Source organism: Juglans microcarpa x Juglans regia, chromosome 3D (genome assembly GCF_004785595.1).
Source record: "Juglans microcarpa x Juglans regia isolate MS1-56 chromosome 3D, Jm3101_v1.0, whole genome shotgun sequence".
Taxonomy (NCBI): domain Eukaryota; kingdom Viridiplantae; phylum Streptophyta; class Magnoliopsida; order Fagales; family Juglandaceae; genus Juglans; species Juglans microcarpa x Juglans regia.
In genome coordinates, this window is record NC_054598.1 from 25,442,461 (window position 1) to 25,514,549 (window position 72,089).

Here is a 72,089-nt window from a genome sequence, read left to right on the forward strand (position 1 = left end):
TTTTCATGGTGTGTACTTAAGACTTTTAGACTCTAGTGATTGGGAGAGAGTTAGAATATTGGTAAAGTTTTTGAAGATTTTTTTTATGATGCTACTATAAGACTTTATGGCCCTTTGTATGTCACATCTAATACATATTTTCAGAAGTTATCGAAAATGAGTCAAAGTAATGATCAAGCTGTGTTAAGATGTATGATGGCGAATATGAACATAAAATACGACAAATATTGGGAATCAATTGAAAAGACTAGCTTGATGATATTCCTTGTTGTTGTTCTTGATATAAGATGCAAATTTAGTTTTTTTTTTTTTGTTCAAAAGACTATATGGTGATAATTTAGTAGAATAAATGATTGTAAAGTGAAATAATTGATGATTGACATGTATGGAAAGTATAGTGCTATCTATGGTAGTTCAAGTGGAGTTCCCTATTTTGATTCTCGGCATCGTTTTTAGGTTGAGCATAAGCAAAAAATTGTTGAATCTAATTCAATGAACAAATTGGAGATCATTTAATACTTGGAATATGGTTTTGAGGCACGAGCTCCAAATTTTGATAATTTGGATTGGTGGAAGATCAATGAAGTAAAGTATCATATTTTAGTGAGAGTTGCCCAGGATGTGATGACCATTCCCATCTCCCTTACTTATTCTGAGTTGGCCTCTAGCACAGGGGGTCATGTGCTTAACCCATTTCATAGTTCACTATCTCCAAGAATAATTGAGGCACTCATTTGTATGCAAAATTGGTTGAAAGATATAATATCTATTGATTTTGTGCCTCATTGGATAATGTTGAAAGTTTTGAGATGGAATTGAGTAATAAACTTATTTTTTATTCACATATTTATTAAAAAATTTCATAATATTTATTTTTATGTAATTTAATAATCATCATGTGTTTTTGTTTAGAGTTTAATCCAAAATCAAGCTTTATTTGTGTTGATGAGGAGTGACTCAAGACTTATGGTCTCAATGATGGTATGATTTTCATTTTCACTCATTTGTTAGAAAAACTAAACCACTTTTGTGTTGACTTGTATCATTTGCTGGGATGTCGTGTGTCTGATGTGTTATCTTTCCATCTCTTTTCATTCTTTTTGTCGGAAGTTGCATCCTGTTTGTTTTTGTGAAAGGTGTTTAATTTGCAAGAGTAAAATGATGATGGAAAGGGTTTTTTGGGGTTGTGGCATTTTGATGAGTAATGAGTTAATGGAAAGAGGGCTCGAGATTATCATAATGTTGAATTATGGTCTTGTTTGTTGTATTGTCTACTTGGTTGGTATTAGGGGTAATGCATTTACTGTGGCAGGTGTTTCATTTTTATGGAGTTTCTATTTCAGGGTGTTTGATTGGATCTTATGAAGTCATTGCTGTAGTGGTGATCGCTACAGTGGTCATTTGATATGATTGTTAGTATGCTTCTCCATGTCATATGATTATTGATATACTACTCCATTTGACGACTTTTTTAACATACAGTGACATTAGGTACATAAGTGACCAAATACCAAAGTCTTAAAGATCAAATGAGCCATTCATGACCGACTTGGTTCTCTACTTTATTAAACATCCCCTCAAAATGAAATTTATTACTTTACAAGTTCTTTCTTTCTATTCATGATCATTTTACAGAAAAAAGATTTTGCATTGGACCATTTTAAAAGAAAAATGACTAGAATTTCCACCCAACTCTGATTGGTTGGATCAGGTTAGGTCTGTTTGGCACGTCTTGGTTGGTGGGTCGGGTCAGGCCCTAATCCAACTTGGGTGGGTCAGGTTGCATGCCTAATAGTATATGCTAAAAAACTAACCATATTAATTACATTAATAACCACGATGGAGTTCTGTTTTGCAAGGGGAAGTACCACAAGATCATCACCCTGATCTTGATGGTCAATGTTATTTTTATTTATCTGTAATGAGCAAAAGGATAATATTCAATATTACATCTGGAAATGTGAAGTTTGCCAAAGCAACATGGTTGAGAACTTGACACCGGTGGGACTTCTCCATCTGCTTTTATTCCTAGACCGTATTATTTGGATTGAAATTATTAATGATGATGTTCCTCGTTCACGATGTAGCCGAGATGTTATACATTATTATGGTAGTATTGGATCATCTTTAAAGAGAAGTGCTAGTACATCTACTAAAAGATTTTATAAAAGTAGATCTACAAACTGTCATGGTTTCACATTATACGTTAAATTTATTTTACAATAAAAATAATTTTACAATTTAATACACTACATTAAGTCATGTCATTTTATAGGTTTACGTTTATAGAGTTTATTTGTGGTTAAAATACTTCTCATTTTCTAATATATAGGACTAATTAATGGCACTTTGAGGTGGGTGATTGGGATTATAACCCCAAAGACAAATGAAACTTCTGGAGAAATTTGAGGTTATCACTGCATGCGTTACCATGGGCCAATGTGCAACGGATTGGTGCATTTCATTATAGGCGGCGGATACAGCTATTTTACCAATTTACCATCCTAGAACGTGGAACATATACATAATAGAAATAAATTATTAATGAGTCTTGGGAACATGATTGATTCTTTTTTCTTGGTATATAGTTATATATGTCGTCTAGCTAGGTGACGGGTAGATGTTTTGTCAATATTTCTTCTATATATGAGCTTGACACCTGCATGCACCAAGCATTTTTGTCTATATATTTGAAGTCTTGCTATCAAATGTTCCTTTGAAGATCGAGCTCGATTCCTTGACGCAGCTACCCTAACAGCTCTTGTAAAAATAAAATAATATAAATAAATATAGTTTAGCATGCACGTGACAAAACACCTCACAGCTGGATCGGAGTAGTAGTTGTTTTGGCTGCAGAGTGCAGACGGAGCATGTCCGATTTGCTTGCACTCTGGCTCTGCTTCAAGCGCAACGTTTCGTGTTGGCCGAGTGCAACAGAAATCCATACTCTTCTAATGTACTGATCCAACTACCACCCGCGCGCCTTCCCTTCTCCCCACAGTACTCCTCCAACTACTCTCTTAGCTCTCAGTCTTTAGACTGACCAATCAAATAGTTCTTATGGAACGGCAGGCCTTGTCTCTTCACCCCAACTACCCTCTCTCTGACTCTCCGCTCCGGTGGCCGCTTGGGTATCCTATCTACCCCCTTTCCACCTACCCCTTTTTTTACTCTGCGACAACAGATATAAAAGATGGTCCCCAGTCCTTTTCAGGAATACGCTAGCTTGAAAGCTTCCAGCTAAAAAACTCCAAGCTACACCAAGTATACAGTCATCTCGAAGAGCTTCTTCGATGGCACAAATGGCAGAGCAAGACATGAACACCGTGTCCAGAAGAGTGGCTTCGGTGGCCCAACACTTCATTCCGGTTCATTTGCCTTCCAATGAATCCGGTTCCCTCGGGTTATCTAACACCTCCAATATAAACGACAGCTACCATCGGGTACACGGTGAAGTTCCAACTCACCCGGCTGTGTGGAGATCGGTTGCTCGCGATGACTCCGGCAAGGAGTTTCAGTTCACCGATATTATCTATGAGAAAGCCGAGGGCGAGGGGATCGCAAAGGTCAGTCTTGCTTAAATACCATGTATGTCATGCAGCCAGGAGTAGTACGTACTGATCGAACTTATACCCTGGGCAGACACTTGTTAACCCCTGGGGTCAGCGTGGTGTTCCTATATATGCATTAGATGAATTTTAATCATTATTCTCTGCTTTTTGTCTGCTTTCCCCTGTAGATTACGATCAATAGGCCAGAGAGACGTAATGCGTTCAGGCCACAGACAATAAAGGAGCTGATTGTGGCGTTTAATGATGCTAGGGATGATAATACTATCGGAGCTATCATTTTTACCGGCAAGGTATATTTACATCTCCTAACTTTTTGCATCCAATTATGAATCTTCTCTTGCAAACAATATATAATGCCTCTGTACGTTTTGTTTTGCATCTAAACAATTTCTTGTTCTTCTTGTCTCGGTATATATATATATATATATATATATATATATACCAAATTATGAAACTAACTATCAAATGACCAATCCTCGTTAATAGTACTAGTGAATAATATGCTACTATAATCATACTAGCTCCTCATAAATATCGAAGAGTACTCACATACATACAGCTAAGAATATAATATAAATAATAAAATCTATCTATTTCTGTTTAATTTTTTAGAATAAGTGATAATTTTACATAATATCAAAATAGATATCTTAAATTCGAATATTAACTCTACACTTTATTTTATTTAATTAAATATTTTATGTATTAAACTCACTCATTGAAGGAAAATATGGCCCACACGTGATAGAGAGTGTGAAAAATACAATATAAATAATAAAATTTATCTCTTTCTATCATATGAGTTGAGATAAGATAAGATGAGATGAGATGAAAGTTGAAAGTTAAATAAAATATTGTTATAATATTATTTTTATTTTAAATTTTGAAAAAATTAAATTATTTATTATATTTTGTGTAAAAGTTTAGAAAAATTATAATAATTAGATAAGATCATGAGATGAGATGATATTTCTTGTTTCCAAAAGCTCCTAAAGTACTTTTAAAAATAATGGTGATTGACTGATTCCACGGTAGCATTTCTTGTCATTTTGTATTGTTAGAATAAGGTTTAAAGTAATTAAATATTTCTTAGTTCAAAGTGCCAGATCTGAGAGTATTATGGCTGGTTTGGATAATGAGATAAAATTAAATGAGATGATTTTAAATTAGTTAAATAAAATATTATTATAATATTATTTTTAATATTATTATTATTTTGAGATTTGAAAAAGTTAGATTGTTTATTATATTTTATATGAAAATTTATGAAATTTGTAATGATGAGATGAAATAAAACCATCTCTATATGAAGACAAGACCTTAATAATATCTCGTATACGAGCCTCAAGTATACGTGCCACAGAGTATTAGTACAAGTTTCAAGTATACGAGTCTTGAGAAAATCCTTTAAAAAAAAAAATGGTCTACACCATAAAAATATAAAAAAATTCATTTTTTTTCCTAGTGGTGCTACATTTTTTGTAAAAAGCTTAAGCAAAATTTGCAAATATATGCTTGAAAATATAATTGTTTTTAGATATTTTCAAATTATTTTATTACTATTTATTATTTATTATTATTATATTATTTTACTATTATTTTATTATTATTCACAAATATTAAATTACTTCACTACTATGTACAACTATTATAAGATATTCTTATCCAATCCCGTTGTACCCAAAATTACTTTATTTTGAAACAAAATATTAAATTATTGATAAAAAAATCATCACGTCAAATAGGATAAACTAATAATAAAAGTGTAGCACAAAATTTTTTTATAGAAAAATAATAAATACACATAATTTTTTACAATATTTTACACAATAATATTTTAAAAGAAATGTTATTTTTGTAAATTAACTTGTAAAAATAATATTATTTTATTAAAATATTCTTATTTTACAACATATATTATGAAATATGTTGTGTGAATAATTACTGATTCATACTAGCTAGTTTCTGATCATGATCACGATATATAATCCACCTGGCTGATGCCAACCCTCTAGCTGTCTCTCGTGAATGCTGAACAGTATTCAGTAATATTTCTTCTAATTTTGTACTGTTAGAGTGACGTTTCAAATAACTCTATTTCTTCTCAGAGTTGAGTGTGCCAATAATATTTAATATCTTTTATCATGAGAGTTTTACCGACAGGAAATATAAGTGTCTGTGCCACTAATATTAAACATATGTTTTCATGTTTCCCATGCTCATAGAACTTTAATGAATTCATTGATCATGAACTGTTGTTGGCAATTAATTGTTGTGCAGGGAACCCAGGCATTCTGTAGTGGGGGTGACCAGGCTGTGAGGAAGGCAGATGGTTATGCTGATTACGACAAATTTGGTCGTCTTAATGTTTTAGATTTGCAGGTACCTACCTACCTACCTGGGTTTATCTTCATATACAGCAGTACATTAGAATTATATTGTCTTCTTATTTGGTTGTGTTTCTCATTCTTTTATTTCGTTTCATCAATACCAGGTGCAGATCCGTCGCCTTCCTAAGCCAGTGATTGCAATGGTATGTAATCTTCTTAGAACCGCCCACTTTCCTAAGATAGCCATGCTGTAGTAAACAATTGAAAGCCTACTAGCTGCTGAGAAAAAAAAAGAAAAGAAAAAGAAAGCCTACTTGCTGCTGTATGGCAAATCGGCATAAAAAAACATGGCAAAAAGTCTTTCTTTTCGCCATTTTTGATGTCACTTTTCCTGCAGAGTATATTAAAAAAAGAAAAATCGCGGCAGATAGTTATTTAACTTGGCCATTATACCCGGCAAATTGTCTAACTTGCAGTACTTCCTGACTAGTTTATCGATCACAGTACTACTATTTAAAATTTAATATGCTGCTCACACTTCGATGAAATCATTTGTTTTTCCAAAAAACAGGTTGCAGGCTATGCTATTGGAGGAGGGCATATACTACACATGGTCTGCGATATAACCATTGCAGCGGATAATGCTATTTTTGGCCAAACTGGTCCTAAGGTATAAGATCTATATACATATATATATATATATATATATATTTTTTTTTTTCTGAAATATTATTTTATTCATTGGAGATATAACTAAGGTTTCAAACCTAACCATATATAATGTGATTTCTACTTTTGATAGCATGAACTCATGTCATCTTATGATGTTTGGTTAAAATGTAACTTTGTTCATGCTGTTTTCCTTTAATTACCAATGCAATTATAATTGGTCACATAATGGCAGGTTGGAAGCTTTGATGCTGGTTATGGAAGTTCCATCATGGCCACTTTGGTAAGACATAATACATTGAGGGTGAAGATGCCTTTTGTCTTGTATGAGACTGGTATCACATTGCTCTTTCATTATTTCATTGTCACGTCTAAGGTCTACTTGATATGTGGTGGGATCTGAATTTTGAAATCAAATGTTGTTGAACAGATTGGCCCTAAAAGAGCACGTGAAATGTGGTTTTTGGCAAGGTTCTACACAGCTCCTGAAGCAGAGAAAATGGGACTCGTTAACACTATTGTGCCGGTGAGTTCATTTCCAATATATCAATTAGACCCTCAACCAGGACAACAGTATACGTTGTTAATGTTCAGAATTTCTTGTATTTTTTCAGCTAGAGAGTTTAGAGCAAGAAACAGTTAAATGGTGCCGGGAGATCGTAAGAAACAGCCCAATGTCAATTCGGGTGCTGAAATCAGCTCTTAATGCAGTTGATGATGGCCATGCTGGGCTTCAGGTATACGTCTGAAATATGACTTGAATTTTTCTAAGATCCTTATAGCTACACTATATCCAAGCACATGTACGGGGTTGCACTAATCCAGAATGCAGGACTCTTGAATCCTGCGATGCCAGCAGCTTTCCTTTTCTTTTGCTTGTTTTCCTTTGAATATGCATAAACTTTTAACTAATTTATTTTGTTTTTCTTTTGCAGCAACTTGCTGGAGATGCTACACTCCTATTTTATGGCTCCGAAGAAGGTATTGCAGGGAAGACAGCATATCTGGAACACAAACGCCCCGATTTCTCAAAATTTCCATGGAGGCCTTGATTCTGTGCAACTCCTTTTCATGGCTTTACCAGCATCATTTATAGATCACTCGGTCGCTAGGTGCTGATATGACCTAATTCTTTCCTTGCAATGGAGGGAATTTCAGATTATTGCATGCCCACTAGTCTTATCATCTGCGTTTTATTTCTTAGTACGTCATTGCTGATTTTGTTTTTGTCATTTAGATAACTTGTTTAGGAGACGAACCTCCATTCCAATAAAAAGATCGAGACTATGGCAATTTATTTTTTACAATTATTTCGGAACCATGCATGGTGGCCACTTACTATTAAATTTGAATTTCATCATCTACTAATTAATTTATCCATTCAACTGATGAAAAATGAAATTAATTATAATTGTCAATAACTTGCTATTACATCTGTTTTATCAAATTCAAATAGTGAGAGAAATCTCAAAATGATTTTCAGTAAAACGTCATAATCATTTGTTGCCGTGGTGGTCATGCATATTACACCTATGCCATATTATAAAAGGAAAAGATAATATATTATACATTCATCCAACTCTTATTATATTGTAATGATGTAGTATATGTATCAGTCCTTGAATTCGTCATTTCGAAAAGTGAGAATTGGTTCAACGATGGATGAATTCTACTACCATGCAGTCAACATATATATATTGGTGTGAAAGTGAGTTGAGACTAATCTTATCTTAAAATAAAAATACAGATCAAGATGACTTAGAGTTATGATATATACTGTACTCTCATCTTACCGTATTGATATAGCGTTATCCATCTACCAGCCTTTGCCACTTAATCAGTATGACCATAAAAGGAGCCATGCACCTCCTGTATTGAATAATCACTTTTCGATATTATTCTATTCGAGAGATTATCATCTTTTTTTTCTTTTTTGTCAAAAATAGATATCAGTCTTCTCATTTCTACGATCTAGAGGACTATAGTGTGGAAAACTGAATGGAAAGCTTTGAAGCAATCAACTATATATGTGTTGTAGCTCTCTACCACAATATGACTCCAAACTCTTCGTGCTCTTGCATTAAAAATCAATGTTTTGGTTTCAATATTGTCAATTTTTGCTTTTAATTATATCCATTGTATTGATTAATTGTAACATAGTATTTTGGTGGGATATTTCTTCACCATCTTCCTTCATATCTCACTTCTTAATTTTAAGAGAAATCTTATTCATGAAAAAATAAAAAAGGGTAACGATTATCTAAAAATATGTTTCTGCTGTTTTTTAGGAATTAATTATTTTGAGTTAATGTAATGACTAATGAGTGAGTATATCCTCTCCCCTACGCATTTTGGGCTACGTACAGGGAACCCCACTTATCTCCCTTGGATCGATGATGCAAGACGCAAATTTCACAATTCATTCAATTGTAACATTTGTTGTAGTCACACCCTTTTTACAAAGAGAAGTGTTACAATTACAAAGAAATTTCATGAAAGTAAATTAATAAATAGAGGTAACTTTATATGATATATTAGATCTATATTTTACAATAAAAGTAGTCTTATAATATGACTGTACGATATCAAGCCACGTCAATTTATAAATTTACTTTTATGAGATCTCTTTGTGACTAAAACATTTCCCTTTTAAAAATATTGGAAATGAAATGGCTAGATCTTGACTAAGATTTGTTTAGAGAATTCACCTTTTTCACTTTAGCTAGCCACTTTACATAACATCAAATTACAAACTCTCTAAATCTTTCTTTATTCTATTAAAATATTTATTTCTAATTTTCATTTTTGCTTTTAGATTTTCATGGTAATTGAAATATTTATTCTCTATTAAAAAAGGCACACAAATTAAAACGTGATATTTTCTAAAAATTATATTTTTCTAATATTTATATTATTCCAACGGTCATATTCTTTTAATAGTCCTATTTTTTCAATGGAAATATTCTTTTAACAGTCATATTTTTCCAAACCGTTTTATTTTTCACTATAAAATACAAACATTTTCCCAACAGTTTCACTTCAATACAAGTTTCTTTGTGAAATTATTATTATTATTTTTATTTTCTCCCAAAGGATTGTTCTCTTTTTGGTAAAAAGACACTTCTCGATTCAGAATCTGATAAAGAATTTGAGATAGTAAGGCAACTTGTTATGTAAAAAGAATTCGATCAAGTTCGCCTAAGTATTCTAAACAATCACAGAGATTCATCAGGCATGATTGGACCAAACCTCCTTGTTTTGGATGTATTTCGTACGCACAACAGGGCCTCCTTAGGTAACCAAAGGGGTTGGCTCCCTTTTCTGTACAAACACAAATTCAAAGGAGGCTCAGGGGTGGTTTGGGAACCCTCAACTGCCTAAGTCAGTTTTCTTTAATGGTATTGTCAATGGAATGTTTGCTTGAGTTCGAATGTACCTTGTAGTAAGCTTTTATACGTGGTATGGGGAGAGCAACTTGCACATGTTGTCAGGGGCAGTCCCATCACCTTCACACTCCGGCCGCCGAAAGCATTTAATGTGACATGGATCTCTGATAGATACGTTGGTGACCCCTCGGCCTGTGTCTGCAGTGCCCGCCTTTTCCCCTTTTAGGGTGTGGGTGATGTTTGCTTCTCCAACACGTCCTCCAACGACCACAACTCATGACTGGCTTGGGTGTGCCCAAAGCATTTAAGGTGATGTAGCGTATTGGAGAAGGGTAATGAATGCGACGTGGGTCTCTGACTGATACGTCGGCTACTTCTCGGCCTTTGTCTATGGCACTTGCCTTTGTCAACTCTTGTCGGAACTTCATCATCTTTTCTCGATCCTCATTTTCACCAATTCGAGGGTCTCTTGGCTAGGCCGAATGGGTCCTTGGGTTGTGAGATGGACTTCTTACTTTCTGTGGGTCTCTTGGTTGGGCCGAATGGATCCCTGAGCCATGAGATGGGTTTCTTATCTCTTGTTGGGCTCAACCTATTGGGCTAGGGGTTTTTATCCCTTCCATTTATCCCGCCAATTTTTATTGACCATGTTCGATAGGAATTTAATTACTCATTCTTCTTTTTCCTTTCCCTCCTTTTCTTTTCTCATTGAATTGTTTTTATTTTGAAGTCACTTCTTCTAATCTGACGATTAAGCTCCTTAGACTTCACTGGGAATGTTGTTTGGCTCCCACCCACGTCGCTTCGTACTATATGCTTCACGGAGTTTGAGCCAATCCATATCCCTCTTTCTGCCACAGGGTGATGGACGTCAATCGTCACATCCTTCTTATTTAAAGGGGCACCGTGCTCACTTTGCTCCCTTTATTGTGACTTTTGCCATCCATGACTTTTGTTGTTCTTGCTCAAGACTCTCATTCTGCTTTCCATCTACTTCCTTCCTCCTGAGCCATTTCTTTCTATCCCAATGGCTTCTAAGAAGGTAATTCAATCTAAAATTCTTGGGTGATTAGACCCTCTTGAGGTATGTATGGCTGCCTAGTTCTTCATCGAGCATAACAGGCATTCAGACGTCACCTCGAAGTCCATGTCCTCGTTGTCCTCCACCTTCCATGTCCCAGAATTGGTGGCCTTTGAGGTTCCTGGTCCACGCTAGAGGGTGTAGATTGTGAGGGTTAGGCTTCAAAGGTCACCCTCTTCCCCAACATGTTTTCTTGCAGGCTTAGGTAGCTATCTCCTCGCCCTGTCCACCACTTACTAGACCGTTTTGGCCTAGCCCCCGCGCAACTCCACCAAAATGCTTGGAGGATTTTGATGTGCTGCTGCATCTTGTGGCGTCAAGCCTTGTTGGAATTTGATCCTGAGCACGCCAACCTCATCGGCTGCAAATTCCTCTTGACCCATAACCTCATAAGAACTTATGCTAAAATAAACTAAAACATCCCAATATTATTCATAACTATAAATAGTACTTCCTCACTTAAAAGGTTCACTTGAGTTCAACATAACGTGAGATAGAATCTCCATAAAACTGAATCTACATAACCAGACTAACTGTTGCATATGCTCCATAGTATATAGAGTTATTGTTACGGAAGTTGAAATCAAGTCCAACCTCCTTTCCAGATCGGGTTCCTTCTCAACCATCTGAAGCCAGTGGTCCGTCATGCTCGTCGTATGCCAATCCTGACACAATTTCTACCATTCCCTCTGGAATGGTAATGAGACTTCCACGATGAGATTCCTTGAAATTTCAGTAAGTTAAACAACCAATTTGTACAGTGATAAGATATACATAATTAATGATAAACATGATTTGCATGCATTGATATGCAGAAAAAAAAAATCCATATGTTTGTCTCCCTTCCAAATTCCTTATTATTTTCAGAAAAATTTTGGTGCACATTTTCTTTCAGAGAACATTTTTACTTCAATCGTTAAAAAAATAATTTCATAATAACATTTCATTATTTTTAGCAGCTCATAATTAATCATAACATTAACAACATAATGTATGGTATCGTCATAGTTCTCCATGTGCACTATGAATACCTGCTGGTGAACGTAGTATAACTCACGTTGAGACTATCTTGTCTGTAGACTTGTTCTCAATGTATTGATAATTTAACATAAGATCATTATAACATCATAATATATACACCCACCAGCATTATGTGTCATAACATTTTATTTCGCTTTAGCGTTCTTTAAAAAGAACCCATTTGAAATCCATTAACTGTTATTCGTCAACTCAGGATTACCTCTCTATTCTTACTTACTTCAGAGTGGATATAGGAGTTTTACTAGGATAATTCTTCATTCTAGCCTTTGGGGTCGTAACAAAATTCATTTCATGCTATGCTTGAAAAATGTATTTCATGACATGTGCATATGTAGCAAGCTTTTATGAAAAAATGACATTTATAGATGCAATATGCTAAAATGGTGAAAATTTCACATGTCATGTAAACAAGTAATCAGATGTTCAATAATGTATCATATGATATTTCATGCTCAAACTGACATTTATAATATAAATGTGGCGCTTATACAAGAATTATAAATAAATTATCTAAGAGAAAGGTAGAAGCTAACTTACAAACTTTCCAAGTTTAGAGAATGAAAGCGCTTGTAATCAAAGTTATCTAAGTTGGGATTTGAACCTCTAAGGAAGATGTTCATAATCAAAGGGTTCAAAAATTCAGTATTTACAAAATTGCTCCTAAACTTAGCAAAATTACCACTAATGCCTTAAATTTTTACTATTTAAAAATAAGCCTCAAATTTAACAAAACTTCATAAACCTCATATTTTCCATAATCTAAAACCATTCATGCCCTTAGAATTTTAAGAATCAAAGTGAAACTATGGAAATCACACTCAACCTGTGCCATGCATTTCATAAAAGCTTAGATGTAATTTCAACTATTCAACATCTATGCATGCATGTGTACTCAAATTTTTCAAGTGCCAATAGTAATTATAACCTTAGAGATAATTAAAACTTAGGAATTAGGTCATAAAAGTTCATCCCAACACTTAAATATGGCTTCAAGAATTTTCACTAAACCATCCATTAAGCATAGGCATGATGCTTTCTAGCCTTCTATAACGCCCTGTTCCTAGAGGTCATAAGAGTTAGCTCGTAATACTTAATATCAACTCCAATACTACGACTATAAAATCCAAAAAACTCTATAAAATATTAATTCATTTGCCCAACCCAAATATCCACGTTTCTTCATAAGGACAACAAAAAATTTCTCAATAAAATAAATTAAAAACTCTCTAAAAACTCAAAAAGATCCTTAACTCATTATATCAAAATAACAAAAAATAATCAATTTACTAACTATGACGCTCAAATAAGTACTTGTACCATCGGAAACTTATTCCTCTACGAACATCAAACCTTTCTAACATTGCCTACTATTGCTATCCAATAGAACCATCCAGATTATCCGAAAAATGTTTAGAAATAAAGGGTGAGTTATCAACAACTCAGTAAGTAGAGAACATATACTAGTATACAAATATGAGCATTTACAGAATTTAGAATGCTGAACAAAAATACTTTTTATTTTCAGAATGCAGAGTTAGAACATGTTATCAAAAATATCAGAGCAAAAGTTCAAAAAAATATTATTATTCAAAATTCCTTTAGCATAACATAACTGACCAGAATTCCATGTTTAATCTCCGTAGTAGGGTTGTGCAAACTCCGGTGGCCAACCGAGCAAAAACAAAATATGAATCTTCCCCTTATTTTTCTTGGAGCCTCGAGTATGCTCACAGGAAAGACCACGTAAAAGTTTCAAAAGTAGGTGTACCATAAATAGAAAAGTTGGTACCAACCTAAATAGAGGCCACAATTTTACACCCATGGTCAGGTCAGAATGGAACAGAAACAGAAATAGAATGTCATGCTAGAGGTTTTCAGAAATCACATCATATCATATCAAAATACAGAACATCTTCAGAACAAAGCAAAATCATATCACAAAAATATAATTTTATGCACAAAATCTCATGTTCGTTCTCTTTTGCACAATTTAGTAACAAAATGCAAAAATAGCTCATGTCTACATCAGTAATAACAAAAAATATTTTATATTCTTATACAAAATTTTATGAGTAATGTAGAACAAATAATTGAGATTATTTCAAATTTCTTTTCATAACAAAGCATGCATGTTTTTCATAAAATCAATCACAGATCTTTATTTCATTCAAAGTCTAGTATATGAACCACGCTTATCTAAATTTCTTAGCTTATCAGAATTTTTCCACGGTAGTACTGAACGAAAATCAATCGTCACCTATAAAATTATCATGTAACTCTCATAAATTTCAATCGAGCACGTATTTCGATTCTTAAACCTAAAATACTAAAATAAATCAATTTTCCTAAATGTCTAAAATTCTCTTAATCCTAAAAATACCATAACTTCCCAATTTCATCAACATTCACTTAATTTCTCCGACTACGACAATAAATTCTGAATTACTTACTACTAAAATCAAACTATAAAACATTTAATACCAACTAAAATAATTTAAAACCTTAAATATTTTCTATAGGAAAACTAAAGTTTTTGTAACAAATTATAACCTGGTCAGTCTCATTTAAAACACAAATGCAAGGTAGAACATAAAAAGAAGATGCCCATCGTAAAATCAATCCAATCGAATTATGAGATCAAAACACCTTATAATTTGACTTGCAACTTAGAGGGTAAAATAATAATATCATAAAAAAAATCTTCTCCTACGTTAAATGCCAAAACCATTTTAGCGAGAGGGAGACCTAGGTGCGACAGAGACTCACCGAGAGGAGTTGCAATGGAGCTGGGCGGATACGGAGGTTGTGTCGGCAAGATGAGTGGCTGAGCACCGATGAGAGAGAGAGAGAGAGAGAGATGAGAAAGTGTGAACACAGTGAGAGAAAGGGATGGAGAAGCAGTGGAAACTGTTAGCGATGGCTCACCGTGAGGGATAAGGCGGAACTGAGGCAGCTTGAGGCTGACGGGAGGATGACGTCTAGCAGATTCTGTGTCTAGCCCGATAATTTTTCCGTTGTACGGTGGTGATCGACAGAGTTTGTGGTGTTGCTCTATTTTCAGAGGGAGAAACAGAGGCTCTCTTTTTCGGTAATGGCCAGTAGTGGCTCCAAGTGAGTTCATGGCTGGGTTACGACGATGAGGTTTGGGTAGTTGGTCACGTGTGGTATACAAACACAGGTTGCGTCCGTGATGATGAGGTCACACAAGAGTTGGTTTCTAAGGAAGCAACGCACGGAACAACCACAAGATGCATCTCGGGTTGGGCTCAACTGCAGTGCCCAGTGGCTAGGGACGGTTTTGTGGAAGAGCTTGGGCTGTTTCCAATATGTCTGGCTGAGGTCATGAAAAGAGGGCAGTGATAGCTTGGGGTTTCTTTATGCATGAGGGATGTTTGTGACGCGCATATATATAGGGATTGAATATTAAAACCCTAAAGAGGGAAAGAAGGAAAGACGTGCATTGGCAAGAGGTGGAACACATACGTGATTGAAGTGTGCATGCAATAGGAACGAAAGTGAAACTGTGCATGTCGTGGAGTTTGGAATTGTTTTAATGGGCTAGGGCTCTTTAACCTAAAAATATTTGGCCCACGTCTTGTATCTTGCATGGGATTAATACATGGACTTTTTCCCTAAGTTTTGAGTCTCGACTCAACCTAAAAAAAAAAATACACCTGTCCCATAAATTTACAAGGTGAAAATCCACTTGGTCCATTAAAATATTTTAAACCTAATTATCAAACCTATTGAAAAATCATATTCCGCCAAAAAAATCTTAGGCCATTAGTCTCTTCCAAAATTTTTACTCACAATCCTAAATGGACTTTTCATACCTATAAACCCAAAAACTTTTGTAAAGCGGGCTTGGCTAGGTCAGGGCGTTACACTTTCCTTATCCAAAGATGTTTCAAAACTTAGTGAAATCATGCATTTTCATTCTTATCCCAATCACAAGGTTTTTCTAAATGCACATTATTCAAGTCTAGGTAAATTAATCAAAACTTCCATAAGTTAAGCATAAACTAATCAAAACTGATGCATGCTAGATTATCAATACAAGATAGAATTGAAACTTATTATGACATGCTTCCAACTTCGAAATTAAATCTTCAAAATTCATTCTAAGACATTAGTGAATCATATCAAGTCATGCCATGGCTAAAAATTTGACCAAAAGTAGTTTATTCCATCAAAATATCAAATCTGACCGGTTTGACATTAGCATGCTAAACCTTAAATAAAATCAATCAAAACCTCATTCCCATGCCATAAATTAAAACCTAACATGTCATGCTCACTAAGGGGGAGAAATTATGGCACCCCCAGGCCCCGATTGGGATTTGACAGAAATTGAAATGCTGGGACATGCAACACCAAAGTTACCTGCCCCTTGTACATGGCAGATAAGATGCAATGCACCTAATAATAACTAATAGTATGCAGTATGTCACAACATAAAGTCAACTTAAGTCAATTATAGGAACATTAGTTATGGTACCGGAAACACAAAATCCTAAAAGTACTTCATAATCCATAAGAGTCATCATAGTTGTTACGAGTTTCCAAAGAGATTCCCAAAATATGGGACCCAAAAACATCTAACTAAACAAGAGTCACTTCATAGGAGTGGTCCCATAATATTGATCCTGATTCTTAGTGAGGTTCAGGTCTCACTCGCTTCTCTAAAGTCCGCTCATTGTCCATATTGTGAAATCTTCTAAACTTTTCTATATCCTCAAGTATCTTAGCGATTGCTTTATCAATCAACTTGAGATGATCCAAAATCGATAGCTCTGATGGGCCTATGACCATTTTAGGCACAATCCTCTTAGGAGGAAGTGTTGTCCTCTTGTGCTTCGTCATTTGCGTTGACTAAACCTATAACATATTCTACCATTCCAAGTAGGGAAATGATAGTGGGTGAAAACAACAGTGAGATTTCTCGAAATCTCAATAAGTAAACAAATAACATGCAACAGATATAACAAGCATATGAAGCAAACTTAACAATGAATGAATGGACATGAACTTATACTTATACACTTGACCTTTCAAAAGACATCATGTAAAAACATGACATTTCATAACTTTTGCTTTCATAAACATTATTTCTTCATTTCATACTTATTCCTTAACATACTTATGAGCTTGTGACCTTTCTTAACTTATAACATATAATTGGATACCTCATGGCTCTCCTATGCACCGTGTGTTCCTCTCTAGTTACCGCATCAACCATTGGCCACTTTAACCAAGGTGACTACGTCTTGTCTTTCATATACGGCAGCTCGCATTTCGCCTTCACTATAGGTGCACTCACTAGCTTTAGGTGCAATCCCGCTCTAGTGTCCTTTTCATTTAGGAACCATTCGAGATCTGCCGATAGTACTTCATCGACCCAGAGGTATCCCTCCATTTTAAACACTCCTGAGATGACAGATGAGCTCCACTAGGGACATTCTCTTGTCCCAGCATTTGTGGTTGTGATAAAAATTTTACTTTTAAAATGACTCTTTTCCTTTCAAAAGGGTTTTCACAATCCCAATGCATGTGACATGACAATAAATCTTAGAACTTTCATGAGACACATGAAATGCCGAAATGCTTCATCATAACCACAAGACATTCATGCATGCAATACATATCGCGTTACTGCTTGAAAATATTATAACATGCGAACATGTTCCTTTATAACAATTTAAAGAGCATACGTTCCAATAGATTCTATGTAAGGGCCAAAAAATACAAACCCTAACATAACCAAGAATCATTCTTAACACATTAATCTTAAAATACCAATGATCTTGCATCATCCATAGGGTTAGCCGAAAACTCTTATGCAGGGAAACATGCATTCCAATCAATTTTCAAAAACTTAGAATTTTGTAATGTATTGAGCAAAATCTTTAATAAAGAATTCTCATGGATGGCTGAAATTTTTTCTTGTGGTTATGGACGATATTTCATGAACTTAGTCCCATACCAAAACGGTGAAATAACAAACATTCATGTTCAAACAAGCATAGTACAAACCGAAACCCTAACATGGCTTCTTACTCTATTTTTCATAACTAGACCATTTTAATCATACTTTAAAAATAATCACGTCAAGAGAACTTCATAGCACACGGAAAAACAACAATGTCACAAATAACTATACAAAACCGAATCAACCAGAAAGTTCACAAGTCATATGCATAAAATATCCAAATACAAGTTAGAGGTGTGTTTACAAAATTTGAAATGTGTATCTATAGCAAACAAGCTGAAAAACCACATGTAATACTAGTTAGGATCATTATTCGAGAAAAATGCTAACCCATATGTTTAAGTGTAGTGTTCTTTACATCTTCTTCTTTCTAAGAAAAAGACTCTAAATTTTTGGACCCTTCTTCCTTGAATCCGAACTCAACTTCAACAAGAATCCTAGCTCATGGAAACACTAGTGTCGTGGCTTCTACTCTTAAAAAACACCATACTTACGAGCCTTAAGACAAGTAGGGTTTAATCCACCTTTCTCCAAGAAAACCCAAACCTAGCCGTGTATGTGAGAATGTGGATTCATGTGAAGATCTTCCAAAGATATGAGCTATTCTCCTCTAGCTCAAGTGTGTATAAGTGAGCATGAGTTCTAGATGAACTATGCTTAAACTAATTCTTCACTCTCTTGAAGTTGTGTGTGTGTGTGTGTGTATAAAACAAAATAAAAGTTGGTTTTATACCTTCTAGATTTTCCTCTTGCAGGTATCTCTTCACCTTGCTTACTCAAAAGGATGTTTGGGTGAGAAGAAAATATTGTGGTGAGCGTTCGGTTGGTGAGAAAGTGATGGAAACTTGGAGAAAATGGTGATGACCGAAACTTACAATAGCAAAATACAAAATGGCCAAAGGTCCTAGGGTTTTCTGCTCATTCCCTTTTATAGACACTAAAAAAGCTTCTTGCATGAATCAAGCTCATGCATGGATGCCAATCAGCATGTAACCTTATGACCCTTTATTCTAGCTCATCATTTGATTGTGTTAAGAACCAAAAGCACCCTTTTTTACATGTGGCACCTCCTTCTTCCAAAATCGAAACTCACTTCCCATTTTGCCCTCCATTTCATGTCTTGGTTCAATGTATCTAGTGACTATAAGGTCTTTTATCAAACACAAATCCTCATCAATCTCTTACATGTGTGCATGAGTGCCAAGTGGCATGTGAGAAGTGTGTGTGTGCATGGACTGTCGAACCCTTCTCTTCCCTAAGAGATATTCTTTTCACCATAATTTTGGACAAGCATATGATTGGTCCCTTCTAGCACTTTGAACCATGCTCTAGTTGTCCACCTCAAGATGACTAACACAAAATATTCTTCTAGAAGCCCTAGGTGTGTAAGGCCTTTCTTCTAACCTTGATCTTGCTTTTTCCTGAGACAACTATTTACCTACCTCTATGCATGTATGGCACATGGCAAAAAACAACCTTTAGTTCTCCCTTGTTGCCGTCCATGGCCTCTTGGCCTTCCCTAGGTTCCACTTTTCCATAACCTAATCATTTTCTCCTAGAATCTCTCTCCCTTAGTGACATGTGTCAAAAAGCTTTCTCCCACGAGCAAATATCTTCATGCACGCATGACACATGGCAAAAAAGTGAAAGATCTTTCTATGGTAGGCGTGTAAGCCAAACCCTAACTCATTCTCACCTCCCTTCCCTTGTTTCCATCTAGATTCATCAAGTCCAATACAGAGCTTCATTAGATGACAAATACTATACATAAATCTTAAGTTGGGTGTGAGCCCTAATTCCATTGGGCTTCAAAACCCTAATTTCCTACAAGGGCTGAAACTCTCATGGGCTCATAATGAAATATTTTTTACACAAAAGCCTAGAAAGTCTTGGTCATCACATTCTCCCCTTCTTAGAAAAAGATTTCGTCCTCAAAATCTGCACCATGTTCTTACTAAAAGAAATTTACTAGGGAAGTTAAATCAATCCTCCTTATTACCTTTTGCACTAGCGTATGTGGATTCCTCAGATGAAGATGGTTGTGGCACTTCGCCTTCTTCAATTGTCACTGAATCTTCTAAGAAATAGAATATCACATCCATGTCATAATCATAGTACATATTTACTCGCATTTCATTCAACCTATGCTCAATCTCAAGCTCAGTGTCTTCAGTAGGTTATCCTTTTTCGCAAGTGCAAACAATCAATAGATGTATTTGAGGTTTCAAAAGGCTCATGTCTTGAAACGCGAGCTTCTGCAGCATGGCTGGAATTCGTTTCAGGATTAAGTCTGAGAAGACATAACCTATTAGCTTCTCTCCATACAAATGGGTCATGCAAGGGTTGAAGCTCTTCATGTGGTAGAGCTCTCCTTAAAAAGATATTGTTTCAAAAATTCGTATCTAACAAGTGAGTACGATGATGTTCAAATCTTTCCATTTGCTGCCAATGAGCTCTCATCATTTGATCTCTTCTTATTTGTCGATTTCGGTGACTACTTTCACGTCTTGCTCTAATCTATGCTACCAAATATACAAACATGTGAGGGGTATTCCTATTACCAGCAATGCCTTATGCATGGATATGATAGGTACACATATCATTATGAAGATTCATGGATAGCATAAGACAAACATACACTAGAAAATAAGATACACTCGTCAATCATTCATAAGCAAGATTTGTGAATACATAAGTTCTAGATTACAAACAAATGAGGATATTTAGTCCTCATCGAATCCTCTCTCTCTCCCACGTTGCCTCTTGAAAAGCTAGATTGTTCCAAAGAATCTTTACTAACGACACCTTTCGGTTTCTTAGCTCTTGTTCTTTGCTATACATGATCTGAATGGACCATTCTTCATAGGACAAATTCGGCTGTATCGTATACTACCAGCATCCATCACTACAGGTTGTCTTTCACCAAAACTCTTATTTAAGGATGATACATGAAAGACATTATGCATTCCTTGCATTTTAGCTACTAGATCCAAAAGATATGCGACTGCACCGACTCTTTCCATAACTTCGAATGGTCGTACATACCTGGGACTCAGCTTTCCTTTCTTTCCAAACCGTATGACTCATTTCATGGGTGATAACTTAACGTGCACCCAATCTCCCACATTAAGCTCTTTTGACGGCTTTGAGCTGCTTTCATCATTTCCTCAATCAGTTCTACTTGATCTCGTACATCCTGCAAATACTCTGGTCCTAGCAGCATCCCTTCACCTAATCTCGCACTTTTGGACAACCGGTAAACTATAAGCCAAATTGAATTCTTTCTTGATGATGTCCTTAGCAAGCCTACTACAAAATCTATAAAAATGTTTTCCCACTTCCATTATGGGATTGATAACGGTTGCAACTCACCTGCTGGCCTCTGGTGCTCAGCCTTTACTGATTGGCAAATTGAACATTTTGCAACATAATCAGCCACATCCCTCTTTATTCCATCTCACCAAAATTGTCTCTTCAAATCTTGATACATTTGGGTGCTAATAATGATGAAATTATATTTTTTGATGGTTGAAGTAAAAATATTCTCTGAACGAAAATATGTGTCTCAGTTTTTCTGAAAATGTTAAGGAATATGGATGGGAGACACACACTGATTTTTCTAAATTTCATATTTATCATTCTTCATGCATAATTTATCTTTGTGTAAGTTGGTTGTTTAACTTACTAAGATTTCATGTAAATTACCCCTTATGGGCCCACTATCATTCCACTCAGAATGATAGAAGTTGTGTCAGGACTTGAGAGAGACAGACTGGATGGAGCGGTGGATCCAATTCACGAGGAGGAACTAGACCTCAAGAAAAGTCTGGACCTTATCCTGAGATTTATAGTCCTAGTCCTTCATGCTCTAGAACGCATTAAGCGATTGATTTAGGCTCAGAGACTTTTATGTTTAGTTGTACTAAGTCTATGCTACGACTTGATTTGAACTTATGATGGTCATTAATGCATTGGGATGTTTTTATTATTCTGGCACAAGTTACATTTTCACTCTTAATCCACTGCAAATATTGCATTCTGCTAGTTGCACTTGTAGGATGCATTACATATTAACCATTATGAATTGGGGTATGTAACTTTGTGTTACATATTCCGACGCTCTAAGTCTCCATTCCATCACAAGCGGAGGTTAGGGTGTCACAAGAGGGGAGGGAGACGTTGGCCTTGGATGAAGATGAGGCTCTGGATTGGTGGAGGCGGGAGGTGGAGTGCTTGAGTGCAAAATGCCAAGGGTGACATCACTTGGTTCAGTTCAATAGTGGTCTAAAGTGTCATAATTCATTATGGAAGAGAACTAGAAGATGTCCATGAGTGCAGGAGTTGTTTGATTCACATTTTTTGAACAAAAATCCACAAGACAAGCAAGCCATAGCCAACGATTTTGGGTTTCCTTCAAAGCTGTCCAGATTTTGATCTCTCTTTTGTCCCATCCTCTTGGTCTGTATTGGGGGCATTATGACCATCATTTGAAATTTTTTTTAGGTGAGGAAGAGTGGCATGAGTGGCTTCCCAGTGATCATGCTTGGGCAGAAAAAGAAAGGGGCAAAATTGGTGATGGTTCAACCAAGTGATTTCAAGTGAGTGCCTCTCTTTGAGCCAATTGGTTGGGCTGCCTTGGGGAGGTAATTGGGTAAGTTTTCTCTTGAGTGCTTTGAATCATTTCCAAGGGACAAAAGGACAAGGGAGGTGGTGTGGGCTAGTGACCAAAATAGGTGCAGAAAATTCAATTGAAACTCAAGGCCACTTGGTTTGGTTTCAACTAGGCTTATAAGGGAATTGGTTGGGTTTCTTGGAGCCAATTAGTCCAATGCTAGAACTGACCTAGGAGGATTAAGGTGGGGTGTAAATGATGAATTGTTTTTTGAGAAAATTGTGTAAAAGGCGTGGGCTAGGGGCTGATTTGGTGTAATGCAATTGACACCTAGGTGCCGATTGGTGGTGATTTGGGCATTGACCTGCCTTTGCTTCTATTGCCATGTGTTGGATCAAGATTAAACTTCTAAACTAGTCTAAGAATAATGAAAATCAATGATAAAATCAATTAATTTCAGATCAAAGAATGTGGGAAATAATTTGAAGATACATTAAGCTTAAACCATGGTTTAAAGGTAACTAATCATGTTTAAGTTGATTAATGCCGTTAACTCAAGTTAGAAGCCTAATTATGGTCAAGTGGGAACCTTAGAGGCGTGTGACACTTCTTGGGCTTGAGGGAAACCAATGATATGGTGTATGTGGGCTTCCATTAGAAGGATAAAAATGAAAGACAAGGCTTTTAGGTCTTGTGGGTTGGGCCATTTGTGTAAGACTTGGATGTGGACTTGGTTGTAGGTTATTGAATGGACCTTATGCCCAGATTTGAGGGCTCATCTAAGGCCTTAAAGGCCTACCAAGTTTGGGTCCAAAAGACAAGTCTTTCTAAGGTTGGGCCAAAGGCCTTCACTCACACCAAGTTAGGCCCAAAGGCTTCAAGCCTTCTATACATTAGGCTTAACTTCTAAGGTTCTATAAGAAACGCCTATATTCTTATAACTCTTAAATTGGTTTAGGGCTTATGGTACCTATTCTTAACCAATCACATCCTTAGGGAATTAAAGGCCTAAAGTTTTACGTCTATCCAGTAGGGCCTAATGTCTATCAAGTTAGGCCTAATGCCTTAGTGTCTCTCCTAAACCTTTACACCCAAAAAACTTGGGCCCTTAATAAACCAATCACTTGGGCCTTCCTAAGTCCATCAAAAATTTTATCCAAATTACTTAGCCCAATAAGGTGGCAAAATCTCCAATATGCCATTTGTCATTCTAGCATTGGCTTCTTGGCACATTTCCTTAAAATTAATAAAGTACTAAAAATTCTTCAAAATAATATTACTATACCAATTATGTTCCAAAAATTTTCTTTTCCTCAAAATCAATATTGTACTAGAGTCTTCTAATAATTCTACTAAACCCAAAGTATATAGTTCTCTTGCCAACTCAAATATCCACAATTGTTCTTATTCTCAAATAGCATAACTCCTAATTAACTATGATTAAGGTTAATACTGTCAAGGCCTAAGGGGCTTTTTAAGCGGGGTGTTACAGGAAAATTGAGTTCTTGGTATATATGAAGTCATTGAAAGAATTGGTTCTGTGGCATATCGACTGGGTTTACCGACTGAAATGGAAGAAGTACATTATGTGTTTCATATATCGTCTCTAAAGAGGAGTTTTAGGAAAAGACGAGCAGTAGTGATGGAGCCCAACCGTATCTGGCTTCACCCTAGCCTATCATACGAGGAATGGCAAGTACAAATTATGGATAGTAAGGAACAAGAATTAAGGAATCGAAAGATATCCTTAGTAAAAGTGCTTTGAATAATCCAGATTTTCAAGAAGCAGCCTGGGAAAGAGAAGGTTTAATGAGGACTAAATACCCTTATTTGCTTGTATCTTAGATTTAGACGCTTGATAAGAATTTTTGTTTGACTAAGGGCTCGTTTGTTTTCAAATATGAGATGAGATGAGATGAGATTAAAGTTAAAAAGTTGAATAAAATATTGTTAGAATATATTTTTTAATATTATTTTTGTTTTGAGATTTGAAAAAGTTGAACTATTTATTTTATTTTGTGTGGGGATTTGGGAAAGTTATAATGATGAGGTGAGATGAGATGAGATGTTTTCTAAAAACAAACGAGGCCTAATTGTATTTTGTCATGTTTGGATATAAATTCTTGTTTGTTTATCTAATCTCTTCATTGTTAGAAACTTTGTTTGCACCTACCATACCCTTGAAACAGGACATGGCATGACCTAGAAAAACCACACATGTATGTATCGTTAGTAGCTCAAATTAGAGAAATATAAGAACGTAGCTGCAGAAACCAGCACGAGAGAAGAGATTGTATGATGGCTACTCACTGGCAACAGATAGAGAAGTTTGAGCATCATCGCACTCATGTGATGGATGCAGATTTTTGAGGAAATATTTTCCTACGATGAGCGTTACCACATGAAGAGCGGCAACCCCTGCATGACCCGTTAGTATGGAAGGATGTCGAGAGAATACGTTTACTCAAACTCAACCAAGAAGCAGAAACTAGTCACACTACAGAAGCATGTGCGAATAGATATATGCCTTTTGGGACCTCGGATTCCTCTACGGACCATATTCTTTTCCCATAGAAGACACTGAGCTTGAAATAGAGTATAAACTGAATGAAATGCAGGTAAATATGTATTACGATTATGATCTGGATGCGATATTCTACTTGTTGCAAAATTAGTTGACAGAAGAAGAGAATGAAGTACCATCCCCATCATTATCTGAGGATTCCACGGCAACTAGTAATGGCGGTAATAATCGAGTAAGTTCTTGAAGCAATCTCAATTGATGGTTATAGTGCCAATTTCAAGGGTGAAATATTTTCTTCTGTGGGGAGGATGTGACAACCCAGACTTAGCCAAGTCTTCGTCTGTATTTTTTTGCTAGTCTGTATTTAATTTTGGGCCATGCAAGAAGTGCAAAGCACTTAGAGACCTTGGACCCTATTTTGTTCTAATGCATTAGGCATCTGAGCCCATAAGATAGGCTTGACTAGGCCTTAGAAATTTAGCCAGCCCATTTGGCTAAAGTTAAAAAAAAAAAAAAAAAAAAAAAAAAAACAACCTAAAGGAATAAGGGGCACGCCCAACACATCACACCTTTAAGCCACCTATCACACATGTAAGGCCCAACGAATTTAGACATGATTGTGGGAAGAAAGGGTGAGAGACTTAGAGTTTTGATAACCCAAAAGCCCTAGCACGCCTACCATGGCAAATGCCACTTGTCACACATGTAGAAGGTTTCTAGAAGGAGGCAATCATGGGTGCCTAGGGAAGTGCCAATGCACCCACTCACCATCAACCCACATTTTCATGCCACTTGTCAAAACCATATGAGTTTCAAGGAGATTGCATGTGGAAGTGGCACATGGGGGAGTTCAAAGGGCTAAGGCACATCCCACTAAGAGGATTAGGGTTTCAGTTTCAAGAAGGGCTTCATTCCTACCCAAGGAATCCAACTGCTTTTTTGCCAAGTGTTACTCATGCATGGGATTTTCTAGAAGATAGAAATGATTAGAATTGGAAGGGGCACATAGGACAAAGCAAACTCTAGTCCCTAGGTTTCGACCCTCACACATGCCACTTGTCATTCACTTGGGAATCTTAGAAGAGATTCATGGGGAAGAGGAAAAGTTGCTTAGGAAACATGCACCTTACGCCACCCAAGTGTCTAGAGGAGAGGAAAAGTTGCCTAGGGAAACATCACACACGCCACCCAAGTCTACAGGAGGGAAAAGGTCTTGTGGAAAAAAGCAAAGGGTGGCAACACACACACACACACTCACCAAGGTTCGAGAAGAATCATTGTGGGAAAAAGTAAGGGATGCCGGCAAAAAGGCACTAGCATACATCTCTACACACCACTTGCCACTTGGCAAGCATGCACACGCCTAAGAAGCCCTAGGTCTAAGATTAGGGTTTTGTCAAATGACCAACATGTTCTAGAGGTCTAATAAACCTAGACTATTTTGTGTCACACGCCTAAGGGCACTTAGGAATTCGGTTTTCTTAAGCAAGAAGATGAACCACTTGTCACGCAAACAATTGAAGTCACTTGGATTTCCCAAGAGAGGAAGAGGAAAGGTTTCGGCCAAGCCATATGGCACATGGCATACAAACTTTGAGATTCCCTATGTCTTAGAAGTGTGAGAACTTGAGAGTCTATATAAGGGGAAGACCAAGGGCCAGTGCCCAAGAGAGGTATTCACCAAGGGGACACTCTGCCCATTTGATTTTCGAATTCTCTCTCTCCCTTTCTCTCCCACAACCACCTTGGGAAGAAGTTCATTTCTTCACTTTCTCAGCATTTCTCACCAACCAAACATAGTGTATGTATCCTCCACCTTCATCCAACCAATCTCATGAGTGAAGAAGGAATTCATGAATCCACCCAAAAGGAAGAAACAAGCACGGTAAGGACCACTCAACCATTTTTACCACACACGCACGCACAACTGCTTAGAGTGAGAAAGGGTTTGAATCCATGTATTCTTTTGCACATGCACATTTGGGAAAGGCTAGGATTCTCCTCAAGGGAAAGACCGAACCACCACTAGCATTATACACTTGAGCATGAGACTTTGGGAGGGAAGAAAGACCACGACCACCCTCTTGAGTTTGAACTAGGGTCCTTTTCCCTATAGAGGTTCGGCCTTATAAGTGAAGTTCGAATGCATGAAGAACCCTTCTAACCATGAAATAGATTTCATAAGTCATGAGGGAGTAAACCCTAGGCACGACACACTCACACATGCACCCACTCGAATTAGGGTTTTGTCTGTGTCTTCATCTAATATTTTTAATATGTTTTCATCTTGCTATTTGTTGGCTCTTTGGATTTTCTATAAGTAGACTCTCAACCTACTTTGGATAATGTTTGTATATGCTGCATGAAAGTTGCATTCTTATTTGCTAACATATGCACTCATTGACTAATGATAATCTCTTGCTATGTAACTGGATTTACATGATGATCTTGCTATGCATAAATGTTTATGATGGTTTTAGATATGCTTAGAAATAGTGGTTCAATTTGTTTCTTATAACATGTTTTTATAAGTCACAATGATTCGACCATGTCTATATGTATATACTCAGGTTTAAACATTGTTCTTCCATTTTGGTATGTGTTAAGTGTTTTGCTTATGTTGTAAACTGAGTATTCAAATGTTCTAATATTTTCAAGTCGTAACCTGAGATGTTCCATGTTCGGTTATATGATTATGACTCACGACATTCACATGTTCATATGGTCCATGAAAAGAAAAGTGTTACAAGTCTCATGTCACATGCATTTGAGTTATATATTTTTTTCAAAGAAAAGAGTTTGTACATGTTTTATAACGACCCCAAATGCTAGGACGGGAGGCTGTCTTGGTGGAACTCCTCTGTCCACTCTGCAATGTTTAAATTAGAGTGGTAGCCTCTGGATCAACAAAGTATCATCGATGGACCTCACATAGATCCTTGTGGAAGAATACCAGAGTGGGATAACATCTAAAGCTAGTGGATGCCTCACATGTGTTATATGCGGTGAAGGCAAAATTGTGAACTGCCACATAATTAAGGATTATGACATAGTCACTACGGTCAAGTGGGTCGTTGGATGATGCAATAACTAGTGTGGAACCAACACTGCATAGGAGAGTTGCGAGGTATCCAACTACATGTTACAAGAAGTGAACAAGGCAATGAGTTAAAGATATGTTACATGTATATTGTTCAATGTGCAAAGATGAAAAAAATTGTTTTATTTAAAAGTTAAATTGCATGAACCAAGTTTTTTGTCAAGTACATGTAAATGCATTCATTTCATGATTTGCCTTTATATGCCTATGTTATATGTTATATGTAGTTTGTTTACTTACTGAGATTTCTAAAAATCTCACCGTGGTAGTTTACACTACCATTCCCAACTCGGAATGGAAGAAGTCGTTACAGGACTTGAGAGCTCGTCCGAGCCATCCATAGTGGAAAGGCTAAAAGCCACTGATTAGTTCATTACAAAAATGCTACAGCTGTTTGGAAAGCTAATGAAGATACTTAACAAGGACAAGGCAAAATAGAGAATTAAAAAAAAAAAAAAAAGGATTTATGGTTTACCTTTGAAGATCCCTGTTGTTTTTGGGAGATTTCATAAAATTATCTTTTTTGAAGTAATTTGAACAAATGAAATCTTTTAGGATAATTAGTTTATGGTACCACGATATTTTACAGATTTTTCTAAATTTTGCTTATATTTACATAATTTTTCGATGCGATTTATTGCATACTGCTAGAATATAATAGGTGCATTGTGTCTTAATTGTCCTGTACGGAGGTACGCAGTCTTGAGTTACATACCTTGACACTTCAGTCACCATCCAATCCCATGTGAGGGCTGGGGGCATCACAGAGGCACTTTGGAGTCGAAACTTGATAAACGATTTGCACATTAGGTTAGTTTGATTATTTAGGATTTTATAGTGTACAGTTATTTTTCACTCTTTCAGAGTGAATAGTAACCTCGATAGTAGCACCAAATGCATTGTTTTCAAATTAGGTTAGAGAAGTTTTATTTGGATACTTAGCAATATCTTAGCCACACTTGATGAATATTATTGGACACTTGGCATCAAGAGGAACTATGAGATAGAAATGAGAAGGAAATCATGCATTGAGATCATGCCACCTAAACAAAACATTATTCTATCCAACCATCCAATTTGCGACCCTAGTGAAATTCTAAAAATTTGGAATCCGATTGAAATCCCAAAAGTTTGGTTGACCGAAACCCTAAATAGTTTTCCCAAACTGCAAATTTGCTTCCAAACCCTAAATGGATCCGATTTCTAGCATAGTATTTAATCACTTGATTAAAACACTTGATTAAATCACTTGATTAAATCACTTATACATCTATTAACCACTCAAATTTATGTTATGATATCTTTATTCAGTCCTTTAAACCTTGAAAATTTTATTGTGCCAAGAAAAATTAGATTTAGACTTGATAGCAACCCAAACCATAGCCAAATCCTCTTAAAATCCTAAACTGAAGCCCATTCAATTAACATCCACTCAATTGAGCCAACATTGCAAGGCTTGTGGAGGAAATTCCACACCCCCCCCCCCCCCCCCCCCCCCCGCCATACCTGACCAAACGTTGTCCAAACCTGCCCCAAGTTGTACTTAATGTGAAGGAAATAAGCCACCTCACTGCCACCTTTCAAAAGGAAGCTTCCTTGGCCGAAACCATGCACTTTTGCCCATTGGTTTTGGCTGACACAACCATTCGCTTAAGTGTCATTCACAGCCATCTTATCACCCCTCAATTGCGTAAGGCATCCAAGTCCATTCCCATCTAGTTCATCCCTTTCTAACACTTTTCTTGGAGAGAAATCTAAAAGTTCTCTCAGACAATTTTTCAGAGTCACTTTTCTTTGCCTTTTTAAAGCTTTTTTAGGTATTTTATCACGAAGTTTTCTTCATAAGAGTTGTTCCTATTTGAGTATAGTTTATGTGAATATCTCTTTTGTTGATTTTCATGGTCAAAATTTGGTTTAAGATCATAAAGATCATTTTGAGCAGTAAAGTAAACAAGGCTTGATATTTTGGTATTTTTGACCAAGCTACTAGAAAGATCTTGGTCTGAATTTTTTATGGAGTGTACTTAACATATTTATATGCATTTTGATGAGGATTCATTGCATTTTATAAGCTTTTAATGAAATTTTTTCTTAGATCTAAAAAATTGGAAACAAGGAGTAAAATAATTTATGTTTTGTGAAAACTTGGATATTTTGTGTTAAAATCATGCTCCAATGGCTTTGAGATTTTTATATGATGATCCTAATAATTTGGTATAAGGATGTTATTTTAAAGATATTTGGTATTGGTTTTGAAGTTATGATTTTTTATGCATGAAGAGTTTCGAATAGGTCACAGATTTTAGGTTTTTGAATAGATCTTTGTTTTGGTTTAATTTTGGCCATGTGATCTTGAGTTTTGGATCTACTATGGGACATGATTTTGAACCATATGATTTTGTTCATTTATGATTATTTTCATGAAATATTTTAGATTAAGAGGTTTGGTCAAAACAAAACCTTGAGGAAATAGGCTTGGGAGAAAGTGTTGAGCTGAAAGTTTAGAAGTGGTTTTTTTGTAACTTTTATGACTTTTACTTGATGATTCAAATCATGTTACTTCTTAATAGGGTGTGATGATCATATGGGTAGAAATTCTTTAAAATTTTGGAGTTCTTGGAGTTATTTTCAAATGGGTCAAAACTTTGAGAATCAAAAGCCATGTTTTTAGTTAAAGTTTGGCGCCTTATTATCAAAAGACTTGTGATTTTTATTAAGTGAGTTTTGTTGGTTGTTATTTTATGCTTTTTAAATATAGGATGTGATAATCCATGTTGTAATATTTCGCTTTTAAGCAAGAGAAATGAAATTGATAGAATTGCAATAAAAATCAAGTGTTTTTGCCTTTGAAGGTTTCTGCCTTAGTGTATTTGTGATACTTGTGTTATGTTTTAATTTTTTTTTTAATTAGATATTTGATTTAGAACAACATTTACATAAAGAATGTCAATTTTGGTAAGCTTTGGAGTCAGGATGTAAAATCCTTAAGTTAGGGGCAAAATGATCATTTTCCCACATGTCTAGAGTAAAATGTTAGATGGTATTTTCATATTTCTAAGTTATTAGTTATGAAGTTTCTAATGTTTAGAAATCCCTACTTACAGTTTGTCATGTTTCGCACATCTTTCTCCATAATGCGACAGTCACTGTAAGTTAGCTTTTAACTTACTGTTAGATTACATTTTATGCATGTTGGTAAGAAAACTAGTGGTTATGTACTTATGTCATCATATATTTCATGCTATGCCATGTCATTACATATATTCTGTTATGAAATAATTATATATCACACAATATATTCTGTCATGTAATATTTATTTGTTATACAATATATTCTATCATGCAAAATTTATCTGTTACATAATATATTCTGTCATGCAATGTTTAATTGTTACACACTATGCCATGTCATGTCATGTTTATTTATTTCAAGTTATGCCATGTTTGTCTGTTACATGTTATGTCATGTCATGAAATGTTTATCTTTTGCATGTTATGCCAAGTCACAAAACTTTTTGTCTGTTACATATTATTCCATGTCATGAAATTTCAGTCTATTTCATGTTGTGCCATCTCATTCATCTTACGTACATGTCATGTTATGTTACGTCATGTCTTTTGTCCTTTCGCTTCATATCACGTCATGTCTCGAGTAAAGAGTGTGTTTCAAAAACAATATTTTCAAGTGACTTAAGTCAATTTCAAATTTTAGTTTTGTGTTTAGTTTCATGCTATATTAATTCACGTTCAATTCAAGTTTTTGTTATAAGTTAATTTGTACTACAGTCAAGGAGTATATGATCTGCCTGGTACTATGGTCAAGGCATATGCGCTGCCTGGTACTACAGAGAAGGAGTATAATTTGTTGTAATACAAAAAAGATACTCATGGCAAAGGTGTAAGAGCTACTTGAGTACTCCTATTTTCTTAATCAGAATGCATAATTTCAGTTGCAAGAGCTAGCGTTTCCAGTTCAACATTTCACAGTACCCGGCCCAGTTGACCCAGGTTTGGTAACTCGGGTTCTGGCCCGAATATGATCCGGGCCGGAACCCGATTTTCTGGGTTCCGGGCCGAGCTGGGAAAAAATCCGGCCCGGATGAACAGTGCTACTTCTATGGTACCCAGCCAAACCAAGAAAACAACAAATCTCGTGTACGTTTGTTGGCTTATGCCAATTCTATATTGCTTCTATCTTATTGGGGTCAACTGCTACACCACTACTGGAAATCAACTACCCAAAAACTTCACATCCTCAAGCCAAAACTCACATTTACTGAGTTTTGCATATAATTGGTCCTCTCGTAACCTCTCTAGTACTTGACTCAAATGTTCCTTACATACTTTATCACTTCAAGAATAGACCAAGACATCATCTACAAACACCACTACAAAACTATCCGAGCAGGGCCTAAAGATTCGATTCATCAAATCCATAAATACTACCAGAGCATTGGTCAAACCAAACGGCATTATTAAGAACTCATAATGTCCATATTGAGTCCTGTAATCAATCTTAGGAATGTATTGCTTCCTAATCTTAAGATGATGGTATCTTGACCTTAAGTCTATTTTGAGAGCATAGATGCTCCTTGTAACTGATCGAACAGATCATCAATCCGAGGTAATGGATACTTACCATTAGTCTCATCTGCCTTTTCTGCAATGAATAACAAATAGGCGGTCACACCATCTATGATAAACACAATGTCTAAATAACCAATCCATGCCTAGGATCACCTCAAACTTCATCAAATGGAATATGATCATATCTGCCTTCAACACAAGCCCCTCCACTTCTAAAGGGCAATCTCTGACTACTCAAGTACAACTAACTATGTTTCTGTTAGGAATTGTCACCAACACCTTTCGAGGTAACAGTTTCATAGGTAAATCACATAATCACCTGAAAGTAGTAGACACAAAAGACTGAGATGCTCCAAAATCAAATAATACTCAAGCCATATATCGCACCAACTTAACCTTACCTAATCAAGGTAACGCTATTAACTGAAGAGTTTAAACAAAGCTAACTATCCTATTAACTAAGGCAAGGTTAGAATAATACCAGTGATCACTTCTACCTCAACTACTTTAGCAGCTTCTAGATCCACTTCTCTTGGCGTTATTGTATAGACTCGAACTTTTACTGGAGTCTTAAAGATGGGATCGTGTGTTGTTCCAATCCTAAGGGTATTGCAGGGATAGTCTTAAATCAAATGTCCTGTTTGCCCACACTAGAAACATGATCTCGTGGCTATTCTACATTCGCTAGTGTGTCTCTATCCACATCTACGACATATTGGTGGTGTCACGGGTGTTGGGTTCTCAATCATCACTCATTTTCTTTTATCCACTGTGGGTAAAGCTCTCTTCTTCTTCATGCTTCCTCCAGGCATATAAGGAAGAGTCCATTTATGCTCTGGATTAATCTAGGTGATTAAGCACCTATGTTCTGCTTTTGCTATTAAAGCTATATTAACGAAACTCAAAACTTCTTAATACTAATACAAGCAACATGACTATGAATCCTCCATTGCAAGCCTCCTTGGAAATTTTGAGCTTATCAAATGTAGCGAACCTTCCTAGTTTCATGAAGCGAGCCCCGTACAGCTCCATGGTTTGGTTCCCTTGAACAATATTGGTGAATTCCTGGGCCTTCTGCTACTTGGTGGGTTCGGAAAAGAATCGATTATCAAATTCTTCTATAAATCTCTCCCATGAGAAAGCAGCTATATTTCCTAACTCTCATATCAAAAGTTGTCTCTCCATATATTGGCCTCGCCTTGAAGTAGGCTCATAATATAGTACGACGGTTCACAATTTGCCTTCACCGTATGTACAATTTGTTTCACCTACTGGTATTAGGCGCTGCTACTTCGCTTCGAAATTCTTTAAAAAAAACTCATTCAAATCTGTTGACTGTATTTCGTCAATCCAAGGGCTACCACTCTAATTTAAGCATTGTAGAGTGGATAGGAGAATTCCACTAGGATATTCTCCCATCTTAGCATTAGGGTCATTACAAAAATCATTTGTTTTAATACACAACCTGAAAATATGTGACATGCAACTTGTGATGAAACAACACAACTTTTTATGTGACCATGTCATGTACTTGTACTCAATATGCAGAAAATGTACCCTATGAACAGGTTGAAATAATTAGAACGTTCGAATATACATATATATATATATACACACATGTGGATATAACACATGATGATTCAACATGGCATACATCAATACTTGAAAGCTCCAAACATGTCATCTGAACCAAAATTCCATAAAGCATCATTTGGACATATCATAAAGATTCAATCACACAATAGTTAAAATCGGTCATATCATGTGACATTTGAGAGTAGATAGATCAATAAACAAAACAAGCAATAGAGATGTGACGTTTACACCAAGACATAAGTATATTATTCAAGGATAAGTTAGAGGCTAACTTACAAAACTTTCAACATAAAGAAATACCAACAATCATGCAAGTTAAAAATGTGTCTTCTAAATGTTAGAATCTTGAAGAAAGAAAACTTGAATCTATGTACTAACTTGTGCTCCAAAGAGACTCAATCTCGTAAAACCCTAATCATCTCCAAGGATGTACACACGATCTAAAACCCTAGTGTGACCGAATGACATTAGATTTATCGTCAAGCTTCACTCACCACATGGATATAACTCTATTAGGCCGAAAGTTACTAGGTATACATCAAGTCATTTACCCTCATTGGAAACTCTAATGGACAAAATAATAACAAGTGTCTTGTCCTTAGAAAGGTGCTAACAAGTGGTATATACCTATCACTCGCTTGATTTTGAAACCAAAGAAGTATTCTTAGAGAACTTCTTACTTTAATCCGAAAACCTCAAGCTAAGAACTCACATCCCTTGAAAAAGAGAAGCATGTAGTTTTCTTACCTAACTATGGTCTTTATGATGCCTGGCTCGTAGAACTTCTTATCTTCAAGTGAAATGGACGATGATGATGACGATCAGATTGGATGAAGGAAGAACTAGGTTTTTTTTTTTCTTTCTTTTTCTCTTGGTGATAGGCGTGAGAATGGGAGAAGGAGGAAGGGTGAATGTAACGCCTTAATGAAAGGCCCAAACCACATGACCTAACTTTAAGAGGACTAATCAATGATACAATTAGAGCCCCATTTGAATCTTATAAAGAACAAGAACTTCTCCTTCCTAAACAATGCGGGATCTCATACACTACCTATTATTATCTTTATCATATTGGATATCACAATCTCCCACTGTTAAATTCCCGATGTCCTTGCAGGCCAGTCAATCACAGGTAGCACGACTCAAATCCCACATTTATAGTTGAGATAGGCTCTAATACTATGATACTATTTGTAATGCCTTAATGGATGGCCCAAACCACATGACTGATACTCTAAAAGGACTAGTCAATGATTCAATTTGATCTCTATTGGAACCTTATAAAAAGTAAGAACGTCTCATTCTCAAGCAATGTGAGATTTCATACACCACCTACTCATATACTTATCATATGAGGTATCACAGTGAAGAAAATATGAAGGAGCAAAATGTCTTTTCAGTTTCTGCTCTAGGGGGTATGCTCGAGTACCAAAAATGCACCCCTTTAAATACTCTCACATCCACTCATCTTAAGAACACTAAAAGTCACGAACTCCAAGTGCATGTTTGACATGTGTTTCGCCCCTCTCGTTCTTCCACTAGTATTGTGCATTTTTGGAACCCCTCAAGCCCTTTCATTGAAAACTTACTTTTCCCTTGCCTTTTCCTCTCTTTTGCCTATTTTTGAAACCTTAAGAGCCATGGCATGGGTGCTATGTGGCGTGTACCCCTTTAAATTCTGAAATCCTCTCTTCCACTTCCTCACGATTGACTTTCTAGAGATCCAAAGATCTTCATGCATACTTGCTAAGTGGCATGGCCTAGTATCACATTCATCTCTCTTCAATATTCCTCTCTTGGAAACCTAAGGATTGCTAGTGTACTTGGGCTCCAAGTGGCATAGCCCTTAACAAAAACCGAAACTTCTATCCTTCTTCCTCATCATTGATTTTCTTAGAAACTCAAGAACTCATTTGCGTGGAAAACATGTGGCACTCCTTGCTTGGCCAAAACTCTAACTCTCTCTTCTCATCATTAGATTCTTCTAGAAGCCTAAAACTATCTTGCATGAGGGACAAGTGACATGTGACTCTTGAAAAACAGAAACCCTCTTCATCTCCCTCATGATTGTCTTTCTAGAAACTCTAAGATCCTTGTTCATGTGTGACAAATGGCAAGAAGGAAGACAACCTCCATGAGATTGGCGTGTGCATAAGAAAATCGAAACATTTTCTCCCTTCATAATTGATTCGATCCCTTGAAACCTAAGTGTAAGGGGATTTTTCCCACTTCACAAGCCCAGTAGGCCTCAGCCCGATACCTGACCCTAGGGTCCAAGCTTACCCATGAAGCAGCGTCTACAAGGAAAAATAAACAGTTGGTTGATGGGACGGACAGGCCTGACATCGCTCAGCCACACTCCGATCATGGGGACTTCTACAGGGCAGAATGGGAAAGACGGAAAACTCTCGATCCTCTGACATGGGAACATCGACAGACCACCGAAGATAAAGTAAATCAGGAAATCTCGCTGCATTAATGGCACTACTACCTGAGCCACACACCACATTAGTGACACCGTCGTAAAGGCACACCGCATTAAAATATTTTGACAAAAGGAACAGTATAAAGAACATGGACTCCACGGGGGCAGACACGATCTGTCCCCCTCCCAGACTCCTGATATAAATAGTAACTCACAGGTATGAGAAGCTCTCTCACTACAAGAAATCAAGTCTTTCCAACTATTTTAAGATTGTCGCAAATAGTCCTTATTTGCGACAATTTCCGAGTCATCGCTAAATTCCAGCACAAAGTTGGGAAATGCTGAGGGAGAATTTACTGTTCACTTTTGCAACAACTTTTATACCTATTGCGGCAATGCTTGTCGTCACAAAAAAAATTGTTACTGTAGTGGCATTTTATTTCTGTCGAATTTGAAAATCACCGCAATAGATACTATTTGCGGTGAACATTATCGTCGTAAAAGTCACATGCGGCCAATTAATACTTATTAGCAACGAATCAAAAAAGCAGAACATACTAATAAAATTTAATCTGCGCGTATCCCCTCATTCTTTTAAGAGTCGTGCTACATACAGTCCTTATTTTGGGACTCTTTACAGTCCACACGTGTATGTCAACTAAATGACCAAAAAGCCATCAGTCTTCCACGAGCAAGGAGAAATCAGAAGTTCAGAAACCCAGTCCGTTCCCTCCTCTAGTCTTCAAAAGAGAGAGAGAGCAAATCGTGCCATCGACTGCCCAGACGCCCATCGACTGCCCATCGACGTCTATTAGCACCCTCTCCATCAGATAAGAGACTGAGAGACTATACACAGTATCAGATACCGAACTCCCCGTCATCCATTACAATATCAAAATCTTCACCAAGCAAAATGCCCAAGTCTCATGGAAAGTTAACAAATTAATGGTTTTGATTTGACCCAGATGAAATTTTGAGCCCAAGATTCAAACAGGCTAAGTCTATTCTCCCTTCCCCACACAAAACAGAACTCACGCACAATTCTTTGAAAACTTAATTTCATCCCAATTTTGCCACCATTCAAAAAAATACCCAGAAGAAAAGAAAAACAAAAAACACATATAGCAGAGCTAGGCTTCTCATCTGCCAAAAGCCAAGCGAAAACAACAACAAAATGCAAAAATTTCCCTTGTTTTCTTTCCAGAGCCTAATCCAGACCTTTCATAAATTCAAAAACAAAACCAATCCATATGTGAACAAGACCTTGAGTTTCCAGAGACTTCTTGGTTGAATAATGTGGAACTAGAAAGCCAGAATCTAACGCATTTGGCTGGAAATGGGCTTCCCTTGCAGGAATGTGACGGAATTACAAAGAGCCAAGCTGAGAGTTCGAGAAAAGGAAGATAGACAAGCATGGGAATCCATATTAGTACTAGTATCGTGTTTTGTCTGGTTATAGTTTAACTGAGGAGAGGAAAACAATGACACACCAAGAGACCATTTTCTACATACAAACAACAATCACTGTAGGTAATCAAGTCATATCAGCCATAGCCCAGATGAGATTTCATAGCGACGAAGACCAAAAATTACTTAATCAAGCCATGAATAACAGAATTCCAACCGGAAGGAAAAAGGCTTACCACCACAACCACGGAAGATTCAAATCACAGTTTGCATCGATTGACTGGAAATGCGATTAAGGTTCTAGGAATTAAAGAGAGAAGAAAAGAATCGAAGTGGGCAACGGCGATTGGGCAACGCGAAGTGGCAACGGCGTCGTGGGATTCAGAGACCCATGGTGCTTAGGGCTGAAGAGAGCTGCTGATCCCCCGCGAACATAATTTCCCCCTACGTAGCAAAGCTTAGACAGCTGATTCCTTCACTTAAATGAAACGATTCGTTTTGTTTAAGTGAGGCCTGCTTTGCATTCCTGGAACGGAGACTGTAAATAGAATAATTCTAAATAGAATAATTCTCTTTTAATTCCATTCAACTGTCTCTCCCTACTCTCTCCCTAATCGTTTTTTTTTTTTTAAAAAGAAGAATTCTTGATATAAATCTCATATTTTATATATTATTTAAAAATATATAATTTTATCCTTTTATCTTGAGAATAAAAAAATAAAATCAATATTTTTTAAATAGTTTGCAAAATACGAGGATTCTGCGGAGCATGATTTTCTTCCGCGCCTCCTTAACTATGGCCTCCTTAACTATGACTTTCTTCGGGGTTTTGAAGGAACGATCGCGAGCAGTGGACGGGGCGGTGGGTCCTGTTTTGTATTGGATGTTCAGGGACCAAAGGATCGGAGAGAATTGGGCGTTGATCCACGCCGTTGATCAGGGTAACAAGGCCAATGCCCCCGTAGCTGTGGCGTTCAATCTGTTTGATCAGTTTCTAGGGGCGAAAGCTCGTCAGATAGGGTTTGTGTTGAGGGGTTTGAAACAACTGCAGGGTGATCTCTAAGAGACCCTTCAAATCCCATTCGTCTTGTTTCAGGCAAGTTGAAGTGTACATTTGTAATGCCCATATGGTTTTTTATGTTCACCTTTTGTTTTGGTTCCGAGGAGTAGGAACTAGGAATGAAAGTAGAGATTCTAAAGAAAATGAGTACGGTACAATGCCTTAAAATAAATCGAAACGGAATTCTTTGAAAAATGTAGGGACAAGTTTGACATGCAAAATTTTCAAGCAATGAACTTGAGAGTTGGGTGAATTTTGAAGGAGCAAATATATGCTTCATTTTTTTGGGGGGTTTGTTTAAATTATGGAGAATTTACTGACCTACGCAAAATTAGTTGTTTAGGTTCACTTGAATGGATTGCTTGAGTTTTGTAACTATTTAAAGTTTGAGAATCTTTAGGGAGAATTTACTGACCTATGCAAATATAGTTGTTTATGTTGCACCTGAAGTTCATATTAATCGGCTAAAATGCAGCGTACTTGTTTTGATTCGATGTTTTCTTTTAGTATGAGTTGATGCTAGATGCTTTCATTCTTTTAAGCTACTGAATGTTCTTTTAATATGGAGTTGACTTAGGTGCAGTTAGTATTTTTTACATTTATAATTCACATTTGGTTCTATAGTCCATACTGATTAAGGCCTCTTGCATATAGTCACTATGAACCAAATGACTTTTCACTTGGTTCCTAGTGCTCCCATTAAAGAATAATGCCTCACTCACTAGTATAATCACATCTAATAAACAGAGATTTCTTAGATCAAGAACTTCCACACAATTTTTACAATTTGTTTTAAATCTTACAATGCATTTAAGGAAATAGAGATGCATATATCATTGGAAAAGAAATCAGGGATCCTGATAATCAATTAGCACCAAATACAACCTATACATTGATGGCCCTCAAATTTTAGATGCAATGATATCGACCATTGCTGCAAGGAATGTTGGGAAAGTGTATGACAAGCTTGCCTTGAACATGTTTAGAGTCAAACCTGTTTTGTACTGAAGAAGAATTTTTGTTTGTCTGCCTTGACACATTTTAGAAATAATAGTGAAGTCTCACTAAAAGATGTTTTTGAGGCGAATGCTTGACTCCATTTTAATAAATTATACGCAGTAGAATGACAAACATTCTGCTCTGGTTATTTGTTGCTTTATTACCATGTGTATTTAGAAGTGTGCGCAAAATATTCCTTACCCAAGGAGAGAAAGGAAAAAAATTTCAAATCGGAGGACTGCCAACTCAGCTTTGGCTCACTCTATAGGCTAGATGAACTAGTATGAGCAGTTTGAGTAACATGGCATTGTTCAAAACATTTGAAAAGAATCCTAATTCATGAGTTATATTTCTTCATGCATTAGAGCCAACCTTGTGTTTTTAGATATGTAAGTCCATCAACAATGATCTGGGTTATGTGAACCCAGATTTCTTTCTTTTAACCACAACAATTTCTAGATCAATAATTTTTTGAAGAAATATAGAAAATATCATTTAAAGACTCAGAAAATGATGTAGACGCCAAAATTTTATGAATTTAGTTGATATTGAAGATCATTTATATACCATGGTGCCACATGTGGCAAACAATGTGACGTATATGATTTGAACCCAGTATGTTTAAATGTTTAAAATTAATAAACCGGTATGTTTAAAATTAATGTATCTGGATTACCTTAAATGTTATGTTGCTAATTACTCTAGCCTATTGAGTCAATAGGCTAAGCATACTAACAACTGGAGATTTAAAACATTTTTTCTGCACATAAGGGCTTTTATAGAGTGTTTCACAAGCTGAAGAAGCACATAAGGCACATGCTATATATATGTATATATGTATATATATTCATAGAATGGCATTATGGATAGCGAAATAGGGATTGAATTGAAGAATTGTTTTTATTTATTCTTAGTTTGCTGTGCTGCTGTATCATGTTCTTCATATTTGAGGTGTTATATAGTATTTGAAAACCATATACCTTCTCCAATTTTTAAACAGAATTTATTCACATGTCCTGGATGTAGCTTGTTGGTCTGCTCATGTTTCTTTACACTTTTAGGTCAATTATACTAATCCTTGTATTTTGGTATTTTATAAAAAGAATACACTTCTTAATAAGATTATGGCCAGTGAAACTGTGAAACACATTTTTACCCCAATCTAGGGAGAGATTATTAAAGAATGAGTGAAAAAGGAAAGGGAGTAATGATTTCATAACAAGCTGTGTCTTTTTCTTTTAAGGTCTTGTAAAGAAGGGAGGGACCCCCAATAAAGCTTAAATTTCTGAAAAGAGAGGTAAATCTAATTGTTTAAATTCTAACACATACACTATTATTTTGTACTAGCCCTTTATTTGTTTTGTTGTCAACAATATATTATTGCAGATGATTCCTGTGGCTGCAAATGACGTTGCTTTCTCTATGCATGCTGTTCTTTTGACAGCAATTACCTTGTTCGAGATTGTAATATATGATGTAGGTGGTTCACTCTTTTTCCCTGAGTTCATGCTTTCTTTCATCTTATGGGTGGCAGATAGAGACAATCGCAATAGCTATCTTGGACACCTTTTGACTTCCACATATTACATAACCATCTGCTGCTGTTTGTTTTTGCATAGCTCTGCCAACTCATTCTTGGCTTTGGCTGATCATCATCTTTAATTAAGTTGTTCTCTTTATGTTTTTATGACTTGAATTATATAGAGATTACCATTAAGACAGTGATGACAACCCTGCTATTGTATTGTTTGATGATATCTAGACCCGATATTAAATTTCCTAACTTTCTATGAATTCAATTATCTTGCAGCCCAATTCAAGTTTTTATGACAGTAATCAAGTATATTCCCCCGGTCAGATACATGAATTACTTTATCTTTTGGTTATACTGATAGATACAGGTCAGTTATAGACATTGGAGTATTCTAGACATTGAAATACGAGATGGTCCAAGCTTCATTCCTTCCACCAATAAATCATCTCCTGTGAGAAGCAGAGGCAGTTGGAGAAGAGTGGTGGGTCTTTTCAGCTTCTTCAAATTAGTAAAAAACCAAAACCATGCAGCTTTTATGTCATAAGGAACATGGAGTTGAATTGGGTGACCGCTTAATTTTGGCGCTTGGCCGTAATGGCCACTCATAGGTAATTCTATCATCACAACTTTAGGCTGGACCATGTGATTTCCTAATTAGAATATCATGTTCCATGACTCTTCCCTTTATTCCTGTTGACTGCATTCTATTATTTTAGTGAGATCTGATTATTTTCGCATCTTAATTTCATACATTTAGATCATCTTCTATTGTTTCCTATTTTTTAAAATTTCCATTTATTTTAATAATATGTTTTATTCTGTTGCTCCTCTTCTCTTGCATGAAATTAAAATTTAAGTTGTGTGATTGGACTAGGAATCAGACGGAAATTAGGCTGTCAAAGAGGTCATCTTTGGCCCATGATCTGTTGAAGTGTTGGTATAACTTCTATTCCTCTCTCTTCATTTTACACATATTAAAATGGTGGTTAGATGACAGAGATAAGATGAAGTGTGTGTTTGTTTATAGAGATGAGATGAGATTAGTTTGACTTTTTTTTGAAGTATTTATACTGGTGGGGCCCACAAATAATTATATTAATTTTTTGTAGTAAAATATTGCCAAAATGGTTGAAGCCCGTGCATGAACAGTAACAACAATTGAAAAAACTATTATCCGGCATTTTCCTGGGCATTTCTGTATAGTCTAACCATACAAAACAGTACCAACCAAGGACCCAGGGTCAAACCAGCTTTTTTCCTAACGGTACAAAACAACAACCAAGGAGAGGGTCAGACCAGCTTTTTTTTCCTGTATAGTACGGTTCATAAACAGCAATAAATTAATGAGAGATGAAATGAGATGAGATAAAAAATGGGTGTTTGTTTTTAGAGAGTGTCTAACCGTACTGAACTTAAAAAAGTTTTCAGAGTTTTTAGTTTCATTTCTGAAAGCAAATAAGGCCCAAGTCCTAGCTCAAAAATTGGGGTGTCACAATTATTTAAAAGTACATAGTCGTACCACATAGTATTATTCAGTCACAGCATTATTCACGTAGACTCCAAAAATCACTTACAATTACCGTCATCGTAAATAGATTTCATAAAAAGGGCTACCAATGAAGGCTCACACATATACATACCATCATAAACATTTATTACCTATATACAGTCGCAAAGAGCGATTCCTACACTTTACCATAAAGAAATGTGTAGAAGAACATGATTATAGCCACTTACCTCAGTCCTTGTCTAAATTATGTTAACAATGCATGCCTCCAAACCTCGAACCTATAGCATTTAGGATGTGTCATAAGCATTCTCAATCATCATGTATTACACATAACATGCTTCATGCATGAAATGTCGGGGTACCTATGTTCCTCGGTCATTACTCTTTTCTCGCCTAGTTAAGTGCTTACCTAATATGTTGCTCGCCTTATACCTTTGCTTCTCCTTCACTCAAATCTTTCCTTGCCTTTTGTCGCCTAACTCTTTCCTCGCACTTCCTCGGCTAACTCCTTCCTTGCCCTTCTTCGCCTAACTCTTTCATCTCCCTTCTTTGCCCAACTCTTTCCTTTCTTTCCCTCACATAAATCCTTCCACGCCCAAAGTCTGAAACTTACGCTACTCCAAAACACACATAAGCCTAGGTTGCCTACCTTTATGACTCTGCCTTAAGCATGTCCCTTGCACCGTCTTTCCTTGTTTCACTCCCCTTTCCGACCTCTAGCCTCAGATCTAAAAGTGTGTTTAAGGGTCTATATGCATATGTGATGGTAAGATGCATGAATCTGAGAAAACTTCTTAATGAAAATGCGCATGGTTGCGGAGTAGAGATACAACAGTCTTTCTTCCTTCGTCCTCCTTGTATGAGTAGTCGAGGGGTAGTCAGCGGCCTTTAACTTATGGCTGTATCGACTCAGTATGGCAAAAGTATGTTACGAGCCAACCTTTATCCGCTTCTGTTTTTAGTTAACAAATAAGAGTGCGTGAAACGTGATTCATGTTTGTTAAACGTGGAAAAAGGAAATTGTACCAACAACCTTAACTCGTCCATCTTAAGTTTGAAAGATCCTGTCTTTCTTTTGCATTTCACATAGCAGTCATTGTTATTAGGCAAGTTGCTGCAAATGTTTCTCTCTACAAGTACTTCGACCTCTCTCTGCCCCCACCCCCCCCCCCCCCCCCCCCCCCCCCCCCCCCCCCCCCCCCCCCCCCCCCCCCCCTGTCGTCAACAAATGTTTAATAACGAGAACTTTACATTTAAACATATCTTTCCCTTCTCCAAGTCAAGCCTTGCTCCAGTAACTAACCAATGGCCAGGACTATCTAGTGGGCCTTTACATAGCTCAGACATATCTACAAATTTTAGAAGCTTTTGTGTTTGAACTGGCACTGGAGGCCCTGTAGGAAAGACTCCCGAATCCACCACCACCATTGGTTGTTTTTCTTTTGCTGGGATTCCCAAAAACGAAGAATTTATAGCAGAAAAAATTCCTGACTTCTGGGAAAATGAGGATGACCCTTGTACCCAAGTTGATTGTACAATATAAGAATCGGACACCTTAGAGAATAAGAGCCTGAGGTGAAGAACAGTCTTCGAGTCGTGTTTCTTTACATGAAGCTGAGCTCCAGTGACAATGAAGACTGCGTCCTTGCTAGAGGTCGTCCACCTAGGGTCATATTTAACCGGCGCTGTGGATACATGGGAAAACATTTTGCTTTGGATTGCTTCAAAGTATCGATCATCGCCATCATCTTCTGATCCTTGCCATTTTGAAGTTTCATCTATCTTGTTCTCAAATATCATTGGAGCATTTGATAGATGTTGCAGATGTATAGCGAGCCTAAGATATGGTCATTTTGAGTCAATGTTAAGCCGTATGAGATCCACAGAAAGTACTTTGAGATCCGCAGAAAGTACTACGCTGGTTGGATTCTGTTTTACAAGGACTTGAAGGATAGAAACAGGAAACAAAAAATGAATGCCATTCTTACATTTACACTTACTTGTTGCATTTCATGCCCTCAAGATACAAACGCATCCCTGTAACAGGCCTCCTTCCTACTGTAACCTGTTGAGTTATGACATGCAATTAGTTCGATTAATCTTGAACAAATCATAAAATAATTGAGGAAACATTTTGAAATGTGAATGAAGATCACCTGCATTTGATTTACATATAACTTAGGACCCATCAGATTGAAGCGGAGGGTCGATGAAGGAGTAGGCCTATTTGTGGTAGAACCAAGTGGGAGATCGTTGTGAATGGGAGCCCAAATCCTGTGTAATTGGAAGTCAAGAAAGTACTGTAAATCGGCTATAGGAGGTTTATCTGCAACCAAATAAAATACAACATAAATTAGCTGAAAACGAAACAAGAAACAAACCCAACAAAAGACAAGTGAAAAGGACACAAAGTACAAGATGTCAAAACTTATGTACGTGATACCAAAACTGTTCCTAGGAAGAAAGTAAATTCATTTTCATTCACATCATATATATATATAGCAAACTACGGTGCTATGGTATTATTACTTGGATAAATCTCAGGTAAAACATTCAGAGGTCAAGCCCACGTCAACAAGTTTGGAGGGTGAGATGAGAATTTTATGTTTTGTTTGAAAGTTTAAAATATTATGTTTTAATATTATTATTGTTTTGGGACTTGAAAAAATTGAATTAGGATTTGAAAAAGTTGAATTATTTATTATATTTTGTATGGATATTTGAAAAAGATGTAATGATGAGATGAGATGAGATGAGAATTTTGTATTTTGTCTTGTGCCCCAAACCAGCCTGAAAACAAACCCGAGCGAATCATTGAGTGGTTTACTTAATTTGGTCCATTTGGATGATACTCTTGGCAGAGCAATGTGTATTACTATCCAGTTTCTTTGTGAACTATATACCAATCAGCAATACGTTTTCTTGAGTGTGACATTAATTTTCAGGTTAATACCCTTTTTATCACGTAGAGTTTTGCTTCTTAAAATGGAGATTATTGAAAGTTCAAAACTTACATCGAAGATACAGGTTGATGGCATGCGATAAAAAACCTTTGCCAGGAGCGCCTTTAAGGAGAGAAGTGATGGGGATGAAGTTAAAGTGAATTGCATCCGGCATGAATGGAACTGTTAGAAGCCACTCGGAATGGCTACTGGCTGATGGATCACCTCCCCTTTTGAAACATATGACGGTGAGTCCCTGCAAAAACCCATCTACTTCATTATTAAAACATCAAGTTATTGTCATAGAAAGGCAGCAGTGTGCCAATGATATTGGTCTCGTCAGTTTTGGAAATGATATTCCTCGCACAATCAAATCAGCATCTTTTTTTTATTCTTATATCATCGTTCATGCATCTGTCATTTTAAGTAAACATTGATATAAAATCGATACTCGCTGTAACCGAACCTACATCTTTAGCATTAACAGATGAGAAGCTATTGAAGGCAATAGGTTGTGAACTGAAGACATTGAAAGCCTGCGGTGCCTACAGTTGAAGAAAGTCATGAATTTTTTAGTGCAAACAACATTTTGATTAGATTAAAGTCTGACGTGGAAAAAAAAAAGAGCAATAAATAAACGAGATAGCAATTAATAAAGTCCGGTCAGTGCAAAATATTAGAACCTTGTCTTTAGTTTTGGGATGTTGCGGGGAGAAATTGCATGCCCCTGTAAACAGCTGATCTCCAAGCTCATCCAAGTGTTGTTTGAGCTCTGATGGCCCCAAGCCGGAAGATTTATCTTGCTTAACGAGCACCATATCTTGGCCGCCAATGCTCAATCCCACAATCACATGGGTCCCATATTTCTCAATGAATCTGTCAAACACATTCACCAAATTGTGTCTCAGAATATTAACCGGATATATTATATATGATTGGATGGATCGCACAAGCTCATCCAAGGGCCACGCTAGAAGACAGTTTGAATGGCATCCACCATCCGAGGCATGGAGCTAGGGGTCAAAGAATACATCATGCCTTCAGACGATAATTCATGTTATCGATTAGTGTTTTGATTTTTCTAATACTATAGATAGTTAATTTATTTCATTTTCGTGTAATATCTCTACAAATAGGGATATATACTTTAAATTTAATTAAAATAATAATAATTGAGCACAACAAAGTTGTTGGCCCTTAGTATTTCTCTCTCATTCTTCTTCTCCGCTTTTCCTTGTCAATTTCTGTTATATTTTATATTTCTATCATGATCAACATACAAGTATTCATTGGATTGTCCACGCAATGCTAGAAGAAATTAAGTTCACAAAGATACAAATGTTAATGATGACCCATTAAATTACTTCTTTAATGGGGCGTTTGGATGTAGGTAATCTTTTAGAATTTTAGGAATTTTCATCAAAGGGACGCACGAACGGTGCGGATGACGAGTGATGGATTAACAACAACGTAGACAAACGAAACTAAGAAGAAGGCAGTCAAAGCTAGTAATACGTTATGGCGAGCAAATGCGCGGGATGAGAAGCACAAGCAAGCAAGTTGAATGTCACCTTGGAGAGCAAAGGCCTGCTAACAATACGTAAGGCGAGCCAAGTGTATAGCAGAAGTAGTTCGGTACTAGCAACAGACAACACAGTACGAAAGTGGAAACACCTAAAGATAGCACAGTAGTGCTTAAATGGTAGCAGGTGATGTACAGAGGCTTGTACACCAAAGATGATGTTTCAACAGAGCCCAAATGGGAAAAGAGGAATTTGGGTTTGTAGACCATGCATTTGAATTTTGATCACACAAGTAAAGCTCAACGCCACGCGGGCGATTTTCATAAGGAGCAAATTGTGCGTCTGTTTCTAAGGCAAGCTGCTGGGATGTGCGAGTCTTGTCCTATCAACCTACTTAGGATGCGTTTGGATGTTAAAATGAATTGAGTTGAGTTGAGATGATAAAATATTGTTAGAATATTATTATTATTTTGAGATTTGAAAAAGTTGAATTGTTTATTATATTTTGTGTTGAAATTTGAAAAAGTTGTAATGATGAGTTGAGATGAGTTGAGAGGAGTTGAAGATCCAAACAAAGCCTAGTCTCTACCATTCAACAATCCAACATACGCAAGAATGACAAAGATTCACAATTTACCCCTCGACCAATTAGAACAATAACTATTGGAATCATAACTGACAACACGACACATATAAGAGATATTTTACCCTCAGTCTTCACCTCACTTTCGAAATCTCTAACTATTCCAATACACTCTCTTTCTCTCTTCCTTTTGTTCAGGACTCCAAGGAGGAAGCGAAGCTAGAAGTCATCATCAATAAGGAAGCCAATGATTTCAACGCAACTCTCAGTGTGCATTCACCATTCAAGTAGGTTCACTCCTACTACGATGCTAATAATGTGGAGTAAATATCTATGAGTATGTTCAGGGTATTCATCTTTTACTTCTTAGTCTCTTTCTCTCTCAAAGTGCATGTTCTCTATTTACGATTACTGCCTACTTTGATGATGTGATTTCAAAGTAATTAATGTATTGGTTTCAATTGGAGTTCTCGATGTGTGGTGTATCACAAACTCCAAGATGAGATGAGGCATTATATCAGTAGAACTTCTCTGATTACTCGGGAGTACTTAAGAATTGAGTAATGTCTCCTAGATTGTCATCTAGAGACAGAGATCAAACGAGATGGTAATGCTCTCAAATCTACATTGTTTCCTCTTTGTTGGTGGATGCTAAAGGATATTTGGCTACTAACGTAATGAGTGCGGAACCGGGCATCACTCATTATGAAGTCATTTGTGTGCTTATTACCCATGTTATGACGAAAGGAGTTAGGGTGTGTGCATGACCTATGATGGAGAGTCGTAGTGATAAGCGTTAATAAACCAAAATGGGTATGAGTGGTAGAGTTGTTCCACATGTTGGCTCGAGTTGAGAGATTCCCTGTGTTAATGTGGTGGAGTGATTCCACATGTTGACTTGGTAGAGAGATTCCTCAGGTTGAGAGATTCACCATGTTGATTTGGTGGAGTGATTCCACGTATTGTTTGGGTTAAGAGATTCCTCATGTTGATATGGTAGAGTGATTCCACATGTTGATTTGGTGGAGAGATTCCATGTGTAGACTTGGGCTAAGAGATTCCCTAAGTTGATGTGATGAAGTGATTTCGCATGTTGATTTGGACTTGAGGTCCAGGAAATGATATATTACTAGATGTTTATTGTGTATTTGGGCACTGAGTGCTCGATAATGTTTATGGTGGTTCATGACCATGTTGCTTTACTTGGAGGTTTTGTTCCTCGATATACTTATGATATATGTGGTTTCAGCTTTTATTTACATAAAGCTTATGCGTTCATATTCATCGCCATTATCTTACATTGTTAGTGTTGTTATGGATTTTAACTTACTGAGGTCTTATTGGCATCTCACCACAATAGTCCTACTATGGTTTTCACCACTTAGAACTGTAGATTTTTATACAAACATAGCCCATGAGGGTTACTTTGAGGAGGAAGGACCAAGGCAGCTCCAGGAATAGCCATGGGGTTTTATCTCCATTAAGTTTATAATCTAATGTAATTTAGGATGTTTATTCTATTTGGGTGACAAACAATTTATGGTGTAATATTGTTTGAATTGGACAATGAACAAATACTGGTTTGTATGGATGAAGTGATAATGACTTGTAAATATTACTATTACTGGGCGAGCATTTCAAAAATTAAAGAAAAGCCATAGTATGCATATCGTTATTTTTTTTTTTTAACTTCAAATGTATAAGAGAAAAAACTTAAAAACTACATAAGTTTATAGAAAATAAATCAAACATGTGATATAATATCCCGAGGAATTATATCAAATTCCTTTTTAGTTGCAATCGTGAGTTTAGTTACATTTTTAAAAATTTATATTTTCTAATATTACATTTCAAAAATATGAATACTGAATGTAATGTTAAATCATGATTTGATTTGATAAGTTTCATGAAATACGAGGACTATGAGCTCATTTGGACACTAACAATATTTCAAAATTATGTGACTAGCAATGAAATTATTTGAATTAAAGTGTTTTATCATGTTTTGATAAAAAATAAAAAAATTTAAATAAAAAGATTATCAAATTAAAACATTATTTGAATATAATTTTTTAATTTTCTTTTTATTTTGCTGTTGGAGAAGTATTGATTTTTTTATTTTGTTTTGAAGTTTGTAAAAGTTGTATTGACATTTGTGTTTGGATAAAGATTACGTAATGATTAAATAAAAAACTTGAAGATTTAAAATTGAAAAATATTTTATATTTGAATGATATTTGATTTCCTTTGAATTTTGATAATTTTGTGTCATATCACTATTCCCAAACGTCCCTTAAAACTACCCAGTAAACTGAAGAAGATACTATACGGTGCGGTGCATGGCTATTACGATATACTGTAAGAGTTCAAAGTTCGGTTTGCTAAATTAGAATCTCATCACGGCGTCTCAAGGTTTATCTCCAAATTTGGAAGAAGATGAGTAAAGTAAATGAATTTGGAGAGAGTTTTGCTATTCATTATCTTCATATATTATATATTATATTTATTTTTTTTAAATTTTTTTAATTTTATTCTTCCTAAATTAATTGACTCGATAAAAGAAAAAAAAAATTATGTGTAGTGTGTAGTATAAGAATGATAAGTAAAATTTTTCTTTGGAGAAAAGAAGGTTGGGATTATAATAGATTGTGAAAGATTAAGGTTTCGTTTAGTTATCCAGATAAGACGAGATGAGAAAATTGAATAAAATATTATTATAATATAATTTTTTAATATAATTTTTATATTAAAATTTAAAAAAATATAATAATTATATAAAATAAGATGAGATGAGATAATTTATATAAGTAAACTACGCCTAAAGTCAACTTGAGGACAGGTTTTCGGCCTTCTAGTTCAAAACGCAAAATATATATATATATGGAGTACAAATTAATAATAATAATAATAATAATAATTGAATCAGAACTACAAAGAAACCAGCTGAGAGTGTGAAAGAAACGAGAAAAAAATTAGAAAAGGCTAGCCATGGATCTTAAAATATTTGTAGACTATGATCTTATCATACTAAACTGTAATTAACAACCTACCATAGCGGCCAATAATTCCTATTCCGTTGATATTGTTGACTTTTTATTTTTTTTAAATTTTTAAAACGAGATAGACTAATTCTAATTAAGAATCGAAAAACTTTTCTCTTTAACCATTATCACTGCTCTACACTTCACGCTACACATTCATATTCTTATACTTTATGAAAAAATTATAAATATGAGATATAAAAATAAATAATGACTGATGTATAGTATTACTCAATTATTCGTTAAAAAAGAATTAATTGTGCCACGTGGTTTGCATGTTACATTCTATGCATGTCAGACCTATCATATTGACATGGTTCCTATGCTCGCTCCGGTTTTGCCGATTGTTTTCCCTCTGTATTTTTTCCATTTTCATCTATAGAAAAATTCACATAGTCCAAAATGTAGGAGTTGTAGGAAAAGTCCTTGCAAAGCCCGAATTTGGTCTAGAAAATGCACGCCAGCTATAAATTAAGGGTAGAACTTGAACATTCAACCTAAAGTCGAAGATTTTTCTCTGCCGGCAAACACAGCCTGGCCTACTCACCCAAGACACTTTAATTTTATTTGGTTTGGGTTAAAGAAAAGAGCGCTCCACTTTACCGCTTATTGTTTATCAACTTTTTTTTTTATTTTTTTTATTTTTTTCTATTCACATGTTTTTAATAGATTTAAATATTTTTAAAAAATAAAAAAATATCAATACATTTAAAATCACTTTCTTAATCACTAAATAAAATAAAATAAAAAATTACCAGCTTTACATTTGAGCGGTATGTTACGGGTGGCAAAGCAGCCTTTTTCTAAAGAAAAATGGTAACCCGTACCCGACTCAATAATCGTGTATTGACCCAATTTTCCAATCACCAAAACCTTCACAGGTACAGCTCCTAATTCTAATGCTTACTTACTGGTGAAGAAAATAATCAATTTTGTCTGTAGCATAGAACGCAAAAGTAAATTCATGAATCTAACCTGGCAAGTGCACGGGCATCCCAACAGGACGGAACTGCATCACGAACTTCATCAGAGAGAACGAGTGGGAACCGATCAATGTGAACATTGAATAGGATGATGAAGTAACCATCAAGACCCAAGTATTTTGTGTTGGCTGCATCGATTGCCCAAGAACCGCCCTGGAAACCGAACGTAGCATTGAAAAACCCCGATGGGATTTTCCCCGTCACTGATGATTTTTGGTTGAAAAATTCTGACATCTAAACCCATGAGTTATCCATCAGTCATGAATTCCAGAACGACGATAAACAGAAAGAAAATCTAACAAAGAAGAAGAAAAAGAAGGGAAGATGTGTATGCCTGACTGAAGTTGAGGATATCGGATTGATATCTGGTTCGATCGCCTTTATCGCATTTGATATCGACTGAGACATCTTTGAAAGTTCCAAAACCAGGTACTTGAAGCTGTCGCTTCTGTGCTTCATTAAGCAGGACTAATCTTTCTTTGCCTTTGCAGTAGTTGAGACGGAAATCCGACGTTATGTCGAATCCTTTCCCCAGGCAGCTAAGAGCGCTCTCTACTATTTCTTCGCCCATCTCTCTCTCTCTCTCTCTCTCTCTCTCTCTCTCGTGTGTAATGGCTTTTGGGGCTTGATTAAGTGGCTGAATTCACATAGTTAAAGGTGGTGTACGTAAATATAGGTAGCAGAGCAGATGGTTGTGATTGAAGTAAGCCAAAGACTCGGTATCTTTTCAGCATAATTATCATAAGATTAAATATTTCAAAGGAGCACGGGAAATGGGAAGCTAAAAAGTCTAGGAAGCTTCATATTCCGCTTCTTGTTTTGAGTTGAACTTTGACTGTACTCTTCTCTCCTATTATTATTGTTATTATTGTTATTATTATAAGCGTTTGGTATTTATAGCTTTGAATGGACATTACGTGAATAGCACACTATTTAATTTTAATATGCCATGACCAAAACGACTCCATTGGCTAGCTTCAGCCCCTAAGGTCAAGACTAAAAAATATGTTTGCTTAAAAATTATAGAGACACTGAAACTAAACTTGACATAACATGAACTTGAACGTGAAATATATGAACTTAAAATCTTGTACAATAAACTAAACTTGAGCATAAACTTAAACATAAACTGAACTTAAACTGAACGTGAACTTGAAACATGACTGAACGTGAACTTGAAATATGAATTGAACGTAAAATGTATTTGACAATCAAAATGATTTCGCCAGTCATTTCGTCAGGAATAGTGAACAATCAATATGATTTCGCCCAACATATTTCGTCAGAGATACTCAGACAATCAGAACGACTACACCATAAGTATTTTAAATGAGATACCCTATCATAATGATTATGCTAGAAGTACCTAGTAATACTCTGACAATCAGAATGATTACGCTAAGAGTACCTAGTAATACTCTGACAATCAGAATGATTATGCTAGGAGTACCTAGTAATACTCTAACAATTAGAATGATTACGCCAGGAGCATTTGAGTAGAGGTATTCTAACAATAAAAAAGATTATGCCGGAGGTATTCTAACACTCTAACAATAAAACATTCATATAAAAATGTCTAAAACACTCTATAAAACTTTCGGATCAAGATTTTTCTATTAGCTTAATCAAAAATTTCAAAATACAACATACTATCCAGATTATCACCTAGATTGACTTTTCCATAGTTACAATAATCTTTTACCAATGAAATGACCTTGAAATACAACACAAAAGGTACCCACGAAACCTAGACTCAAAGATGAACTACTTCATGAAGGAAGCTTAGTGAGATAATACTTATAATGGTTTAAAAAATGGCACGGAAAAGGGGTGAAATGAGTGAAATTGTGACTTGCACGCCTAATACACTTCTGAAAAGTGAAGTATGGGCTTGAGTGACATCTTGATGAATGGTAATTAGGTCACAAAAATGTGCAAATAATGAGTGGTTTTCAGAGAAGTAAACTTTCAAGAGAAGGGTGGTAGTGAGGTGACCTTTGGCATTCACGCCATGCACGACTTTAAGGCTGTTATGAGCAGTGGATAGTCAGCCTTGAGTGGGTGGAAACTTCCTCAAGAGACTTTGCCAAGGTGGCCAAAATTCATGGGCTTTAAACAAGTGGGGGCTTCATTTGGAGTTTAAAGAGGGTTTAGTTAGGGTTTGAGATGCTATCAAGCCCAAATCCAATTTTTCTTGACCCAATCAAATTTTTAAGATTTAAAGGGTTGAATAATAATGTTATAACATGAATTTGAAGAATTAATAGCATGTGAAAGTGATTTAATCAAGTGATTAAACACAATATTAAAAATCAAATCAAATAGGGTTTGGAGGCCAACTTTAGGGTTTGGGAAAACCATTTAGGGTTTTAGTTTAAACCAAGTTTTTGGGGTTTCAATTGGATTCCAATCATTTAGGGTCTTATTAGGGTTGAAACCCTATTTGGTTTTGGCACAATTTGGATGGTTAGATGGAATAGAGTTTTGTTTAGGTGGCATAATCTCACACATTGATTTCCTTCACATTTCCATCTCATGATTTCTCTTAGTGTGAAGTGTCCAATACTATTCACCAAGTGTGGCTAAGATCTTTCCAAGTGTCCAAATAAAACTTCTCTAACCTAATTTAAACATTCCACATTATGATTTTGAAAACACTGCACTTTGTACTATTATTAAGGTTATTATTCACTCCGAGAAAAATGAAAATAAAATTTGCCCCTATAAAATCCTAAACATATACACTAACCTAACTGTGCAATCTGTTTATTGAAATTCAACCTCGAAGTGCCTTGAAATAAACAAAACACATTTTTGAACAAGCGTTTCGTCCGAAAACTGAAAATGAGATTATTGTGTCGTAAATCCTAAATAATCAATTGAGTCTAATGGCGCATAACATATCCCACGGATTGTTGGGGGGACAAAATCCACTACGATAGATAATTATACAATCTCTCATGGCCTTTCATATCGCTCAATATAATGGAAAAATCTAAGATTTCAAGAGTTGAAGACAATGCCTCCATTGAGAGAGATCTGGTGGAGGCGTTATGTGTAGTGGAGTTTTGTACGTAGAGAGCTTGTGTAGAGTGCCCTTCTTTTGTAGAGATTTCCTCCTTTTATAAAGATCTATTTTCTTCTTGGGAATGATTGAGTCTCACTTGTCTTGTGAAACCTTTTCGTTTTAGAAGTCTGAGCTGACTGCTTTTGGTTTATTTCTTCCTTAACTTATCTATTCCTTTACTATTAGTGATATGTTTTCAATGGGTTAGACCCAATCAATTTTATCCGTAACAGGGCTTGAGTTTATATTTTAGGGTTTTTGGATGTGAAACTATATTGTCTGATTTAGAATTTCATTTAGATAAAATTGTAGAACACTTACGTAGCAATTGGAGATTGGAGGTTTACACCACATCTCTTCACAAGGGTCTCTCTTTAAGGAAGATTCAACAATCTTTTATGTCCTCTGTTAGGCATGTCTTCTCCTATTTATATATTGGATGCGGAGTGACTCTAGAGGTTTTGTTGTGAGATCTGGATCAGGACGAGGAGTTTGAAGGTTTGTAGTTAGATCTGGATCGGGATCGATGAGGTGTTTGTGCTGCTGAGTGCTGAGCTGAGGGACGAGATAGCTATGTATATCCAATCACAGTAGTACGTGTATTATATCAGTGAGGCGTTTCAAGCCAAAAACTGATCTTGCAATTAATTGAACTCGACACCGACTGATCTCCATCACCCCTCCAAAATTAAATACTAATTATTATAGAAGCACTTATGACTACTTCCACCTTAAAAAGCAGTTAGACTATCAGTGGACCGTAACCAGTGATTTATGCTTTTGATCCCTTTTATCTCATTCGTGAATTATATCTCAACATACAAGAAAATGAAGAATTGGTTGGGCCACAGCTAAAAACATGGATTATTTGTTAGTATTAACTGAATATTTTGAAATAGATTAGCGGAAGTAAATAATAAAAAATTCAACAATTATATAAAGAATACTAAGATTTAAGTAGTTCGGCCTCAACAATAGCCTACATCTATTGTAGAGTCGATTTCAAAGAATTTACTATCACAAAGATGGAGTATAAGAGAAAAATCACAAAAGTTTTCAATCGCAAAAGCTCAATACATCTAATGAGATTCAAGAGTCTCTCAAAAGAACTTTTCTCCTTTTTTTGTATATTTGCCGCAGCCTTCACTTCACAAAAGATACATTTATCTATTAAACGACATGAGAACTAAGTTTTTTGAGCATTCGCTACTACGGAGTATAAGTGAACGTTGAGTGAATAATCTATTTAAAGTTTATTTGAACGAACTGTTGAGTAGATGTCGAGGTAACAATCTTTTTAAAATTTGCTCAAGCTATAGTCGAGCCAAATCGAGCCAAAATAAAGCCAAGATCGAGTCAGACTCAATTCTCTGGGATCACATTTTCATCGTGAAACCAAGTCACCGTTCCACCATTGTTCATGTGTACGATACCCTTTTCTCTGATCCATTGATCAATGATCAGACCTGTCACCATTCCATCAACATCCTGCTTTTGAATTTGTGCTTTTTAAGCTTTTGTTTTAAAGTTTCTAAGTTTCAAATTCTAATTTTAATTTTAATTGTATTTCTTATTTTAGTTATCTTTTTCGGTTTTATGTTGTTGCGCTCTTTTGTTTTATTTTTGATATTTTTAATTTTGACCTTTTCTGATCTATTTGATTTTTTAAACTTATTTTTTATATATTTAATTCTTATGTTTTTGTTTATTAACTTGTAAGTACTTTACTTCAGTTTATTATGCATTTTTTATAACTATTTTTTTATATGTAATCTTTAATTTGATATTTTATTTTTGAAAATTTGTGTTTTCTATTTTTCACTATCAATGTTGGCAGGTTATTTTGTAAATTTTAATAACAGTACATTCTATAGACTTAGAAATTGGTTAGATAGTGAGATAAGATACTTTTAAATAAAAATTAAATAATTAAAAAAAATATTGTTAGAATATAATTTTTTAATATTATTATTATTTTAAAATTTAAAAAATTAAATTATTTATTATATTTTATATAAAATTTTAAAAAATTTATAATAATAAAATAAAATAAATTGAAAGTATTTTTCAATTCATACGAATCTTATTTTCACATTATTAGCTATCATGTGACAGGTAATTGTCACGTCATAATTTTACATAAAGATTTAACCGAGAACCAACCGTGCTTGCCTTGCCCCGGACCAACACTGCTCATGCAATGAATAGTAACTCATTTTTTACCCCTCCCTCCCCCGTATTCTGTTCTGGGTTTAGCCATGCATTTTTTGGCATGGCTCCTTCATATAAGAGTCCCGCTCAAAGTTATTTTTTTTTAATTTTTTATTCATATTTTTTTAATATTTTTAAAAAATAAAAAAAATATATCAATATACTTAAAATTACTTTTTTAATAATTAAGTAAGAAGAAAATATTTTTTTTTTTGCGAACGGTCAAGTAGAGCGATCACATTTGGTGGGCAAACTAGCTTTTTGGTTAATATAAACTCCGCAATTCAATTGGTATCCGTAATGAAGGCAGACCCAATAACATGCAATCTACAGAAGGCTCCGTTAGGGTTCGTATTTCAGTTCTTTACGTGTGAACTCGCACATTTGATTTTATGCGCCAACGCGCTTGCGGATAAGTCTGATAAAAGCCAAACTGGGAGTGGGACCGAGTTTGTTTCAGACTTGGACCCTTTATACTTTGTTCTTGGACTGTGACTAGGATCGCTGCGTGAAGAGAAATACTCTAATCGTAAAGTGATTACATAAAAATAATCTCATAAATTGACGTGATTTGATGTTATTCGTTAGATTATAAAGTTATTTTTACTATAAAAAAGATCTGACGGATCAGATAAAACCATATCAATTTGTACGATTATTTTTATATAATTTTTTTTTATAGATGTATCAATACCCCTGTGTGAAAGCATGAAAGATAAGCAAGTTGAAGGCGTAGGATTTTGTTCTTTTCTGGATTGGTTGTGGAACTGATCATTTCGTCAAGCGAACCATCGATCATTAGTGCACACTAAAATCATTAGCGTGTGGATATGGTGAAAGTGACCTGTAGTGTTCAACGTCCTAAAAACGGATTGTAAAACAAAACAAATTGTAAAATATCATTGATTAGCGTGTGGACATTTTCCCTACTCATGATTTAAAAAAGAAAGTATCCCCTACTTATTATCATTATTATTACGAAATTCAACCATAAAATGGGAAAATTATCCATTAATTTGACATAAACAGATTGATCAGTGGCTAATGGTGTTTTATTAAGTTTGTTTATAATTTCGATGGATAATCCATAAAAGGACGAAAAGAGAAATCCATGCATCCTCACTTCTTATTCTTTTATTTGTTTTTTCTGTGGGTGTCGAGTGTCGTAGTGAGAGGGGACTTGCTTTTTCATCGAATACATACCCTTATCTTTTTGGTTGATTGGAGGGTAACAAAAGCTAAAATGAGTCACAAAATGCTTGGGAAGGCATGGTGTGCACAAGGATGTTAACAACTGATAATGTTAATGAATGGAAGGAGCAGGCCGTCAAGTCCTGGCCGCTTGACCTGGTCTTGACATTCTACGAGTGGTCAGATCACTCTGTACATACGGTATGAAAGAATTGAATATTAGACGCGAAAACTGTTGCATATCTTCCCCAAAACTTCGGTCGTTCACACTCTTGTTTCCAAGCTTTCGAACCAAATTTTGGACCATAAGGATGGAATGTAATCATTTAAAGAAATTTAATTTGTAGTCTTGAGTGGAGATTTTGTGTATAGTCTCATTGATAAATGAGGATAAAAAGAAAAAAAAAATTATTTTAAACAAGATATTATTATAATTTTAATTTTTTTTTTAAATATAACTGTATGAACTTACATGATATGTAAATTAACTCTATAATTTATACATTGACATTCAAATTAGTAGTTGTTACAATTCGCGTTTCTCTTGTTTATTTGTCCAAGGTACTTGATGAGTACGTATAAAAATAAAAGGTACTTGATGAGTGAATACGGTTATATTTGCTTCATTTTTTTTGATAAAACTATATATTCCTTAGGTAGGGTATAAGATTATCTTTTTGGGTGCATTTTTTTTTTTTTTAAATTTGCTGTGAGAGTTCCTTCTAACAGGTCTTAAATGGCTTGTTTCAACAAACTCCTAAAGTCGTAGGAAATAATAGTGTTATATATATATATATATATATATATAATATATATATATATATATATATATATATATATAACGGAACTAATAGTTATTTGCTATGAAAGAATTGTTAATTTTGTCATCGCAAATAAGGGTCCAGTTTTTCATTTTAATGGCAAGTAAACTACTTTTGGCCTGCATTCTCTATCAAATTACATGAACCTATGGTTTGGAAAAAAGATCTTTAATATTCTATACTGATCATTATATTGAATCTTATAAAATAATATAAGATTCAAATGGCCCTTTGTTTCCAACTTGTGGGATCAGGCAAGGGGATCCATTATCCCCTTACTTGTTTCTACTATGTACTGAGGGGTTGATTACCCTCTTGCAGTAGGCTGAAACATCAAAATAGATTGAAGGATTGAAGATTTGTGCTGGTGCTCCAAAATTGAACCATATTATGTTTGCAGATAACTGTTTATTATTTTGCAGGGCAAATTTGCAGACCTGTTTGAATATACACCACCTACTTGGTATAGATGAAAGGGCATCTGGCCAGAAGGTAAATATAGAAAAGACGTCGATGGTTTTTAGTAAAAATGTCACTACCAACAACCAACAAGAGATTTTGAATTTACGAGGAGTTCAGCAATACTAGCAATATGACAAATACCTTGGCCTGCCTCCTATGGTTGGAAGAGGGAAGAAGCAAGCTTTTTCAAAACTCAAACAAAAGGTATGGCATAGATTGAAGGGGTGGAAAGAGAAACTATTGTCCCAGGAATGTAAAGAAGTGTTGATAAAGGTTGTTGCAATGGCCATCCCTACATATACTATGAGCTGCTTCAAGTTACCATCTACGCTTTGTAGTGAATTAGATCAAATGATGGCAAACTTTTGGTAGGGGCAAAAAAGGAGGAACAAAGAACAAGATGGGTAGGATGGAAGAGAATGTGTGAGGCTAAGTCTTTGGGAGGAATGAGATTCAAAGAGTTGAAATTTTTTAACCAAGCTCTCCTTGCAAAACAGGCCTGGAGGATCATGACAGAGGAGTCCACACTACTGCATAAGCTATACAAAGCAAGGTACTTTCCATCATCTACTTTTAGTAATTCAAGGTTGGGATCTACTCCTTCATATGTCTGGAGGGGTATTTGGGGATCAAAGGCTGATATGCTTCAGGGATGCAGATGGAGAGTTGGGGATGGTAAGTCAATTAAGGTTTGGACTGATTATTGGATACCTGGTCATAGATTGATACAGAACTCGATGCAAGGACTTATAAATGCTCAAATAGTTTATGATCTAATTGATGAGGGTACCAGATGGTGGAATGTTGATAAGGTAAGAAGGATGTTACCACCTGCTGCAGTAGAGTCAGTGCTGAAAATCTTGATTGGTTTTGAGATGAGGCCTGATTGCATTATATGGGATCATGAGAAAGATGGGGTATTCAGTGTAAAGAGTGCTTATAACTATTTTCAGAAGCTAGCTAAACAAGAAAGGGAGTGCTCAAATGTTGAGCGTCAGTGCAAGCTGTGGAGAAATTTGTGGAAAATGAAGCTGCCAAATAAAATTAAAATTTTTGCATGGAGAGCTTGTAAGAATGGACTTCCAACCCATGTGAACCTAAAGGGGAGGCAAATTATTAATGAAGCTTAGTGTATTTGGTGCATGAATGAGGAAGAAGTGGGGCATGCCGTAGTTATTGTCCATCAATAATTCAGTCATGGCACCAACATTTTCAGGGATTGTTGAATTCTGATATGCAAAAGGATTTCCTACAGGTTGCAATGGATGTAATGGAAGCAGGCAAATCTGGTGAACTTGAAAAATTCTTTCTTATAGCGTGGGGTATGTGGTATATGAGAAACCAACAGATTTTTTAAGGTAAAAACATACAACCTGCAACTATTATTGACAAAGCCTTGTCCACTGCAGCTAAATATAAATAGGTCAATGAAGTTAGGCATCAGAGGAAGATTCAAAGTTCATGTTGGCAACCTCCATCCCAAGGTGTATTGAAGCTAAATGTGGATGGTGCAATTTTTGAAGAATAGGATAAAGCAGGTGTAGGAATGTTGTTGAGGAATGATCGAGGTGGGGTTTTGTTTTCTGCAAGTAAAAAGGAAAATGGTGTCACTGATCCAATGGAGGTGGAGTTACTAGCAATACTGAGAGGACTACAATTTTGCATTCCAATGGGCATTTCAGAGCTAGTCATTGAGAGCGATTCATTATTGTTGGTACAGGAGTTGAATAATGCTTCATAATCTATGTCAGCTTGGGAAAATCTGGTTCATGAAGTGCAAGAGTTGACGAAAAGAATACCAAGATGTTCAGTTCAACATAAGGGGCGCATGGAAAATAGTGCAGCTCATACCTTAGCAAGATATGCTAAGCATCTAGATGATTTGATTGTTTGGTGGGACTCATTCCCTGAATGTATCTCTCAAATTATTTGGTCTGAATCTATGATGTAATTTGCAGTTGTTAATGAATACAAAGTGTTATGTTTGCTATATAAAAAATATATATATAAAAGAATAAATATATCTCTCTACATTGCGATTTTCTAGATAATTGAATAGGCTATAAGATAAATATCACCCTTACAAGTCACTTAAAAGGGTCCTTAGAAACAATTTCAACTATTTGCTCTTCTATCCATGGACTGCTTATGGTTCCTTAGAAACAAAATTGTGCATGATTCCTTTAACACTGATCTTGACATCTTTGTGAAATGGGCTTTAAAGAATTTTAAGGAACATTGCAATGCTTAGGGCAACAAACTTTTGAATAACCCTAGAAATGGGAAGGCAATGCCAAGAGATCATTATTTGCTAACCTTTGATGTGGTTGTGAGGAACAATGGTAGCACCATTGCTGCGGTTTGCAAAACAGAAGAAGGCTTGGTGGCATTTATCATCAGCAAGTTTACTGCAAGCCAAAACCAAAATCAATGAGAGGCTTTAGCTTTATACATGGGGCATCAAGGAAGCAGAGGCTCAGGAAAAAAAAAAAAAGTGACAATAGGTGGAGACTCATCAGTGGTCATTACTGCAGTAGAAGACCCAAATCAGTGCATGGACTGGAACATAGAGACTATAATCAAAGACACCATTTTACATCTCCAAACTTTTGATAGTTGGAGTGTTGGGAAATTACATCGTGACCACAATCGATGTGCGCATTCCATTGCACAATGGGCGGCTTCAAATAGCTTAGTTGGAGTCATACCCCTTATTACGATTCCTCCCTGTTTGTTACAGTTTCATAGTAGGAAAGACCCTCCCTAATGTTTGTAATATGTATTGAACTGAAATTCCACTCTTTAAGTAATGAAGTATCTTGCATTAAAAAAAAAAAAAAAAAAGTCACTTAAAAGAGTCTCTTGGTGAGTAGGGTTGCGTGGTGGCTCACCCAAATCAGTCTCACTCGCCTCACAAATTAGAGGATTAAACAGTGACTACTATGTCACCATCTCTGGGACATTCGCAGTCTCCACTTGGGATTTGGCATGGCTTGAAGTTTCGGGATATACAACACAAGATTACTTACCCCCGTTTATGACATATAAAGATGCAATACACTTAGAATGCATTTAGCAATATGTAATATTCTTAGCGGATAATTTTTTTTTCTTTGAACAATATTATGTACAAGATATAACATATCCCAAAATAACATAAGCATACTTCATAACCATATGAGAATAGGCATCCAAAAGTTACAGTTCTTGTTCAAAAAGTCTATAACAACATAAGTACTGAAGACAATGCTTCTTAATTGCAATAGTAAAAAGAACATAACTATTAAACTAGCTCGATGAGTCGCTCGCGCAACTTTGTTAAGATAGCCATGATCCTATCTAAAAATTGGAGCACTGAAGTGATAAGCTCCTTGTCGTCACTTTGTGGCCTAATCGACCTCCTCCGAGTGATCCTCTGCTGGCTTTCCACGTCTTGACACATGATCTTCTATTCCAAGGGAAATAGTAGTTGAAACTATCAAGTGAGATTTGATTACAAATTTCAGTAAGTAAACAACTAACTTAAACTAACAGTATATAGATGCATGCATGAGTAAAAATACATGAATGCTGATGTGAATGTGACTGAAAAGTGACATGACTTGGCAAATAGCATGACATGTGCTGAAATAACTTGTAAACTGATGTGGACTAAACTAATGTGTATTGTAACTGACGTGTACTGAAACTGACGTGAATTGAACTAACATGAACTGAACATGAAATAGGAATCTTGTTCAATGATAAACTGATTATAAAACACGAATTGTGGATGCTACACTGGTCCCCTTGAGCCGTGTACCCCTGCCGGTATAGCATCACATCACATGTATCTGCACAAGCTGTAAGTACGTTAACGTATGCATCACCCCACATGTATTTGCACCTATTGTAAGTAAGTAATGTACGTATCCCATAATAGGTATCTGCACTCACTATAAGTACGTATAACATGTAAATGAACTGTGGTTGGCACCACTAGTGTTGGTGCTTTACTCCACTCCGACAACCAACTACTTAGCTCCCAATCGAAACCCGTTGACAGTACTTTATCAACTCAAAGAATTTAACACTAGACTAAACACTCTAGTGTGAAAAATGGAGTTTTACTAGGATAATGCCCCATATATATGTGTATATATATATATATATATATATATATATATATATATATCCTTGCATTTGTGGTCATGATAAACTTAAAAGACTCTATTGACTTGAAAATATTGTTTTACATGCCATATACTATGCATGTGACATGACATGACATGCAGTAATTGATTGTGAGACAGATGGCATGGCAAAACAAGACGTGGCATTTAATGACAACTAATGGCATGGCATAGCATGGCCTGTAACAGATAAACATAGCATAACATAACGTGTAATAGATAAAAATATCATGGCATGACATAACGTGTAACAGATAGATATGTACTTGGAAGTAAATCATGATATGGTATAACATAAAATTTATGATAAGCATAATAAACAGGAATGACGCTTTCTTACCACCACATATACACAAACTCCTGAAAGTAGGTTTGAGGCTAACTTACAATGATTACGCATGACGTATAAAATAGTATGAAAATAAGTGAACTGAAAATGAGATATTTTTAAGGGTTAGAATATCCTACTAAACACTTAGAAATATAAAACTTACAAACTTACAAAAAATTACCATTTTACCCCTCTATATGTGGAAAAATTATCATTTTGCCCCTAATTTAAGGATTCAACATACAAATTCTAAATTCTACCAAATTTTACATTCCTCATATATATTTTGTCCTAAAACCAAATATGAAATCACAAGAATTTAAGACAAATCACAACTATATAAAACATGCCTTGGCCGAAACTTCAACCATCATGCTTAACCCGATTTATGCAACATGTAAAAATCACATCATTTGTTTCAAAATCATACTAAGACCACAAAATATACATTCCTAAAAAATACAATCTCCTTATACCGAGAAAAGTGTCAAAACATCAAGCCTTAAACCAATAGGACAACGCTTAGATGCACTTGATTTAATAATTTTCTAATAAACTCCAAGGACTCCAAAAGTCCACAACTTACTCTTAACATGCTTATAAATATGACCTAAGTGATAAACATGCTTGAATATCAATAAAAAAAAACACAAAAATCAACACTCAAACTACTCAGCATGTTCATAAGGTCCAAACCACGTATCATGTACCCTTGACTTAGATCAAACACATTAAAACTAAAATATCCACTATGTAAACCTTAAATAACAAAACTATATAATTCATAAAATAAGTCCTAAACATGATCCTAGCATTAAATCCAAAAATCACAAGGCAAAAGTTTCACAAAAACTCAAGTAATCTGAAAGCTTCATTATTTTGCCATTACTGAAACTTTTTATGCAAAACATGCTTTCAATAATTATTCAAGCCAACTCTTTTAACAACTAAACAAAAGCATTAGAATCATCATATAAGAATGCTAACAAGCTTTTGATCAACTAATAAAATTTATAAAAACGTGTTAACATTTCATCATATCAATATCAAGACCTAAATTTAACAAAAATACATCAAAACATCAAAGCCCCACAACATCATCCAAATTGTTGCCCAATATGACCTCTGTGTGTTTAAACTCATATTCACCAATCAATGCTCTATGAAAAATCTCAAATAATACGTCAATGGAAACTAGAATCAAAGAGGAAAAAGTAATATGAAGGCCGTTCTTGAGAATCTACTTAAAAAGACTTCGTAAAATTCAAGCAAGATTTGTCAGAAACACTGCAAGATACCTCCACTCGAGTTCTCTCCAAGAAAGTGGAATAAAAGCAACAAGAAGTTGAAGGGGATAGCATGGAAAACTTATATAGGACTAGAGGGCTGATGGGGGATGACCATTTGATGGCGTTTTTTCAGTCAAAACCTGAGGCGAAATCGTGGGTAACAGGCCATGGTATTCAACCTTGGAAGCTGTCGCGTGATGGGGGGTTTTAGGGCGGTTGTTTGACCTCCCATCAGCTACTTTTTAGGCTGACAATGGCATAAAAAGTACACCTAGGGTAGTGGGTGAAACTTCCTCAAGAAGCCATGCTTGGGTGGTATTTTTAGGTGGGCTTTAATGGGCCTAAGCCAATTGAGCATCATTAGGGTTTAAAGAAGGTTTGGTTTGGGGTTTCGATTTCCAACAAACCCAATGTGATAACTCGGACTTAGCCAAGTCCACATCTATTATTTTTATTATGATTAGTTTAACCCACTTAGTTATCTGTCCAAATTTTGGTATGCAGAGAGTATAGTAAGCATTAAGGGATTTATTATCTTAGAGAAGAGGGCGCCCAAGCCACTAGGAGGCCCATCATAGGCTAGTGTGAATCAGCCACTAAGGGCCTAAGGCTTAAGAAAAACCCTAACTAGGGTTTTGCATAGGAGGTGTCCACATGGAAGAGGGAATGAGCTTTTAGTCTTCCCAAGAAATTTCCATCATTTGGAACCTAGGAAATGAGCACTTTGGTTAGCACAAGTGATGCCATGTGGCCAACATGCAAGCCAACACCCTAAGTACATTGAACTTAGACACGAGAGAGAGAGAGAGAGAGAGAGAGAGAAGGGTTTTGGAACTCTAAGGGCCACACACCACACACACATGCACTTGTATGAATTCCTAGAAGGTGCAATCATTTGGGGCGTCTAGGGAATGTGCAAAATTAGAGGCACAATATTCTAAAGGACTATATGGATTCTGCCAAAGGAGGAAACCAACAATCTTTTGTTACTTGTCAAAAGCATGAGAGTTCCAAGGAGTTGGCATGGGAGATGGCGCATGGGGAAGCTCAAAGGGCAAGGGCACAACCCACGAAGACTAGGATTTTGGCCAAGGGAGATGCAATTCGACATGTGTCGTACATGCATTCGGGATGCTGGATTCTAGAAGGATCCAATGATGAGAAGTGGAAAATGCACTTTGGGACAAGGCAAAACCAAATCCCTAGATTCGGCCAGCCACACATGCACCCCACACCCACATACCACATATCATTTGCCTAGGGAACCAACACCCATACGCCACCCAAGCCTAGAGAAGAGGAAAGGTTGCCTAGGGAAGAGGAAGACACTTTGTGGGAAATGAGGAGTTCAGCCAACCCCACACACATGCCACTTGCCAAGTGGCAAGCATGCACACGTTCTTCCTCCCAAGGATGATTGAGGCTTTGTATTTTGACATTTTGCTATCGGATACATTGAACCTAGACACATAAGGAAGGGTACATTTGGAAACTAGGGTTTTAAATGCAGGGGTTCACGCCACATGTCTATGAGGCTTTTGATTTTCCCAACACAACTCAATCATGAGGAAGAGGAAGGGATTTTCGACCATGGTGCCACATGGCACACATGCATGAGTCTTTTGTTGTTCCAAGCAAGGAAGGGATGTCTATAAAATGGGAGGGGCCAACGGGTGAAAGGTCTTTTTGGAAAATTTCGGATTCCCACTCTTGTGTCACTTCTCCTCCCATATGGCTACACCATTCTCTCACCTTTTCTCACCATTTCTCTCCAACCAAACACCATACACGCACCCTCCACCTTCATCCAACCAATCTTACTAGTAACAAAGGAAGTAGTGACTCCATCCAAGAGGAAGCACATGCACGGTAAGGGCCATACGCCCATCCTCATCCACACACACACACACGGCCACCATGGGTAAAGAAGGTGATCCATGTTTTCTTTTTCACATGTACACTCGGGATAGGGCTAGGTTTCTTCTCAAAGGAAGAACCGATCCACCCATAGCATTAGACACGTGAGCATGTGTTTTTGGAAAGGGAGAAGGCCACGACCACCCTCTTGAGTTTGAATTAGGACCCTTTTACTCTATAAAGTTTGGCCATATGAGTGAAGTCTGAGTGCATGAGAAACCTATCTAGCCATGAAAAGGAGTTCATGAGCCATGAGGGAGTAAACCCTAGACACAACACACTCACACATTCATCCACTCGAGTTAGGGTTTTTCGTGTGTCCTTGTCTAATGTTGTTTAATGTATTTTCAGCCTGCTATTTGTTAACTCATTGGATTTTTTGTAAGTATACTCTCAACCTACTTTGGATAATGTTTGTATATGCTGCATGAACCTTGCATTTCTTATTGCTATCATAATACTCGTTGTTTGATGATAATCTCTTGATTGTAATCGGATTCCCATGATGATCTTGTCATGCTTGCTTGTTTATGATATTTTCAGATATACTTGGAGGTAGTGGTTCAAGTTGTTTATTATAACATGTTTTTGTAATTCTAAATGATTCGGCCATGTCTATATGATGTGCTTGGGTTTAAACATTGATTCTTCCTTTTTGACATATGTGTTGAGTGCTTTGGCTAAGTTGTAAACTAAGTATTCAAATGTTTTAATATTTTCAAGTCATAACCCGAGATGTTTAAAGTTTGATTACATGACTTACGACATTCACATTTTCACATGACCCATGAAAAAAAAGTGTTATAAGTCTCATGTCACATGCATTTGGGTTGCAAATTATTTTTAAAGGAAAAAGTCTATACATATTTTATCACGATTCCAAATGTTAGGACGGGAGAATGTCTTAGTGGAACTCCTCTGTCCACTCCGGAATGTTTAAAATGGAGTAGTAGCCCATGGGTCGATAAAGAATAGTCGGCAGACCTTGAATGGATCCTGGTGGAAAGGATACCAAAGCGAGGTAGCTCCTAAATCTAGTGGGTGAAACGCATTGAAAATATGGCAGAGAAATATGCAAACTATCGTATCATATTGTATATGCGGTGAAGGCGAAATATGCGAACTGCCACATAAGTTAAAGATTATGACGTAGTCACCACGGTCAAATAGGCCGTTGAATGATGCGGTAACTAACAGGGAGCCAATAGTGCATAGGGAGCCATGAGGTATCCAACTATATGTTATAAGATATGAACAAGGTAATGAGCTCAAAGATAGGTTATATGTATACTTGATCAATATGAAAAGATGGAAAGGATGTTTTATTTTTTTAAAATTTCAAAGTTGCATAAGCCAAGTTTTATGTCAAATACATGTCCATGCATTCATTTCATGATTTGTCTTTATATGTTTATATTATCTGTTGTATGTTGTGTGTCTACTTACTGAGATTTCTCAAAATCTCACCGTGGTAGTTTCTCCTACCATTCCCAACTTGGAATGGTAAAAGTTGTTACATGATAGGAAGAGACCAACTATGGGGAAGCGCAAGAGGCCAACACCCCGGATAGTCAAGGAGGTGCAGAAGAGTCCTGAGAGCTGTCGAAGCCATCTATAGTGGAAAGACTTAAAGTCGCTGACCAGTGTATTTCAAAAGTGTTGTAGCTCTTTGAGGAGTAAAGGAAGATACTGAACAAGGACAAGGCAGAATAAGCATGACCTTGTACATGTTTTTCTTAGAGGGATCTTAGAACTTGTAGTCAAAAATAAAAAAGAGGATTTATGGTTTATTGTGGAGGTCCTTTTGTTTTGGGAGATTTCAAAAACAGTATTTATTTTGGGAGTGACTTGAACCAAAACAAAATCATTTTGGGATATATAGCTTATAGTACCATGTTTTTTGTTCAAATTGCTTTAAACCTTACTTAGATTTACAAGAATATTTTTTTGTGATTTATTGCATACTACTATAATATAATAGGTGCATTGCATCTTATCTGTCATATGCGTGGGTGTGTTGTCTTGGGTTACATGTCCCGACGTTTTAGTCACCATCTAATCACAAGCGAGGGTCGGGGGCGTCACACCCAATGTGACGACCAAGACTTTTTAGACTTTCGTGTAAAAAAACTTTTTTAAGCCCATGAAAGTTTTAGCCCTTGTAGGAAATTAGGGTTTTTGAAGCTCAATGGAATTAGGGTTCACGCCCAACTTGAGGTTTATGCATGGTACTTGTCATCCAATGAAGTTATGTATAGGACTTGATGAATCTAGATGGAAATAAGGGAAGAGATGTAAGAAGGAGTTAGCAATTTTGGCTTGCACGCCTACCATAGGAAGATCAATCCCTTCATTGCCATTTGTCACACATGCATGAGGATTTTCTTGTAAGAAGAAGCTTTTTGACACATGTCACTATGGGGAAAGGAACCTAGAAGGAAATGATTAGGATTATGAAAAAGTGGAACTAGGGAAGGCCAAGAGGCTATGGATGACAACAATGGAGAAGAGAAAGGTTGCTTTTTGCTATGTGTCATCCATGCATGAAGGTAGGTAAAAAGTTTTTCTTGGAAAAGAGCAAGATCAAGATTAAAAGGAGGCTACAAGCCTAAGGGCTTCTAGAAGATTATTTTGTGAAAGAAACCCCTTGAGGTGGACGGCTAAGGAAAAGTTCTTTGTGCCAAAAGGATCAATCACACGTTTGTCCAAATGTATGGTGAAAAAGAAGATCTCCTAAGGAAGTGTAGGATTCGACAGCCCATGTATATGCATACACTCTTCACATGTCACTTGGCACACATGCACATTTGTAAGAGATGGAAGGAGATTTGAGTTTAGTAAAAGATCTTTTAGCCATAAGATATATTAGACCAAGACATGAAAAGAAAGGGCAAATGAGGAAGTGAGTTTTGGCTTGGAGGAAGAGGATGCCACATGCAAGGTGTCTTAGGATTCCAACTCAATCTAATGATGAGATAGAAGCAAAAGGTTATAGGGCTACACGGCACTTAATATCCATGCATGAGCTTGGTTCATGCAAGAAGCCTTTGAGTGGCTATAAAAGGGGACACACCGAAAATCCTAGAACCTTTGGCCATTTTATGCTTTCTCTTGTGGATTTCTGTCACTATACTTTTCCTTCCAAGTTTTTATCATTTTCTCACCAACTAAACACTCACTTCAATATTCTATTCTCACACAAACATTCTCTTAAGGATAGTGAGGATACTTTCAAGAAGAGGAACTAAGGAGGTAAGAAGCTAACTTTTCCTTGCTTTACACATACCACACACACGACTTCATGAAAGAAGGAGATTTTCAGTTTAAGCATAGTTCATCTAGAACTTATGCTCTAACAGCTACACACTTGAGTTAGATGGACTTAGCTTGTGTTTTGAAAGGTTATTCCACATTAACCACGCCTACACTCACATGGTTAGATTAAGATTTTCTTCAATAAAGATAAATGTAACCCTACTTGTCTTTAAGCTCTAAAACATGATGTTTTGAGGTAAGAGGGTCATGACACTAGTGAGTTGTAGCTAGGGTTTTTATTGAAGACAAGTTTTGGATTTGAGATGAAAGGGTCCAAAAACTTGGAGTTTCTTGAAAAGAAAAAAGGTGTAAGAAGCACTACACTTGAACACATGGGTTAGGATTTTCTTGAGTAATGATCTTAAGTAGTATTACATGTGATTTTCAGCTTGCTTGCTATAAACATATATTTCAGATTTTTGTAAGTACACCTCTAACTTGTACTTAGATATTTTATGTATATGGCTTGTGAACTTATTGGTTGTTTTGGTTTTGTATGGTCTTTTATGATATTATTGTTCTTCTATGTGCTATGAATATCTCTTGATATGATGGTTTGAAAGCATGATTCAAATGAGTTATGGAAGATGTGTGTAATGTGGAAAAGAATTGAAGTAAGAAGTCATGTAGGGCTTCGGCATGTTCTATGTTGGTTGAACATGAATGTTGTATATTACCATTTCGGCATGGGCTAAGATCATGAAAGGATCACCCATACACACAAGAAAATGCTTTGGCACTCATGAGGTTTCCTTGTTAAAAACTTTGTTCAATGCATTAGAAGATTCTAAGTTCATGAAAAATTGATTGCAATGAATG

General features: G+C 36.0%; 2 protein-coding genes and 1 long non-coding RNA gene across 3 annotated transcripts; 2 read left to right on the forward strand and 1 right to left on the reverse strand.

Moving 5' to 3' along the window:
- Positions 1 to 3,198: 3,198 nt before the first annotated feature.
- LOC121256216 (1,4-dihydroxy-2-naphthoyl-CoA synthase, peroxisomal-like) lies at positions 3,199 to 7,881 on the forward strand. The gene is made up of 9 exons (XM_041156903.1): positions 3,199 to 3,566; positions 3,740 to 3,862; positions 5,853 to 5,954; positions 6,067 to 6,105; positions 6,474 to 6,572; positions 6,807 to 6,854; positions 7,002 to 7,097; positions 7,186 to 7,308; positions 7,507 to 7,881. The coding sequence occupies exons 1-9, from the start codon at positions 3,294 to 3,296 to the stop codon at positions 7,621 to 7,623; spliced, it is 1,020 nt and encodes a 339-aa protein (XP_041012837.1). The 5' UTR covers positions 3,199 to 3,293; the 3' UTR covers positions 7,624 to 7,881.
- Positions 7,882 to 44,638: 36,757 nt separating this feature from the next.
- Positions 44,639 to 53,324, reverse strand: LOC121255606 (MACPF domain-containing protein At1g14780). The gene is made up of 8 exons (XM_041156001.1): positions 52,829 to 53,324; positions 52,487 to 52,728; positions 47,048 to 47,240; positions 46,835 to 46,909; positions 46,437 to 46,620; positions 45,579 to 45,748; positions 45,423 to 45,487; positions 44,639 to 45,259 (listed from the first exon to the last, which is right to left on the reverse strand). The coding sequence occupies exons 1-8, from the start codon at positions 53,063 to 53,065 to the stop codon at positions 44,644 to 44,646; spliced, it is 1,782 nt and encodes a 593-aa protein (XP_041011935.1). The 5' UTR covers positions 53,066 to 53,324; the 3' UTR covers positions 44,639 to 44,643.
- Positions 46,474 to 47,257, forward strand: LOC121255607. Its single transcript, XR_005938810.1, has 2 exons — positions 46,474 to 46,612; positions 46,852 to 47,257. It is a non-coding gene; the product is annotated as an uncharacterized LOC121255607 (long non-coding RNA).
- Positions 53,325 to 72,089: the final 18,765 nt, after the last annotated feature.

Excerpts from the sequence above, each read along its gene's own strand:
- LOC121256216 (XM_041156903.1), top strand. The coding sequence starts at position 3,294 with ATGGCACAAATGGCAGAGCAAGACATGAACACCGTGTCCAGAAGAGTG. Across the intron at positions 3,863-5,852 it reads CTATCATTTTTACCGGCAAG|GGAACCCAGGCATTCTGTAG; the intron begins GTATATTTACAT and ends ATTGTTGTGCAG. Across the intron at positions 7,098-7,185 it reads TCGTTAACACTATTGTGCCG|CTAGAGAGTTTAGAGCAAGA; the intron begins GTGAGTTCATTT and ends GTATTTTTTCAG.
- LOC121255606 (XM_041156001.1), bottom strand. The coding sequence starts at position 53,065 with ATGGGCGAAGAAATAGTAGAGAGCGCTCTTAGCTGCCTGGGGAAAGGA. Across the intron at positions 46,621-46,834 it reads CATCTGTTAATGCTAAAGAT|GGACTCACCGTCATATGTTT; the intron begins GTAGGTTCGGTT and ends GGGTTTTTGCAG. Across the intron at positions 45,749-46,436 it reads CATCAACCTGTATCTTCGAT|ATAAACCTCCTATAGCCGAT; the intron begins GTAAGTTTTGAA and ends ATTTGGTTGCAG.